Below are 72,089 nucleotides of genomic sequence, written 5' to 3'. Positions count from 1 at the left end.
CCATTTGCTCGGACTCTACTGTTCATGACAAGCATCTCAGAATTAACGTAAGATCTTCAGGACAGAGCACAGTAACAGCTGGATAGCTCTTTTCTTTTCTTGAGGATTTAACTTTTTTTCTTTCCCATACAATGCCTGGAACTGTACAACTAGCCTTCCTAACTGATGTACAAATATCTTATAATGTAATAGATAATTTCTTATACTAGTATGGCTACAGTGAACTTGAGTTAGAATTATACATGAATACCCAAAATACATCTGGTGCAAGTGATACATAGCACTGTATTTTATAATCCACACAGTGCTCTCTGCTGCTAATGCCTATTAAGTTACATTTTCTGCCATGCAAATTATATTTAGTTTTAGATTACCTCATAACCTTAAGATGCATTCTCAGTTTTCTTCACTTTTGAAACTGGAAAAAAAATGCTTGTACTCTAAGTCTCATTTTCTTCAATTAACACTCTTTTACTTTCTTTGTGTATTTAATCTTATAGGGCATATGGGTTAGTTACAGAAACCCATATATTGTTACCTTTTTTAATGTTATTGCCAACACTGATTATTCAAAATTCAGATTTTTGTCTTCTAAGTAATGTTATGTGTTCTTGTATATACATAGTGAAAGGCACAAATAGTTTTTTCCGGACTAAAAGACATATCAGTATGTTCAGGATAATGAGGCTGATTCAGTAAGGCTAGACCTTCAAGCTACATTTTCCATTCACATTCTCTTTAAAACTACAACGACACATGCATGAATGAACAGCAATGAAGTGGTTAATTCACAAGGAAAAGAAAGAACAGCTGTGGGCACCTTAAGAAAAACTATGTTTGACCTGTCCATCATGAAGACATTTGTTCTTTAGTGCTGCAGGTGGCAGAGTTACTAAGAAAATCAACTTAATTCAACACAATCTTTGGAACGACTTGTTTTCTTGATAGTTTTCTGAACACTGCACCTCTCTGTCCAGTCATGATCTTTGCTGCAATACTTAAAGATTCTGACTGGGAACCAAAAGATCATTGCAAAGAGCATTGTGAAAGAGACGCTATGCTCAGCATCTTTTAGCATATGCAAATACAAACTACAGCGTTAGATTAGGACAAAAGTGAAAGAAGCATTTCACCATTATAGAAAATAGTACCAATAAACACATTGTTGTTTCTAATTCTAGACTATTATCTGCATTTTCTAATAGCTAAATCTACTAAAAACCTTTTTGCAGGTGCACACTTGCTGTAAGTTTAAAAATTATTTACAAATTTAATTTTCTTTATCTTGTATTTCACTGAAAAATACAGTTAGTCTGCAGGTCCTCTAACAGAATTCTTAGGAAAATCGGTGGTATTGTGCCAGAAAAAAAGATGGTCAGTTAAAGACTCTGGGAAATACAACTTCCAGATATCCATAGATTCTGAAAATGTATGCTTGAGGATCTTACATGTTTCAGACAAGAAAAAAGCAAATTGTAATTTTAATTGACCATGAGGCAGAGAGCAGAGAAGTAATATGTTCCTTACAAATTACCCCAAAAGGCAGCAGTGGCAACTGTTAGACCTTTTATTATTCTTTAGCTAGTCATTGCTGAGTCCTTTCTCAATCTGCACAACTAATAAGACCCACTCATGTTGGTAGGAGGCAGAGACAGAATATACAATGCACACAATTGGAATATGAAGCTTGGACATAAGTTGTGTAGGCTGCTGAATCCCTGTAATTTTAGACCTGAGTACTGTTACTGTTCAGATGTCTTCATGAACTCCCCAAAAGGGCCCAGGCACCACTCTGTCAGTCATCAATTTAGTGTGGCCTTAATGGATCTGGCTATCAACAGAGGAAGCTATTGAGTTAGCTGAGAATGATGGCAAACTGTGCAATTTGGTATGGTAATTATACTTTCTTGCCTCTCAAATGCGAGAAATATGTGAGTTATAATTTGGTTGAAAACAGTAAACATATAAAATAAAATCAATTTTATGAATACTTTTTCCTTAATTTTTGATACAACAACACACACACACAAAATTCTATTTTAAATATATAGTAGTGTAGTGCTCTTTTCTCCATGAGCAACCATGCCAAAAGAAACATTTTTGGTAGTCCAGAGCTATACAACTGGTAGACTTAACGTGAAATACATACAGAGATGCAAAAAGTGAGTTTTCAGCCAGATGAATGCTGTTCAGTTTCTTGCTATGTTTATTATTTTAACACCCAAGGGAAAATTCAGGAGATAGTCTTCTGTTCAAACATGCAAGATTTCTGCTCTTAAAAATGTATCAAATAAATAGACCTAATAGAAATTACTTTTAAATATATGTCACAGTATAACTTTGAGGTCTGCTTTTTTCTGAGCTACAACACACTTGATATTATGTCTGTCCCCTAAAAATTAAAAGTTTAAAATTTATTTAAATAAAGGAATTTGCCCATTTTATCTCTTTCCAAGAAAACTTCATTTTACTGCTTCTTCCAGGATTTTGCTGTAAGTATTGAATGATATTTATTTTTTGGAACTAAAATTCTGCAAAGAATACAGATCAAAACAGTATAAAGTGGGACTGATCAAGTATTGTAGTTTGTGACATACATTGAAAAAAATATGCTTGGAATTTGGAAATTATTGCACTTTCATTGTGGTCATAGGCACAGAATTGGTAATGGTGGGGTTAAAAGAGAAAAAATATGTATATAGATAATAGGAACTGTGCTGCTTTCACACAGGTGATAATGAAATTCTTTAGACCTCTGCAGGTGTAATTTAGTCAATTAGTGCACTAATTGAACAATTTCCTAATTGTTAAAGCAAATAACTAATATTATGTCTGTCCCCTGATCCATCAGTTGAAGAAAGAAACATATAATTATCAGCTCATCAACCTCAGGGCAATTTACCAAGCCTAAAATAAACAGGCTGCAATTCTCTGTATTCTAATAGTAGTCAAGTTATAAATAACTTCTTTTGTATGAATAATGGGCAGTCATTTGTAAATGACAGTCCTGGATAACTCTTGAATTACCCTTCCTTATTCAAATGTAGACACAGACAAATTGCTTTAATAAGCACAGGTATTAAAATAGTGTAGAAAGACCTTTTCTTTTAAACTACAGATGTTAATCACAGTTAAATAAAGATCTTATGAAAACATGAGCTGCTATGTATCAAGTTTAAAGAGACAAAAAGAAACATTACCAGATATCGGTTTGTTTCAAGATACCTGTATAATATACTTTTTATGTTAATCTTTTCTTCTTATGGGGGAAGGGAAGAGGTTTTATCACATATATATGGATTTATTTGGTCTTTAGGGCCTCTGGTACAACCACATCTCCATCTATTAAGTCTATTGGTTATGTTTCATGGAGGTCATACCTCTGTGGCCATATAATGATGTATCCCTTTCCTGATTATATCTATACTATGTTGGTTATAACTGAGTGTTGAGATTTTCTCACAGTATTGTTTAAAAAAAATTGCACAAATATAACAAAGTATAAAGTAAGATCTGTTGTATAACCTAAAAGGTAGGCTTTTTGTTACCTTATAATCTAAAAAGTAGGTTTCATCTTAAGTTAAATATCTATGGTACAGAGGCCTTTGCTACAGTCACCTTTCATTTCTGGGGAAAGAAATAAGCCTCTGTGAGCTGTAATGTATCAAATCAAGAACAGAGAATTCAAACTGCAGTGAATCTATTAGAAACTTCTAGAACTATCTGTTCCATTTTTATGTGGCCCTATTAAAAGCAAGAGTACCCATGACTTCAAAATTTTATAAGATGCAAGCATCATGATGCAGTATTCAGTCATGTGTGTGAATCTGGGCTTCACACTACAAGGTCATCAAGTTACACTGAAGAAACTTATTTGTTCAGTCCCCTTGCCAGTGCCGTTTCCCTCAGGTGAGTAATGCAGAGAAGTATGTTTGCATAGTAGTGCAAAAAAATCATTACAGGTGGAGAATTGCGGTTAGACGTTCATTCTATTTTCTTTATTGATTTTGTATACTATTTTAAGGACTAAATACCAGGTATGCTTCAGACTTAGGTCCCAAATCCTTTTTCAGTTATTTTCATGGAGTCTCACATACATCAGTAAAAGTAATAATCAAACAGAAAATTCCTAAAATGAATGAAAGAAGAGAGAATAAAAGGGTGAAAGGTCTCTACTTTTTGTTAATTCTAGTGAAAAAGTGCTGCATGCTGCCACATCCTGTAATACATCTATTCAACATACTTCAAATCAAGTCAGAACTGAGCTGGTCTGACCATAATTAAACCTTATTTCTTTCTGGAACCTTATACTCAAGTCTTCAACCTTCCTGCCACTTAACTAAGAGACAAATTGAGGGTAGAGTTTCTTGGAATCAGAGAATCATTGAGATTGGAAAAGACCTCCAAGGTCATTAAGTTCAACCTTTGAGCAGATAACCACTTTGCCAACTAGATCATGGCACTGATGTCCAGTCATTTCTTGAACACGTCCATGGATGGTGACTCTACTACCTTCCTGGGCAGCCCATTCCAATGCTTAAACATCCTTTCTATGAAGAAATTCTTCCTGATGTCCAACCTGAACCTTCCCTGATGCAGGTTTAGGCCATTTCCTCTTGTCCTGTCTAGTTTTCTGGGAGAAGATGCCAGCCTCCCCCTTGTTCTCAGAAATGAAAATTCAGGTACCTGTATGTCATCAAGATATCTAAGCTCCTGTTACTGTTAGTGGAGCTTTAGTCAGTACAGTCACTGGACTGGCAGAGTTATTCAGATCACCCTGAAACAGAGACCTATGCTGGCCTAGCCTTGAACTCTCCTATCTATTGTACAAAACCCACTCTGTTAATTTACTGAAATATATGAAAACCACAACCTGATTCTTAAGCACATTGGATCTTGAAGATGAAATGATCAAGCCTTTTATAAAAAATGGGAACATCTGTATGTTGCATACATTGGATGATGGTGGGGAGATTTTAAATCACCTAGTTCTATACCAATTTTGAAATGGTACACTAATGAAATGAATGAAAGCACAGGTTAACTGAATGGCACACAGCTTCATTTACACTTCAATTCTCCTAAAGATATTTTAACTACCTACTCACATTAAGTAACTAATTGCAATTCCCAATCTACCTCATTGGCAATTCATTTGAAATGCAAGTTGGTAGTGCATGCTTTACTATTCACTAGAAAACAAGGAAGCATTAATCTTGCTTTATTTGTACCTGTGAGATCTCATGCCAGCATTTTCAAGTGTAAAAACTCATGGCATATAAATTAAGCTTAGTAGAAATAGAAAGACACATTTTAGTGGAAATTTGATGTTTCCCATACATGCTGGTCCCCAGGCAGTTTGTATTATATTTTTTCTTAGTGAAGTGCCTTAAGTAACTGTATTTTGAACAGGAGTTTTCAGATGAATGTATGCTTAAAACACAGAATGTTGAGGATGTCGATTTCAAATGGTTAAATGTTGAAAAATTATGTTGTCAGATTTACTACCATTCTATTGCCAGCTGTTTCTAAACTCAGTCTGCAAAAGTTGCTTAAGGTGAGCAAGAACATGGGGGAGTGGGGAACAATTTATTTTCATTAATGCTCTTTACAGTTTTTGAAAACAAAAAGTTGTATCTTTTTATTTCCTGAGCACCATGAAGACAGGAGCTTTAAAAAATAATATGCTAAATTCTTCCTTTAAGCAAATCATGCAGTCACTGAGCAGGTATTTAAATAGATTTATTAAATTCTCTTGTAGTATAAAATGGAGCAATATTAACTCACATTTATTGTAACTCTATTAATATTCTTCATGGCAATAATTAATTCAGTCATATTGATTTTCCTGTAGATATTCTGCTCTTTTCTCACCTGTGACAGGAAAGATGTCACATTGTTTCATATTTGATTTTTTGCACGAGTCTATGAAAGTAACTGATGAATCAGAGACATTTTATTTCACACAAGACAGTGAAATAGAGACCTAAGAGTGAAAACCACTTGGATTGGTTTTTATATTTTCTTAATGTTTCTATTTTTTTTTCAGTGTAATAATAAGTTACCAGTAGGCAGAATAAAGCTGTGTAGAAAATCAATTTCTTCACCCCCCCAGTAACAATAATTAATACACTGGAAATGCAAACCAATACAATAACAAAAACAAGCCTTGTGTAGCATGTAGGCTAATTTATTTTTTTTTATTTAGACTCAATTTCTTTGGTGTGTGACTACTATGGGTGATACAGTCAAAGACTACTCTTTTCCTGCAGTGTGAATAGCTAAGAAATGAAGAAGTAAAATATTGTATGTCTACCACTTCTCTCAACACTTTTTTTTAAGCTTTTTATTTAACATATTTTTTATAGATTTTGCTTGCACACAAACATACAAAGTAACAGGAATCTGTGAATCTTAGGAATATTAATCTGAAGTTTCTACTAAAAAATGCTCTTCCCAAATACAGCTTTATAGGGAGAACTTGATTGTGCTATCACTTTTCAATCCCTCAGTTTATTCTTCAAATTTCTTTCCTTTTCTGTTCTCTGAATCTCTCCAGCCTAGATCAAAAACATGGTCAGTTCTGCATTTTTGGTTGTGCTCCTGTGGCAATGTGTAGTGTCTGATTTCTGGTTTTGTGAGCATTCAGACTTTTTTCAAAAACTAGAAAGCTCAGTGGAACAATGCCAGTAAAGATTTGACATTATGGCAAGGTATGTTGCCAATAACCTGAATTTTGGTATCAAATTTTGAAAAAATTCTAATAGTTATGTAACTTATTTCAGCAAAACTTTTGTGCTTATCTGATAGGTTACTGGGCTAGGACTTTGTGCCACTTCTCACTACTCTTTGAGCTCAATAGTTCAACCGGTTTTCCACCCACCTCACTTTCCACATTATCTCAAACACATTTCATCAGCTTGTCAATGGCCATGTTATGGTAGAGAGTGCTGAAAACTGAAACCCTTATAAAAAAGTCAAGACAAACAACATCCAGTGCCGTACACTCATCTACCAAGCTAGTCATTTTGTCACAGAAGGCTCTGATATTCATCAGGCATAATTTCCAGTTTGATTGTTTTCCAGTTGATTGTTTCATATAACCTTCATGTCCTTAATAAATCTGGAAATGATTTTCAGAGCTATATGCTTCATCATCTTTCCTTGGATAGAGGTGAAGCTAATCAGCCCGTGGTTTACTAGGTCTTTTTCTTGCCCTTCCCAAAGTTGAGGGTGACCTTTATTTCTTCCACTCCTCAGGAATCCCCCCAGATCATCATGATCTTTCAAATATAATTCACAGAACCACAGAATGGGTAAGTTTGGAAGGGACCACAGTGGGTCATCTGGTCCAACCTCACTGCTCAAGCAGGGTCATCACATTGAACAGAATTAATTCCGGAAGTTTCTTGAATATCTCTAGTGAGAGAGGCTGCACTACTTCTCTGGGCAATCTGTTCCAGCATGCAGTCACTGCACAACAAAGAAGTTCTTCTCATGTTCAGCTGGAACTTCCTATGCATCAGTTTCTGCCCATAAATTGAGAGGGGGTATTCAATGGCATTTTCCAACTCCTCATGGATTTGTGTATGTCCAGTCTAATGTTTGTCACTTCCTTATCCAGAGCTCCAGATCTATACCAGTTTTCTCTTTGCTGTTTTTACACAGCCAGCTCAGCAGATCACATTACTACGAGTTCCACATCTTTTTCCTCATTGCTAGAAATTATATTTGATCTTAAAACTTCACCATTTAGGCAACATATTGTATTGCATACTTCTTGTAGTAAGCTCCAAAGACATAGTCTATTAATTAGATCTAATTGCTTTACATCAGAACTAGCTGTATTTTAGCAGATATCACAAAAAGAACCTGAGCTTTACATAAAATTATTAAAATAAGGTTATTTAATATCACGTTACATTTTATTCCACTGTCATTTTCACATCTATAATTATTATTGTTATCATTAACTATGAAAGGACAGAAAGAAAGTTAGAAATGTTGAGTTCCCAGATGGTAAGAAGAGCACCAGCAATATAAATGTTCATTACTAGACCAAAACTCACAGCAAAGCATAGTCTTCAACACAAGAGCATTCAGACAAGTAACAACCAAGGGATGACCAAATACGTAACTGCAATATCCCAAGACAAAATCAATTATTCAAATATTCAGACTGCACAGGTTATATAGAGCTGTGATATGTATTTGGTTTTAAATGAACACATTTCCTGGAATTTCTGGGAAAGTGATGCTAGTCCCAAGTAATTTTTAAAACTTAAAATGGAAAGAGAGGTTTTCCTCCTAGTGAGCAAAATCATACTTTTTTTTTTTAATTTTAATTTTTTTTTTATAGGAGATGTTCTCCCTGTTCTTTGAAAAATTTCTTTAAAGATTTCTGGTGGCTAGTAGGAATATTTTTTTTTGGATTAAACATTTTTATCAATCTCTTTTACTGCTGATGAGAAACGCTCCCTGTTTGGGGAACACCTTTGCTCCTCAGTGCTCCATCATGTTTGTACAATTATTACCTCAGATTTGAGAAGTTATGTCTTCCTGCACTAAGGTTTGTAATTTTGGATGACTAACCGTGCCACTGCTAAAATGTATCAAACTCTGTTGAGTGAATCCCTGTGATTATTTTTGATTTGAATAAATCTTGACAGTTACTGCTTTGCATGCCTAATCTGATTCATTTGCTCTGCTGTGGTTCCACATGCTCAATTAGAAACAAAGAAAGAAACAAACCAGTAAAGTTCACCATTTAATATGTGGAATATTCCTTCAGAGCAGAGATAAGCCTTAATGGGGTATTTTTCTAGAGCTGTGGTAGACCTTGCACTCAATGATTCTTACAAATAACTCTGAATTATAAAGAAGCAAAAGTGGCAGTAAAAGAGCCTCCGGTAACAGAATTACTTTAATGTGTATATTTCCTTGACAAAAGCTGATCACACTGGTAATTGGAGTATGCTCTTGACCTGATCAATTTGATTTTGATAGCCTCAGGACTCACAGGATATGCTTGTTAATTGTGAGGTCTCAGGACCAGGTGATAATCTCAGTCACTAAAAAATTCTGCCATCCAGTGAAACTTCTTTTGCTTTCTTACACTTCTTTATCAATGAATATTATATATATGTGTGTATATATACATAACTATTTTTTTCTCTTCTCTGACTTGAGTACTCTGATTTTCTTCAAGAATATTTTATGAGAAATAAGGTAGTATGTTGTTTTCTGACAGCAAACAGAAGAAAACCGTGTAAGATTATTACAGGAAGTAAATAACATTCTTAGCATGCAGTAATATGGATTTCTACTTGTTGATTAATATACTACCCTGGGAAACAGATTTATTGATTAATGAGAATGCAAATGCAAAAGCACGTGGTTTTAATCAAATTAGAAAACAAGGGATACAGAAAATGTAAATGCATAGAGAAGGTCCTGGATGTATTTTACAGTAATTTGTCTTTTTCCATGCCTAATCAAAACATAACAAGCCAATATGACAATAAGATGTAAGATTGATTAACATGAGTAAAGGGGCAGGTGTGTAAATCCAGCCTGCTCAGACTTTTACAGTTGGGAATAACAAATCTCTTCTTGGAGTGGTTCACCACACTTATTTATGTGAATAAATCAATAACTGCATAAGGTCCAATTAAAGGTCCACTTCAACAATTGTACCAGTCTCTTAACTGATCAGTAGAAGGGGGATTTAAAGCAAGCATAAATTCAGGTAAGTGGTGCCAGTGGGCATTTCAGGCTGATGGCAAAGCCTGACACACAGGGACTGAGTCTTCCCTGAGCTGACAGGAAATTTCATCTCTGGATGTTAGTGATGTGGGATCGATAGGCAAGAAGTACATCTGGTGAAAGCTGGACAGAAATTTGAAATGTTCTGGGGAATTCTGGCACCTCTGGGAAGGCTTTTGTCTTCCTAGTCCTATCACACCTTCACAACTGACCAGCACCTCTCAGTCTCCCCAGAAACCTTCAGGAAGTTTGGAGTGGTATTGGTGGTGTGTTCACTGCCAGCTGTCTCCTAACGAGGATTAGGAGATGCCTTGGATTCCCTGCTTTTGCACCTTTTTTCCTTTGAGTATTCTTTTTTTTTTTTTCCATTTTTCTATGTGTGGTTCTCAATAATTACTTGTTTTTAGGTGAAGTGGTTGAGTATTTTACCCTTTCATGATCTCTCTTTTGGAAATGGATAGAAAAAGGGATCTGTTGATTCTATCAGTGAAATGGCATCTGATTATTTCTAGAAATAGATATTTCATGTGGGCAATGACACATATGAAAGTGTTTCTTCTTCCTGGCTATAGCTAGTTCCACTACTGCCAGTGTCACTTCACAGATCACAAAGCCTAGATTTCTTTCAACACAATTGTGTACAGGGTGTAATTGTGATGGTAATTGAATGTTGGCAGTTTAAGTAGCCTTGAAAAAATGGAATCTTAAAAAAATATAAAGAGAATTTTGCATTTACACTCCAGCAACATCTCCAAGTCATCAGAATAAAGAAACAGATTCCAGTAGTTTTGTTCTTCTTAACAATGACAACAACAAAACAACAACATACTAATTACTCATTTCTTTCCTTTCATGAAACTGTTTCCTCACGAGCAAAATTGTCCAAAATATTAAAACAGAGTTACTGAAATACCAGCCTATAATGTGATAGTACTGCTTTGAAAGTATTTGATTCCTTTACAGTACCAAGATTTGAGAAGGGTTATTATTATCCTAACCAGAATAAAAAAGATATTCTATAAGGACACTTGACATAACTCTATATTAAAGTTCTAAACAATATTTTTAAAATCTGTGTTAACATATCAAGAAAAAGTCTGACATATGTATTTCTGAACTCCTGTGGGTAGTGCCTATGAGTCAGGAGTTAAAAATAGTATTTAAAAAAGGCAAAGAAAGAGTGTGAAGCTTAGAATAACAACTCTAAAATTTCATATAGAAATATATATTTTCAAAAGACAACTGAAAAAGTTGAGTATAGAAATCTCTAACTTTGGATCAATTCTTTGAAGATAAATGTTATCATGAATTTTAAATAACTTTAAAGTTATTAAGAACATTAAAAAGACCTAAACTTTGAAATAAACTTCACACTAAAACAACAGGTTTGCAACGCTTCACCTCCTGAAAATACTTACTATGGATGATACAGAGATTTCTTTCTGTTTTAATTAATCACCAAATGGATTTTAGTCTTGAAACTATAAAGTAGAAAAACTTGAGCCTTCTCCTACCTGAAAGCTGAATGATGCCTTAACATCATATGCCTATGTCCACCTTGTCTGCATAGTATCTCCAAATAAATGTGATCTGGTGAAAACTACTAGAAAACTACTGCAGTTTGGCCTGCCTTAGTCATCAATTTATTCCCACTGATATTAAATAGCATGTCACACACATATGGGTTCATAAACTAGCTCAATGGATAACAAAGAAAGACCATGTTACTGAGAGAAGAAAGATGCAAAATTTCAAATCAGTGAGTACTATTTGTCACTGCAAATTTCAGATCAGTGACTATGTCATCCAAAATTGTATTTCTCTACTCAGAGATGCTCAGACTTGCTTAAACTAGACTTTATGCTGATCTAACTTTCCCTTTCAGCATAAAAATGACAGCCATAATCTATTGCAGAGTTCCAAGAGTGAAATTAAGCCATGAAAACTGGGCTCAGTCAGCTTTAGGACCATGTCTGCAATATATGGCTTGCAGCAGAGCTGTGGCTGATCTTATCTAGCTCTTTTTCTCATGTATTTTTTCTCACATGCATCTCCCTGTCGTCAAAAAGCACCCCAAGTTTTCTAGTCTGAAATGACTGTGTGCAAGGACACCCAGAACTTACATCAGATAGCTATAGGTATAGGTATTGCTATACGTAATTTACAGGATATACTGTGATGGAAAGTGCTGGAAATGACTTATGATCCAGCCTTTCCAAGGGACCTGGGGAGATGTACAACCCTCATTCTCATAAATTTATCACTATAATATCACTCTCTATTGTTTAGATTCTGAGTCAAATGTCCTGGATACTTTTTATTCAATGCATGCATCCTCCTCATCTCTAACACTGGTAGTGATGCTTCCCACTTCAATAAATGCTATAAATGGAAGCTTCTTCCTGAAAAGAAACTGCACCAGGGGACTATATGCCCTAAATTTTGAACAAAAAGAAGTGAAACAAATGCTTTTTACTCTGAAAATGTTGCTTCTCACAGTAATTTCTCAGCATATGATTACAAATATAATTAATTTTCCAAGGGATCACAGCATAAATCAAAGAAATGATTAAACCATATTGTTTGTTACACGAAAATCCTATTGAGAGAAAATCAGATGTTGAACACAAAAGGTAATTTTGGGTCACATTGTTTGTTTTCTGTTACTTTCTCTTACCAGTTCAAAAAGAGATTTGAGTTGCTTATTCAGCCCTCTCTCTTAATAAGCTCTCACTCTGATTTTCAATAAGAACAAACAGATCTTCTTACAGGCAACTTTCTGAAAGTCAGAAACAAACATAGAACACTTAGAGGCATGAGGTCTGTAGAATCTTTAAAATGTAGCTGGAGGCAACAGCTAAAGCTCTGGAATCTGATAACCAAAAGCTCTAGTCTGACAAATAAATGTTTAGGGGATAGGCATGTACCCCACAAAACCAACTAAACCCAAGGCTGCAAAAAATTCTTCCCCAACTGAATTTATTCTATATAATTCTTAGTATTAATTCCTTGTAATATGATTGTTCCACAGACTTCAATATTGTATGACAACAATGGAGAAAAGGTTTTTTATGCCACTGAGCTGCATCATCACTGTTGTTCCAATGCTCCCTTCAAATAGTGTTGAACTTAGAAGTCCAATTCAGATTGTGATTTTCTTGAACTGAATAATATGTCAAGGGTAAATTGCTTGAAGACCATGATATTGTTTCTCCTTCTACAAAAACAGTAGATTCATCTGTACTTAAAAAGCCTCCTTGTCATTCTTATGACACAGATTTAGAGAGATTCATCTGGGAACAATATCACTGAGAAAATCATAGCAAAAAAAGGAAAAATAATTGTACATATGGATAACACCTTACTGTGATGCCTGATGGAATGAATGGTCATTGCTTCACCCTTCCTACTAGAAATACTCAGGAAAAAGCAGACAGACAGGCATTTGGAGGAAAAGCTGGTAAAACAATTGCAGCAACTCCCCCAAGTCTGAATCTTGTTTTCCCATTTCCCTCTGTGAAAGTTTCCCAAGAATCCTCACATCTAGACTATCTTCCTGTTGCCTGTCTTTCTTGGAGCTCAGAGTTGGCACTGTTCTGCTCTAGGCAGGGATCTGTGTCAGCCTTGACAGGTCTCCCAGTGGAAATTTGTTTTTATTTTGGATTCAGACCAATCTATCAGGCCATCCTGGCACTAGTTGGAGTATTTTCAGTTCACTTGCTGAGTTTTGACTGAACTGTCGCAGTAAATTTTGTGAGTAAGCACAGCAAAGTTGCATTTTCTGATCCTGTTTTTTTTAAAACCAGCTTGAAACCTTCTATCCTTGTAAGTTCAAACTTATAATGCAGGTAGCTAATCTATTCAAGAAACTCTGTATTTGAAGATCAGAAGCTACCAGGCTGTTTGGATGACAAATGAGTGTGGATATGCAATGTTGAAAGTACCAAAATACAATTTTTGTTTCAAAGATAAGCTGTTGTGAAACTAAGCACAAATAAGAAACAATTCAAACAAGTAATAAGAAAGCTTTTTATTTGTATATCTGATAGAATATAGTATTACCTGAAGAATGTACTTCATTTTTCATAAGTAAAATGAATCAAAAATGTCAGGAATTTTTTACTAAACATTTTGCATTCCTGTTTCAATTTTTCATGTGCAAGAAATGCTCTTGTATTATAGCTAACAGCCTTTGAAAAATTGGGTCCTCTCTAGCTCATTTATCAACTGTTAAAATTTGAAGAGATATTTAACGGTTTTGAAGATTATTTATGATATTTTTCTAAGAAAAACAAAGTTGTTACATATCTGGATATGAGGCTTGTAATACAGTATTATGAACTTGAAATCCTTGGAGAAAAATATTCTAAGTAATTTGAAGTGAAATATTCCTAATAATGTATTCAGCAATTAAGTAAAATAGTTACTGAAATCTGACTAAATCCAATAGAAGCGTGGGAAGTACAGGAAAATTAAAACCACAGTAAAGATATAAAATACAGAATTGCACAGGACTGATGACAGCTGGAACAAGTGTGAATCCAAGAAGCCATATGGACTTTGTCTGTTTCTGTCTTTTCTGGTAGCACCAGGAGAGCTACTGAGGAACAGCTGGCTCGGTTCTGCCTGTAGCCCAGTGGGGTTGCTGATAATGTCTGTAATCCTGATGCAGGGGGCTGTGGAGGAGAGACATCACTGAAATCCTGCTGTCCTGAGCAGATATTTGTGAATATAGGAATGAGAGTATGGTACTTAAAGTTACTCTTTCTGAATATTTGTCCTGCTTCTTGCCCTGTCCTTTTTTCTATGCAGCTGGCTATGAAGTGTATTGTCAGGATATGAAGTGGGCTACTTTTCACCCCTGCTGCCTGTAGAGAGCAGAGCACCTTTCACAGCTGTATTTATTTTCCACATAACCACTCTCTCCACTTTGGGGGAAGTTAGGAGTAGAGTATACTGGATACTTTTTTCCCATGATATGTTTTCACAAGCAAAATACTCCTTTGTCAAACCTGAAGGCTTTTATACAGATGCATGCTTATTTCACTGAAAGTTTTGTTAGGAACTTTTCAAAAGAGGAAATGTGTTTAGGTAGCACTTGGTGTTCAGTTGGATTGACTGAAAAGGAATCTGTGTTTATATCTTTGCCTAATGTATAATCAGATGATTTAGGAATGAGAGTTCCTTAACGACTTCAAGAGATTACTTAGTTCAGAAAAGGATGTTTTCATCTATGTGAAAAATTAAGTTAAAGTAACAAATTAAACCCTAACATTTTCTTAGGTTGGATTTGGGGTGCTCTTATACTACTAGTTTATTCCAAAATAAAGGTTTACCATAGTAGAAAACAAGAAACAAAGCATTGCTGAGAAATACCTGAAGTTTTCTAATGCACTTTTATTTCACTACTTTACCATTTGGATTATTTCCTCCTCAAACCCTGTCATTTCAGAGATGTTAAGACTAACTGCTGTGATATTATTAGAAGAAAAGAAAGATTGCTTTGCTTTTCCCCAGTACTAAATTATTTTTACAAGGTAAATTCTAGGAGGCTGACATTTGGTGTCAACATTGTATAAACAATAGCTGCCCTGCAATTGCTAATCTATTTCCTTCATTACTGCTGAAGTCCTGAAATTTGTGGAACACCAGAACTGACAGAAAAACAACCCATTTCCTCCAAACTTTCCTGCTGAATAATTACTTCCTATGTTTATCTGATATATGCTTCCTGTGGGCAGTATCCATATGTTTTCCTGTGCATGGGTTTTTTTAAAGACTCAAAGAAAACCCAAATTTTCCCAAGTACCTCCTCAAACTAAGAAGCTGAACAGATTAAGACAAGATAGAAAGAACTTTAAATATCCTTGAAAACATTTTCTTTAAGGATTTTAATGCTATTTTTACTAATTATTCTGGTTATAAAAATTTAAATTGCATTCAGTTTGTGCAGGTGGATCAACTTCGCCTATTTATTACTGCTGTTGTAAACAATTGGTTTTTAGTCTTCTTCCTTGTATACACAAACCCTTTATTTCTACCCATTAACTCTGGAAGAAACTATTGTCATATTTAGATATGAGAGAGAGCTTTTGCATTTATAGGATCTTAGAGAACTCAACATGTTCTTCTCTTCAGTTGTATGAATTGATAGGAAAGCTGCACTCTTGTGAATGCTCTCTTGCAACATGTCCTAGACATCAGCACAAAACCAATGTGGTACAGGGCTTGGTGACATAAATCTCCCAGTTTTCCCTGTCTTCTGAGGAATTCTGAATTACATGAAAGACTGACAATGCAGATTTGGTGCTTCTGCACAGACTCATAACACTAGTCATTTTTTCTAGATATCATTTGTCTAGTTTTCAAGAAAACTAAAGGACTTGATCTCATGAGGTATTCCTTGTTAGTATTGCCAGCTGCTGTGTGTGAAAAGGCCTTTCAGTAACATTTAGCAGATTTGTCTCTGGTATATATTGGCCTCCAAAGTTTTGGGGTTTGTTTGTTTGTTTATTTGTAGGAGCTATGACTTCTTAGATATATGAAGAGTATGTGACTCACTAGAGACATCAGAATCTCTGTATGTGACAAAACTTCTTTGGTATTCTCCCAGAAATTCTCTGAAAAATGATTACATCTTCAAGTTGGATGAATCTTTATGAATGGCTACATGCTTAATTCAGCTGCTTATTAGAAGGTAGATTTACCAAACTCTCAGGTATTAGCGTCTTCTTGGGTGGGAAAATTCTGGTGTTGGCTTATAGAGATAAATGACAGACCAAGTGATTAATTCAGCTACTTATGTTAAGGCTTCATTAGAATCAGTTTTTCAAGCACATGATGAGTGCATGATTTATCTCTTAATGGAACAAAAACGTAATTTTGCAGTACCTTGGCTAAGACAAAACTTTCCTTCTTGATAGAATCACTATCCATTGTCAAAAGGACATCCATTTTCTGGACCCAGAAGACATCTTAGTCTAAATATAGTTGGCTATGTATACACTTGGCTGAAGGTAATAATTGAAAATATTCTTTTACCATAAATTGGAAGAACCTTCTGAACCTTACTAGAATACATATGTTGATTAAGTATCTGGTGACCCTTGCTTTATGTAGAAGAAAAACCACGTGCTTTCAGCAACATGTCCTGTAACAGTTTCATGATGTTCTTAAATTGTGCTGAATGCATTCAATGAGTGAAGCTTATATCTATAGCAGGGAAGATCTTCATTGTGAAAGAAGTTCCCTAATAAATGGGGAAAGCTAAATCAATTTTGAGAGATGACTGTTTTCAAGTGGCAGGCATCATCCACAGAATAATGAAGAAGGCTGGAATTTCCTGCACTGTGGAGAGAGGGCAGTTATCTGGTGTGAAATGACAAGACTCAATACTTTCAGCAGTGGGTGGAGCTTCAGTAGTGGCAGTGTTTTGATTAGATTCTTCCATCAAATATCCGGTATAAACTGGACCATGCTCTCAGCAAATGGTGTAATTCTTGAGAAGTCCTCTGCAGGGCCAGGAGCCAGACTCCATGACCCTGATGGGTCCTTTCCAACTCAATATGTTTTATGATTCTATGATTCTGTGGAACCCTAAATATGCAAACTTCCTAAATTACACTTCTCTTTAGAAGAGGCTGAAAACCTCCTTCAAATTATGTTTTAATTTAAGAAGTTAAATCCTAGTGTGACTGATTTTAATTAAAACTCAGTTATTGTGCAGTTCTTATCTTTATGTTTGTATTAAGAGGGTACAGTGAGATACTGTTGTCTCTAAAGAAAATTGAAACTCTTTCCTAATTTTAGCATTGTAAAAAGAAACAAAAGTATTTTAATATTTTAAGCATCTAGACTTGAACAATGAATGAATCTCATCAGTATCTGAAGGATTTTTTCCTATTTCTCTTGCTGACATTTCTCCTTATGGTTTCATTTTAGCAAACCTTTATCTTTAAACACAAATCCCCAGGACAAATGTAAGAGTGACTGGATTTGATACAAATCTAAAAGTACACATATCTGTCATTATGGCTGAAGCCTAAATAAACAATACAAATTGTGCAGTGGAACACAAGATTAATTTCTTTGTTTCAAGGTTCTACTTTGGTAAAATACTCTTTATGAAAAATAAAGAAGAAAATCAAACAGGATTAAAAAAATAGGTCAACTGAATACGGGATTTCAAACATTAACATCCACCATTCATGGTTGCATGGTCATTTCATGGGGTCATTACCTTGTAAAACAGCAGAGCTTATGTGGTTTAGACTGTGTCTTTCTATCTTAACATATTCGGAAGTCCTTCAAATTCAACTTTAGAACTGATTTACATGTTTATGGTGTTTATTTCAGTTCTATTACATCTTGTACTTTGGCATTCTAATTTAAGAAATACATTGCCTTCTTATCAATACTCACACAAAATAGCTTAGTGGAACTTCTAAAAATGTCATCCTTCACCATGGCCTTAAATATGTCTTTCTCAGATTAGTAGTTTTTTCTGCATTTCTCTAGTTTTTAGATCCTGTTTTTTTCTCCAGTTAAAGATCAAAATGGATGTTCTGTAAGTATAAATATGCTTACACTTTGCCAGCTTTGCCATAAAATCTGCTCTCTGGACAGTACAGAAAGTTCCAGCCTTCATTATTCTCCACATTGAACCCTGTCTCTTGAAAACACAGCCCTCTCTCAAAACTGATTTCATTTTCTCCATCTATTCTACAATACAGGATCTTTCACAATCCTTATCTAGTGTGATTTCTGTATTGCCTTGACTGAAACAACATCCACTCTGAATAGTCATCCATCAGGTAAGGTATTCTCACACTAACTTGCCCAGATCTTGTAGGTATAAATGAAAGTATTGGGAGGGAAATATTGCAGTGTAAAGTAGCAGAATGACTATGACATTGTCAGGAAAAATCACTGGTGGCTACCACAGAATTTGAACTGATTATAAGTCACATCGTATCTTTTAGTAAAAGTTAAAAAATTACTTAAACGATGTATTTTTTTATGAACTTCCATGACAGTAGATGCTGATTTGGGGGTGTACCCAAAATTTCACTGGTTTGTGTTATTTTTGCATGGTATTTCAGCAAATTGTTGCTACTGTCTAATTAAAATAATTAGCCCATTAGCTATGCTAATAGTGCACAATTTTGATTTTCTACTCTGCACACAACATAGAAATAGGAACTTTTATTCATTATGCTACTGCTATCTCCACACAAGAATGAACCAATCTATAATTTGGTTAAAACATCATCAAACCTTTCATTGACTCAAAACATTTTGGACCTTCAGGCTACACTTTTGATCTAATAGTCAATAAAAGGGAAATTGGTTTCATGAAAAGGGTGAGTAGGATTTGAATATTGAGTGAATCACTAGAGAAATAATGCTTTGCTTACATTTCAATGTCATGCATACACTGCTACACAAAAAGCAAACCCAAGACAGTTGTGTCCATCATGACAGAAACATAACATTCACTGTGTTTCTGTATAATTAGTCAGACTGATACCAGACAAGATTTCCATTATTTCAAATAGAAAGGATTATATTATTTTCACAATTATCTCAGGTACTTTCATGCTATGATGGACATTCTTCATAACAGTTATGAACCTGATTAGGATCAGATATTAGTTGGTACCAGTCCAAAAAAAAGGAAGGTAATGATTGGAGTGTCCAGGAACACAATGGATTCACCATATCATTTTGTCAGCTCACAGCAATGAGACTGTAGAGACATGAAGTGACCATAAGTAAACACTTTTACATACTCTTGAAACAGTTTACTGCTTAAGCCTGTTTTCAGTTTGAGTTTGCTAGTTAGTAATTCATAAAATTTACATGTAATTTTTTAATTTAATGACTCTTGTCTGTCTATACACAATAATTTGGGACTTAAAAGCATGTCCCAGCACTTGTCACTCTCCACCTCCACTCATAAAACACCTTGGGCAACAGTAAGAATTGGACAAATGTAAACACCATGCTGAAGGACATTACGATGGAAAGGGTCTTAATTTAGATATCCATGTTCCAGTCAAGTTCATCAGCCTAGGGCTTAAAAACATTGGTGTCTTTTATGGAAGGTGTTGGATAAAGTAAAACAATCTTTTGCTTTGAGTAGGCTTCTCAAAATGTGCTATGAAACACATAGAGGAAAACTATTTTCTGTTTTCTGAATGATCTGATTTAATTCTATTATCAATAGCAACAGTTTAATTAAAAGTGCTGATTTGTGTCTCCCCCACTTTGATCATTTGTAAGGAAAAAAGAAATTTAAAAAATGGATCAGATCTCAATTTCTTATCAGGAAGTATTTAATGCATTTAATAGTCCTGCTACTACCAAGCCATTTAATGGGGTTAAAGATATGACAAATTTGGCCTATGTATGAATGTGTTCCTATCAAGACTTTTATTAAGTTACCTTCATTATCTGTAGCAAAAAGTTCTGAGGAAAACGTCGTGAGAAATGGGCCATTTTCTTGTCTTTTTTGGTGATCACAGAAGTCAAAAGATGCAAAGTGCAGTTTCATTTTATTATGACAGTCTGTTTGAGATTCAAAAGTTAAGACATGTTCTTTGGAAAAACATCAAGTATGCAGTGTTTTCTACTAATCTAAAATGCTATTTGTTATGTGGGTATGTTTCAATGTACTTTGTCTCAAGGCCCGTATGTTGTTTGATACTGTACTGTACAGAGCAGATATAGCATTACGTAGATTGCAAAACAGCTCTGAGCCAATGTTTTAAACTGTGGTAGCACAATAACCATGAGTTGAGCACCAAAGAATGTGGCAGGTAACCACAAGCTATAATTCTGGCAATTACAGCATTGATATTTTGAGAGACTGGATGGCTGCAGTGGTATTTTTATATTCCTTCTTAAGGTCTCCCTTCAAAGTTAACTACTCAGTTTTGCTTAGCTGGGCTGGCATGAAGGTCGAATTTATACTGGAAAAGTAATTCCAACCCAGAAAGATGTTTAGTTTCTATGCCTTCTCTCTATTTATTATGTCAGTGCATAGAAAGGCAATGCAAAATCTGTAAGACTATATGCAAAGGATCTAGGATTTAACAATGCTTTTTGTTTCAATGTTTGTATATTTCTCCCAAAGATTTTCAGGTTGTTTTAGTAACATGGACAGAGAAGGCAGATATTCTGGATTTTGCAAAAGAAAGCAAAAAAGCTAGCATTCTTCTCATAGCTGCACATTATATATTAGGTAGGAAAGGACAAAGCAAAACAAATATTATCACTTGAATGACAAGAAAACTTAATTTACTGAAAATATATTTAGACAAACAAAACAAACTGGCACTTCAGGAAGAGGTGTTGCTGCCATGCATTTAAGGTGGTAAAACACATTTTAGCATATTCATAGTAATTTGACCTTAAAGAAAAATATTGTCCCATCTAATTTTGGCTTCAAGTGATTAGACAGAATGAAACTGAGGAAGCTGTACAACTAGGTAAAAGCCTCATTTAAAGTGATGCCAATATCCTCTCTGAAAGCTTGTGTATTAGCACATGGTTATTTGTATCAGGCATCTTACTCATGCCATACCTACTGCCACTTATTCCAAATGTACAGCTCGTCATTTCCTCCTCTACACATCCATTTAATGAAAAAACTCATTAAAAAGTGATGCTGCTTTCCACCAGCTGCAATGACAAACTTGCTTTCATTTCATTCCATCTTGTTCACAATTGGAACCACAAAATTTGAGCATTTTTCCTAAATTAAAATACCTATCTAGTTTTCATACATAAGCTGTTATGCATGATACAGATTTTTTAAATGAAATATGACATTGACCTATTAGTTATATAGTTTCATTAACCTCCCATACATGTTGATTTTCTTTCTTGCTGGTACTTGTTTAAATATTGTTGCTAAAGGAAATTTTGTTATATTTATTTTGGCTATTATTTGTTGTTTGATGGTCCAATAATTACATGATGCATCATTTTTCCTGAGAACACATCTAATTTAATTTTTCTCTTTTAGTATATAGTACCTTTTTTTCCTCTAGAAAAATTATGTTATTCTGTGGCCTGAATATATGTGAATATATGTAAATATATGTGAAGATGAGCAAGCATAAATGATAGTGCCTCAGCACAGGCAAACAGAAAGTAAAAGGAAGGATTCATACTTGCCATGCTAAGCCACGAATCCATTTGACTCACTGAGGTGAATTGGAAGACAAACTGGCTTTTACCTGTGTCTTTTATGCTCTGGAATCACATTTTTTTAACTGTTTATTAAAACGAGCTGCCATCAGATTTGCTTTTCATGCAGTTTGCATACCTCATGCACTGGGAAATACCATGTGAACAAAACTAGTATTGCACTTATAAAATGAGATTGAGGATTTGAAAACTGCTGATTTTCTTTCCTATACCGACATGTTTTGGATTTAATCATAGCATAGTCCGTTTCTATTTTTAAGTGTTCCCTGAGTTGAAATAGAACCAACACATCATTGTAGGTGCAACAGTGCCGTAATAATTTCCACATGTGGTATTTTCTTCACTGTTATTTCTTAAACTGAAAAATACTTGACTCCTAGAGAAACCTGTCAATGTTGAATAATCATAAAGGTGACACTGATATAAATCTTGCTAGAAGGTTTCATATCTTAATAGAATATACAGTCTAGATAGTGTGACAGACCCTTGAAATGTGATATAAAATATCAGACATAGGAGTGTGCTTTCCTTGAATTCTATTCTCCCCCTGGACACCCTGACATTACTGAAAAATCCTGTGTAATTAATTAGTTAACAACAATCAGCAAATAGAATTCCTGAAGCAGCCTTCTGTTTCTAAATAGCCTTTGGCTTTTAAGACATATATATATATTTAGAAATTGCCTTAAGGGCTATTTGAAACTAAATTTTCATTTTAGTATCTATAAGATTTATTAATAAACCTGAAAGTGTTTGTCTACAATGTCTTAAGAGAGTAACTCTTCCCATTAATTTTTTTCAGTGCTTTGAATTTTGGAAGATATCTTTAGGATCTCCCATTGGAAGTGAACAACTCTCTGTATCTTATCTTTAAGCCTATAGGAAAGTTATCACTTTGTTTCAGAATAATGGGGAGTTTCACAATGCTTTAATTGCAACAAAAAAATAGGGCCTATCTCATAAATAAATGAAATTTGGATCTAGTTATGTACTCAGTAATATATTTTAATAGTTACAAAATCAAAGGGAAGCACCAACATTTATATAGAGGCTTGTTTATACTAAATTCCCTGGCAGGCTTTGTTTGCTGCTCCTTCAGCTATCAGCAGGTGACTCAGAGGGGGGTTGGAGGCGTGGCTTGCTCGTTAGCAGGAGAGTGAGAAGGTTTTAAAAACATCTCTAGGGAGCGCAAGCGACCTGGCGTGCGGCGAACAGGAGCGGGCAAACAGGGGCGTGGCACGTCAGTGAGGGCGTGGCACGACAGTTCGCACAGGCAGGGCGCACAGGCAGGGCAGAAGCCTAGGTATTTCTGCGGCCCTTTTTTTTTTTCTGTTTCTTTGTTTCTCTTTTCTACCTTTCCCCACAGCTCAAGGCAGTCATGCCTCCCAAAAAAATGAAAGCTGTTGCTCCTGTTACCAGTAGAGGGGTGTCAATACAGACAGAACCCTCTAAAAAGGATGCAGCCACTCAGGCCTCTGGCTGCATAGACTGTTTGAGCCTGGACCTACTACCAGAGGACAGTATGAGAAGCTCCTGCATACGATGTGAGCAGGTGAACGATTTGCTGGGTCTGGTGGCAGAGCTAAAGCAAGAGGTCGATAGGCTCAGAAACATAAGGGAGAGTGAAAGGGAAATTGACTGGTGGAGTCACACCCCTTCCACTCCTAAGGAAGCCCAGCAGGAGGTGGTGAAGCCCAGCCTCTCCTGCCATCAGGCAGACAGAACAGACCATACGGATGGGGATGAATGGAAATGGGTGCCTGGCCATAGAGGCAAAAACACCCCCTCTCGACCCCTTTCACCTGCCAGGGTGCCCTTAAAAAACAGGTATATGGCCCTGGACTTGGACAGTCTGTTGGAGGACAGTCAGGAGGAGGATCTGTCTACAAGGTCTTCTGGTTACCCCCAGTCTACCGGACGGGTTACAACTACAAGTAAGAGGAAAAAGAGAAGGTTTGTTGTAATCGGTGACTCCCTTCTGAGGGGAACTGAGGGCCCTATATGTCGCCCAGACCCGTCCCACAGGGAAGTTGGCTGCCTTCCCAGGGCCAGGGTGAGGGATATTACCAAAAGACTTCCTAAACTTATCCAACCCTCAGACTACTACCCGCTGTTGGTTGTCCAGGTTGGAAGTGATGACATTAATAAAAGGAGTACCAGAGTAATTAAAAAAGATTTCAAGGCACTGACCCGATCTCTTCATGGGACAGGAGCACAGGTAGTAATTGCCTCAGTTCCTGTGCTAGCTGGGATGAATGAGGAGAGGTTTAGGAAAGCCCAGATTACCAATAGGTGGCTTAGGGGATGGTGCTATCATCAAAATTTTGGGTTTTTTGATCATGGGGCAAACTCCGTGTTGCCCAGTCTCGTCAAAGCAGATGGGCTCCATTTATCTAGGAAGGGCAAAAGAACTGTAGCCCATAAGTTGGCAGGGTTAGTTAGGAGGGCTTTAAACTAGGTTTGAAGGGGGAAGGGATGGCAACTGGGCTCTCCAGAGATAGGCCTAAGGGCATAGAGCCCGAGTTGAGAATGAAATCAATGGCCCAGCTGAAGTGCATGTACACCAATGCATGCAGTACGGGAAACAAACAAGAGGAGCTGGAAGCCATAGTGCAGCAGGAAAACTATGACATAGTTGCTGTCACAGAAACATGGTGGGATGACTCACATGACTGGAGTGCTGCTATGGGGGGGCGACAAGCTCTTCAGAAAGGACAGGCAGGAAAGGAGAGGTGGAGGGGTGGCTTTATATGTTAGAGAGTCTCTTGACTCTGTTGAGGTTGAGGTCAGCAGTGACAAGGTTGAGTGACTGTGGGCCAGAATCAGGGGCAAGGCCAACAAGGCTGACACCCTTGTGGGAGTCTGTTACAGACCACCCAACCAGGATGATGGAGATGAATTGTTCTACAAGCAGCTGGTGGATGTCTCAAAATCTCCAGCCCTTGTTCTGTGGGTGACTTTAACCTGCCAGATATCTGCTGGGAGCTTCATACTGCAGAGAAGAGGCAGTCAAGGAGGTTCCTGGAGTGTATAGAGGACAATTTCCTTCATCAACTGGTAAATGAGCCTACCAGGGGTAAGGCCCCGCTAGACCTACTGTTCACAAACAGAGAGGGGCTTTTAGATGATGTAGTGGCTGGAGGCCGCCTGGGGCATAGTGACCATGAAATAATAGAATTTTCAGTCCTCAGGGATGTAAGGAGAGCCACCATTAAAACCTCTACACTGGACTTCCAGAGAGCAGGTTTTGGCCTATTCAAAAACTGATTTAGAGCATACCCTGGGAAACAACCCTTAAAGGCAAGGGGGTCCAGGAGGGATGGACATGTTTTAAGAAGAAAATTTTGAATGCACAGCAACAGGCTGTCCCAGTGTGCCGAAAGGCCAGCCAGAGGGGAAGATGGCCAGCTTGGTTAAATAGGGAGATTCTGCAAGAAATCAGGGATAAAAAGAAAGTTTACAGACTATGGAAAAAAGGGCTGGCTACTTACGAAGAATTTACAGATAGAGCTAGGTCATGCAGGAAAAAAATTAGGGAAAGAAAAGTGGAATTTGAAGTAAATTTGGCTATTTCAGTTAGGGATAACAAAAAGTCCTTTTATAAATACGTTAATAACAAAAGGAGGGGCAAGGAAAACCTCCATTCTCTGTTGGACTTGGAGGGAAATATAGTTAAGGAAGATGAGGAGAAGGCTGAGGTACTTAACACCTACTTTGCCTCAGTTTTCACCAGTAAGACAGGTGGCCCTCAAGACAACTGGCCTCTGGAGCTGGTAAACAGGGAGAGGAAGCTGAATAGCCCTCCTGTATTCCAGGAGGAAATAGTTACTGACTTACTGAACCAGCTGGATCCTAACAAGTCTATGGGACCAGATGGGATCCATCCCAGGGTGATGAAGGAGCTGGCAGAAGAGCTTGCCAAACCGCTCTCCATCATCTTCCAACAGTCCTGGCTCTCTGGGGAGGTCCCAGATGATTGAAGGTTGGTCAGTGTCACCCCAATCCACAAAAAGGGCTGCAAGCAGGACCCTGGCAACTACAGGCCTGTCAGCCTGACCTCCGTGCCTGGCAGGGTTATGGAGCAGTTCTTCCTGAGTGCAATCACACAGCACCTTCAGGGTGGACAAGGGATTAGACCCAGCCAGCCTGGGTTTAGGAGGGGCAGGTCCTGTCTGACCAACCTGATCTCTTTCTACCATCAGGTGACCCACCTGGTGGATGAGGGGAAAGCTGTGGATGTGGTCTATCTGGACTTCAGCAAGGCCTTTGATACTGTCTCCCATAATATACTCCTGGAAAAGCTGGTAGCCCATGGCCTGGACAAGTGTACCCTCTCCTGGATTAGGAGCTGGCTGGAGGGCCGGGCCCAGAGAGTGCTGGTGAACGGAGCTGCATCCAGCTGGCGGCCAGTCACCAGTGGTGTTTCCCAGGGGTCTGTATTGGGTCCAGTCCTGTTTAACATCTTTATTGATGATTTAGATGAGGGGATTGAGTCCATCATCAGCAAATTTGCTGATGACACCAAGCTGGGAGGGAGTGTCGACCTGCTGGAAGGCAGGAGGGCTCTGCAGAGGGATCTGGATAGACTTGAGAGATGGGCTGATTCCAATGGGATGAAGTTCAATAAGACCAAGTGCCGGGTCCTGCACTTTGGCCACAACAACCCCCTGCAGTGCTACAGGCTGGGGACAGAGTGGCTGGAGAGCAGCCAGACAGAAAGGGACCTTGGAGTACTAATTGACAGGAAGCTCAACATGAGCCAACAGTGTGCCAAGGTGGCCAAGAAGGCCAATGGGATCCTGTCCTGTATCAAAAATAGCGTGGCCAGCAGGACCAGGGAAGTGATCCTTCCCCTGTGCTCTGCATTGGGGAGGCCACACCTTGAGTACTGTGTTCAGTTCTGGGTCCCTCAGTTCAGAAAGAATATTGAGGTGCTGGAGTGAGTCCAGAGAAGAGCAACAAGGCTGGTGAAGGGACTGGAGCACAAGTTCTATGGGGAGAGACTGAGGGAGCTGGGGTTGTTTAGCCTGGAGAAGAGGAGGCTCAGAAGTGACCTCATCACTGTCTATAACTACCTGAAGGGAAGTTCTAGCCAGGTGGGGGCTGGTCTCTTCTCCCAGGCACTCAGGAATAGGACAAGGGGGCACGGGTTTAAGCTCTGCCAGGGGAAATTTAAGTTGGATATCAGAAAAAAATTCTTTCCAGAGAGAGTAATCAGGCATTGGAATGGGCTGCCCAGAGAGGTGGTGGATTCACCATCCCTAGAGATTTTTAAACGCAGATTGGATGTGGCACTGAGTGCCATGATCTAGTTAATGGACTGGAGTTGGACCAAGGGTTGGACTTGATGATCTTGGAGGTCTTTTCCAACCCAACCGATTCTATGATTTTATGATTCTAAATGAGTTAGTTGTACAGTTATGTAATGCTTCCATTTTCTTGATACAAATCAGCATGATAGAGATATAAATTTCTATCCATTGACCTTCCAATCCTGTCCATTATATATATCATGTAGAGAATTTTATATTTCATGAAATTTGGAAAATTCTTGATGGTGTTTGTAGTACAGGACTTTTTAACTGTAAAATCTCCCTTGGAAGAAATATGCCAGAGTCAATCCATTTGCTTTTGTTTTGCTAACCCACTGGATCATATCCGTCAGAGACAGAATATTACTCCTTAAATAAGCAAACTCTCATTGACATGGATGACCATAATGGTCCTGCAAGAGACCATGGGCTCTGCTGTGTCAATAGTCCATGGTTTATAGCTCCTGAATTACACACTGAAAGAGCTTGAGGCTTCAGGGACCTGAAGACTGAACATGACAAGAATGTCTGCTTGCATTTACTGATTTTTTTAAATTTTCTTACAAAAAAAAAAGTATAAATTGAGTTTTATTTTAAACTGAATTCAAAATTGTTTGAGACATACATATAACCTTATTCTTCAACACAAGCTCTGTCTTTTTACTCAGATGTTCTAATTCTGATTTATTTTGAATCTTGCATAGTAACCCTGTAACTCTACAGAATGAACTCAAAACATATCATAGTTTATCAGTTGTGTTTCACATCTAAACTAGAAAAATCCAAGAGAGACATATAAAGGAGTCTGACTCTAAAATACTTTTTTTAGAAGGCAGCTTAAAATTAGTGGTGATATTGTTTCATCTTTAATAGATCTGAAACTTGATCTGTGTAATTATAAAATTCCATTAGAAGTGCAAATAAAAGTAATCCTTGCTTAACTAACTTTATCCTCATTTGATCCAACCTTTCTCTCTTTGTTTTGTTTTCCATTTCTCCTGAGTTATAATCAATCTCCAAATGTTTCCTGTTTAATAAGTGGTTATTCATAAAAGTCTCTCCAGAAGTCACAGAAGCTTCAGTGACAGTGAAAGTTCCTGGAGTGAATGAAAAATAAAGTAAGATCTATGAAAAATGTTGTAAAAAAGTTCCCAGTGGATACTATTTTGCTTCCAAGCCTGATAGTCCTCCTTCATCTGATTATTCAGGAGCATGCAGACTGGGGAAGGCACTCCCATGGGATTTTCAGAGATGACTGAAAATTTTGGGGTAGTTTATTCTCCATGAGGATGACTTTCCCTCTCCTGGGTGAGGGAAAAGGTCAGATGTTCCCTTTTAGACATGAGTATTGAAATCTTTTCTTTGTAACTCAGTTTCCAGTAGAAGAATAAGAATGATATTTCTCTTCTTGTGTCAGATCAACATTTGCCTCACCTCTCTGAGTATCAGAAGTAGACATTAGCTTGTAGAAAACAATTGGAAAAAAACCATGAATCAGCACAGGAGGAATAATGGAAGAATCTGAAGTGAAATTTGATTGCAAACATTGAGTATGTTGTTTTGAGAGTAAGAAAATGTATAATTTCAAAAATTCCAAGCAGAAATGCATAAAAACATCTATTTCTTTTACTCAAATACTATTTTCCCCAAATATACTAAAAATGCCATGAATTTATGCCTTCAAATTTTAAGAAAATCTGAAAATGCATTTCAGGAATTAAATCATTATTAGAAGAAGTAAGACTGTTAAAAAATGATTGTTCATCTAACAGAATTTAGATTTTTTGGGGTTTCTTAACAGACAATATTGATACTCTGTTTATTAGGTGAAGTCCCTTAGAATAAAAACATACTTCAGGTGGTGGTAGAAAGGAATGGAGATATTCTGGGCTTAACTTCCATGATTAAGCAGTGACCAGTGCTTCGTGTGGTTAAGTGATGCTATAGCTGTCTGATACTATGGACCATTCTATTCAGAAAACTTCCAGTCAGAATGGGAATGTATCTGTCTCTGTGTTTGGTTTCTAATACGTGTGGATTTTATGGTACCGAAATAAAGGCTATTTCCATGACCCGTGAATATCTGAGCTTAGTATTGCTGACCACAGCAGAGGCCATTACAGCTCACGGTAGCAAATATTATTATATGTAAATTAATTCTTTTTCCTTTTTTTCATTCTTGGGTAATTGGCATATTCCATATGTCGCTGAGCCACTTGCAGATTAAGTTATGTGGAAAAGGAACTTATTAACACCTGGAAAAATGTGACAGTGTTAATTTGTAAGATACATCCGCCAAATAATCTTCATTTATCCATTTTAACCAACTTTTTTTTTTTTTTTCAATTTAATTTTGGTCTACAAAACCTGATTTTTTTTTTGTGAGTTGTTGGTAGGATATATCAGGTGCTTTGTTTGAAAACCTATGTTACATTTTAGTTCTAATCCAGGAAAAAATAAAAAATCTGCATTTTCTGTAGAGCCAATCTGGGTAGTCATTTGTTACATTTTTTAGTCTAACAGTATTTATGCAATTTATTCACAAAGACAATATTTAACGTTTAATGTCTCTACAAAGCAAAATTGTTCAACCTATCTTTTTGTTGTAACTTATTAAAGAATGACATACTAAAACAGAAAGAAATAATAAAAGCAAAAATTTTAGTAGACTTTTAAAGACCAGAACACAGTTCTCTATATGAATTACTGTAACTGTTATTCATTTTGATTTCACATCTTTTTCAATTTATTCCCTAGATACAATCTTGACCAATACATTGACTGAAGTAGCTGATATTGTAGACAGATGTTAGCTCAAATCTTCTTGGATTAGTTTTCTTGCAGAAATTTACAGATATGGACACACTATACAGACATCTAAGTTTTCAGAAACTAATGGGTTACAGATACACTTTAGGTTTTCAGGCCATGTGTTTGAAAACTTTTCTGCATCATGTCATATCAATTTGCCACTTGAGAACAGAAAAAGGGAAATGAAGTGTTAGTGTCACAATCAGCTACTAGAACACATGATTTCATTTTAATATCAGAAGGTTACATTCATAAGTGCTGATGGTTTTGGTTTTTAACTCATAGGAAATAAGGGAAAGGTGTTATAAGTTCTGAGCATCTGGTTTCTAACTTTCCTGTATTTCTAGAAGTCATTATGTACCAGTTCATAGGGCTAAGGAAAAACAAATGATATGACAGAGTAGACAAAATGAATCATTATGTTCTGTTTCTAGCTCCCATTGTTTTTGGAACTACTGCAGGGTCCAATTACAATTTTACTTAAATACTTCTGGCTTTTCTTGTTCTCTATTCAGGAAAAAGATGAATAAGGACACTGCTGTTCACATTGTGGTAAGGAGATGGCAGTTGATCTTGGACAAGGCTGCGATGACTTTGCAAATCCTTTTTTCCTGCCCCACTTCCAACAAAAGCCTGCTTTACAAAGAAACAAGAATTTTAGCAGAAGAAAAATGTGGGGACATGGTGCCTTCCACTTTCCTTTTTAATTCTATAAATGTCTCTCCTAATTAATGTTTTTCTGTTTTCTGCATCACAGCTGGTATGTTTACATTCAAGCAGCTACAAAGAAGAATGAAACTTGAAAGCACTTTAGATTTTTCATTGAAATCCTGGAAAACATATGTACTTTTTCATTATTTTTTCTTTATCTTATTTAACTTCTACTGGCCTTTTAAGCAATCTAATCTCATTCATTTCTGTGGCACTCACTTTGGTTGCAATTGGTAGGGTGTTAGAATGTAATGAGGTCCAAACTCTGTACTTCTGGTTCTGCTCCACTTAAAGTATAGACACTATGATTAAGTGTCTGCTGGGTTTTCTGCCTCCCTTCTTGACTGATTAAATGTGAAGGACAAAGTAAAACAAAGATGAAAATCAAAAATGTAGATTTTTCCAAAACTGACACTCATCTCTCACTTATACCTGCAAGCCAGATTCCAAGGGAGATATCCAGAACTGTCCCTGTCCCCTGGCAGTGTGATGCAGCTGAGTGCTAACAGGCATTCTTTTATTCCTTTCCTCTAAGAGCTTGGAGACAGAAGCTTCTCTCAAAACAGGCAGGACCTTATAAAAAAACATGGAAGGAGAAAGGCTTTGTCTTTTTTTAGTGTACCTTTTGCCAACTGATTGTGCTCTAGGAGCACTCAAAAAAGGCATTGCAAATTCAGGTTCAGCTTCTTTCTCTACTGGAGAGAGATTTGAACACAGTTTCTAATATTCAGAGCACATCAGGATTCTTGGGAATATTTTAATCCTGCCTTATAAATAGTTGTGAAAATCAGGGTCTCTAAGAAATTTCCTGAGTAAGAAGGCAGTGGTTGGGATGTTTTCATGGAAATGAGTTGGTCTAGATTTAAATATTGCATACCAATGTTCAGTGTTGCAGATGTAGAGCTCCTGTCTTCTCCCTTGCTTACAAATACTTTAATTTTTAAAATATAGTTATTCACCTTAGCTCATTTCCTGCCTAAAGTGGTAAAGCCCGAAAAACTTCTTTTATTGGTCTTAGGGTATGTTCCTACATTTATGATCAGGGCACTCTTCTAGCATGCTGGGCCAAAGTATTTTATTACTCTGCTGAAGTAGACACATCTTTCCTCAGTTTATTGGCTACTTCAGGTAGGTCAGCATGCTGGTTTTATATATTCCCCATTCTTAGACATTAATTATCTTCATTCACCCTGTGGGTAACACAGATTATCCTAAGAAACAGGATTATTAAGATAAGAAAATAAGGTACTTACTCTAGTAGCATGAAAATTAATTGACATTTTTTTCTAAAATCACCTGCTTTAAAACATATTTGTATATGCTCAATGTTCCATTATTGACTGAATTTTAAACACTTTCAAATTTCTCATACAAATTAAATTGAGAAAATGAATAAATCCTTCCAATGAACTGATGTCCTGGTTTCAGATATTTAGTAACAAAGTTTTAGATGGATATTGAATATGTATATTGAGTATATTCTTTCCTTTGGAAATAATATATTCCTTTGGTAGTAATACTCTCCTTTTTTCTTTTTTTTTTTGTTTGTTTATTTTAGCCTTGTGTGGTGTAGGCTACAATTTTGGTTTTTATATTATATTTTCCAGGATAATAACCAAGATAGAATAGTCTAAATTACTAACACATGACAATAGCCCGAGGAAAGAATTTTTATTGGGTGTGATGCCTTCTCCACAAAAATGGCCTTGGGGTTGTTCTTTGATAAGTCTACCCTCCAATTCATCTGCAGTTTCCTACAGATTATGAGACTTGATTGTTTGTTTGATTCACAGCCTATATAGTTTGTGGTTTCTTTATTTATTTAATGGGGGGGGAGGGTTATTTATAAAATTCTCATATAGGCTAAAATCTACTGAGTCATATACAAATAGTCATCAGGTACATCTAAAACTCTGTTTTATAACTTTCGAAGTGCGGGTCTTAATGAAAAGTTCATCTAAACACAGAGTTTTGATGAAGTTCTATCATTCTCCACAACAAGCTATGCGTTGTGGCGGGTCTCAATGTAGACCTGCAGTTCAGCCAACAGTGTTTGACCTAAGGAATGACTCAGAAAGGCTATAGGAGGTCTAGCAAGAAAAGCAATGTGTCATGGCATATCAGTGAAGCAGAGGAATACAGTCAGTGCATCAAACACGTGCACTTGGTGGTAGGTAAAATTCTTCCTCTTTTTCTGTATGTCAATGTGACTCAAAGACACATGTGAGAGAAAGACAAAATTGTACACCCTCTCATGTGTGCTGAAATACCTCACTATGGATTTCAACCCATGACAGAAAGACAGCCGCAGATTTTTTGTCTTGATCAGGAGCTTCTCTCTCAGGTAGCACTTCCTAAGGTGGTACTTCAATTTGGAGCAAAGGGGCATTTTTCTGACATCACATCTAATCTGAATTTGCCTAATTCCCCATCTTTAATCTGTGTCTGCCTTGTTAGACCTCAGTTTTACTTTTATACTCCAACATTCCTCTATTCTACCAGGTTCCAAATTTACCCACTTAGCAGACCCCATGGGACAACTGAAATGTTGGCAGGAGAGGTTCTGGATTAGAGGAATTTATTTTCAGGCATGCCTGTGAAGTGTCAGTCATGCTGTTAGCACTAGATAATCTGAAACTGGCAAATGTGAGGAAATTAAATTTAAAACTGGCACTTGATCTTTAATTCACTGTTCTGCATGTGGTAATGATATAATTTTACAGCAATGTGAATTAAGGTTGGAGTAGGATCAGACTTTAATCTGATTTATCTGTTTTTTGTCATTTTAATCTAGTTTAACAGCATGTTTAATTTGGAAGACTCTCCTAGTCACCTTAGAGAATTGCCTTGTAGTACATCACAGTATTTGGTACTGAAATTTCAAAAAAGATGTCATCAGAATTTCCTTTCTTTTGCCTGATAGCGCTGGTATTAACACACACATTGGAGAACAGAGTGTCTCTGCAAGATCCATAGGCTTATTGAAATTTGGACATTCAGCACCATAAGCAAAGTTGCATTGAAGGGAAATGTTTTGAAATAATTGTCTGTTAATGTCATTGATGTCAACAACAGATGGTGAAACAATCATTAGGACTAGAGCAAATTATTATGTATTCACATTTTACAGATATGATTCTGCACATATTGTTTTCACAACTGGAAGTTATTCATGAAGTATGGGCTCAGTATATTTTCCTAACTTGACATTTTGCTGGACAGGCTTCCATCTCAACTCAGTTGTGCATTTATTTATACCCACTACATTTTTTCCTGATCTCATTGTCAGTACAGTAGTTCACATCCTTACTCCATGACCTCACTGTATTTTATTGTAGTCCATTTTTTTTGATGGACAAGGGGAAATTTGTATGTTATCCATACTAGATTTCTGTCTTATTAGATAGTTACAACCACAGTAGTGGAAGAAGGGTGATAAGCAATATTCTAAAATTCAAACATTTTACCATGTGTCTTGATCATAGACCTTGTCAAGGGAACATATTTTATCATATAGGGACTCAGTGCCCTACTTGAGCTTGGATAGCACTGTTGGCCAAAGGGAACCTCAAGCAAAGAGCTGAAAGAAAAGCTGTTCATCTTGCTAGAGCCCATCATGCTGCTGGCTCTAGTAGCTACAAAGCAAAAGAAAGATCAGCACTGCTGGAAACTGTAGTCAGGGACGGTTATGAACCTGCATTGGAAGTACCATGTGACAAAGGATCTTTGCACCTCACAGGAATTAACAACACTAGCAAATACTCTTTGCCTTGTGCCCCACAAATAGAAAGACAGCCTTAGAAATGAGTGAAGTCTTCATAGGCTTCACAGGGTGAAATTATTTAGTATGAGTTTTTCCATACCTTAAAGCTAAAGATATGCCTTTTTAAGTTGGGAATTAGTTCCCAAACAAAGGAACAGAACAAAATTTCCTATGTATGTGAGGTTGGATTTATTCACCAAGGCAAAAATGGCTGTCTGGTTTCAAATGAGAGATATGACCTGATGTTAGGTTGTACTACTAACTTCTGAACACAACTGATTTCTATTTAAACTTAGCTTAAGGGACCAAGTATGAGAATTTTGGTGTATGTCTTCCACTTAAGATGATTCAAAGGCATTTTGTGCCCTCTGGTGACCATTTAGAGCTCCATTTTGCAAGACCAGTTGCACAATTTTTGGTATCAGGACTTTATCAGTACTATTGCTAAGATTTTCTACTTATAAGTGTGGCTAAATATATAGTTTATTAAAAAAATAAATAATTTTTAAAAACCCCAAACCAAGCAGGGCTACCTGTCTATACATTCTTTTGTACACTACATATCACATGCACTTGACAGATTTTCATCTGAGTCATGTTGGGTTTCCCAATTCTATTTGGATCCTGTAATCAAAGCATCTAGAGCTGATCACATTAGGCAAAATTGGGAAAGAGTCATTAAGTGAACCTTTTGATATAACTTAACTACCTCTCATCACAAAATTAATTTTTTCAAAGTACAAAAATTGTACCAAAATAACAGCTCATCTTATATTATGAAAAGTAAGCTAATTTCCATACAAGGAGATTATAAAATACCTCCTGTTCATTATGCTTTTTACAACAAAGCCAATAGTTGTCTTACATGTGAAATCTTGCCCTACCCCCTCTTATGTTTGGAGGCCTTGGCAGAACCAATATGTGACCACATTTGGAAGTGAATCAGTGCCCATTTCAAACAGCATGCAGAAATAGTTGAAACCAGTGAGCAAATACAATCCTTTGTGGCATATCAATAGACAGATGCATAATAGAGTGACAAAAATAATAAGCTAATGTAACAGTTCAAAGATTTTGAGGTATTATAAAGAGTCACAAAATGGCTTAAACTTACTTGGATAGTTGGAGTTGTCACCAATACTTTTGCAAAAGTTGTCATTTAGTAATAACTTACTTTTGCATTTCTTAAAAAAATAAAAATGATACGGCATGCTGTTACACCACACTGAGGCACTGGTCCAGTACTGCAGGGGCACCCTGTACTTTCTCCCTAGCCTGTCTTTTGCCCTCCAACTATTACCCTAAAGTAGGAGAAGGGACAATCGGTCCTTACCCACAATACCGTCACTTTTTTGTACCATTACAACCTAATATTTTTACTGGCAGTAGCTCTGATTAATATTCTGATGTGTCTCTCTGTTGGCAATTGAAAGCCTCACGGGGTCAGCTGAATGGCTCTTGCTGATTTTTGTTAGGTTTTGGATCAAGCCCTGAAGGAAAGTGGTCTGACATACCAAGACTTAGGAAAAAACCAAGAAAACACAGGCCATATCTGTTCTCAAGTCTGCCATTGATATACTGCTTCCTTTCGGGCAAGTCTTTCAACTTGAAAATGTGTCAGACTATTTAGTTGGGATAATAGTAGTTACTTAAACTAGTAAAATGTTTGTACAACTAATTAATGTTTGTAAAAAGTTTGCAAGTGAGTTAAAGGTATTAGAAAGTGCACAGAATTCTAGTATTGTTAGCAGGTCTATTTTTAATAAATCCCTGTTGATCATAATTCATTATCCCTCCGAGACTTCATCCAAGGCTTTTTAGTCAACACTTTCTCCTGCAATCCATATTAATTAGCAATATTGGTCTGTTGGTTCTACGGTATTTACCATTTTTCCCTCTGGTTTCAGAGCACTGTAATTAAAGCATTCCTAAGAGAACTGGTTAATGAATTGACCTGAAATGCCTTATTATAGATCCTACTTAAAACTTACTTTTATAATGTACTACAAAGTTTTGTAGAGTTTAGCTGGAAATCCACTGGAGCCTGTAGCATGATTCCAAGTCCCCAAAAGACAAAAGGCAAAAAAGCAAAAACTATAAAATCTAAATTTCCTTCTACCTCTGTCCATAAATTAGTCTTGGAAAGTGCAGCATTACAAAGGATAGATAGAGAGTGGCTTTTGCTTATGAAAAAGATTAGTTTCTAATCCTTCTACAAGAAGGAAAGAATATATTTCTGCTCTCTTCTGAAGCTCCAGCAATTTCATTAAAGTTCTCATTATGGAATTAACATTTCATTCTTTGTTTATTTATATCACCATTTGTGATCTTACTTACCCTCAGCCCTATCTGCTAACTGTATACATGTAACACTAACAGGAAACTTTTATAAAGAACTTGCTTTTTCTTGTTATCACCAAGACTCTTTTGGTTATTTTTAACAACTAGAACACTACCTGTTTTGGGGGAAAAGAAAACATAAAGATCCTTCCAGAAAGCATCTTCTAATATGCAATTTGTAACACAGGCAGTTTGGTTATGCACACATTTTCTTCTCATAATTCTCCAATTATAATGAATAAACCCCATTCTTCTCAATATTTTGCATATGCTGGATTCTTGTTATAAAATAAAGAGAAAACCAAACAGATATTTATGCAATTGTTATGATGGAAAATAGAAAGGGCTATTCATAGATGGATTTGGAGAGGGGTGAAAAGGGTGGAAATATAATAAGTTGAAGTAAATTCTCTTTATGCCTTGGGTAAAGAAATAAGAGCAAATTAAACTCAACATGGGAGCACACAAAGTCTGCTGATTTCTTTTATGTATTTATACATTAAAGTTTGAATTAGTTATCAATTGATATTAATGTTGGGAATAATGTTGTTCAGCATCATTACTACGGACAGCCAGATTGAGTGCACCCTCACCACAAGTTTTCTGCTGTCACCAAGCTGTGTGGTGCAGTCAACAAGCTGGAGGACAGGAATGCCATCCAGAGGGAACTGGACAGGCTGGAGAGGTGAGCCTGTGTGAATCTCATGAAGCTCAACAAGGTCAAGTGCAAGGTCCTGAACCTTGTTTGGGGTAATCCCAAGTATAAGTATGGGCTGGGCACAGAATGGATGGAGAGCAGCCCTGAGGAGAAGGACTTGGGGGTGTTGGTTGAGGAGAAGCTTAATGTGACCTGTCAATGTGCATTCCCAGCCCAGAAAGACAAATGTGTCCAGGCCTGCATCAAAAGAGGTGTAATCAGCATGTCAAGGGAGGTGATTCTCCTGCACTACTCTACTCTTTTGGACCCCACCTGGAGTGTTGCATCCAGCTCTGTAGCCCCCGACACAGGAAGGAGCGAGTCCAGAGGAGGTCATGAAGAAGGTCAGAGGGCTGGAGCACCTCTCCCATAACAACAGGCTGAGAGAGCTGGGGCTGTTCAGCCTGGAGAAAAAGCTCTGGGGAGACCTTACAAAGGAGGCTTACAAGAAGACTGAAGGGGGACTTTATCATGGACATGTCATGATAGGACAAGGGATAATGGCTGTAAACTGAAAGAGAGTAAGCTTGGATCAGACCTAAGGAAGAAATTCTTTACTGTGAGGGTGGTGAGATATTAGAATAAGTTGCCCAGAGAAGCTGTGAATACCCTATCCCTGGAATTATTCCAGACCAGGTTGGATGGGGCTATCAGCCTGGTCTCTGCATCTTTGCCCATGGCAGGAGAGCTGGAAGTAGATGATCTTTAAGGTCCCTTCCAACCCAAACTGTTCCATGATTCTAATGTAACTATATATTCCTTTGGACTATGCTCAGGAGAGGATCACTTTTCATTCAATCATGTAGCTAGTAAATTGGATTACTGTGAGATAAAATTCATATGAGCTAACTGATACACTGCTTTGCTCCTAATAACAGATTGTGTAGAAAACTGGAGTTTTATGAAAAACTGGCAAATACTTGAAGATGACTTCTCTGTGCAATAATCTGAAAATACCACATACACTTATAGTGTCTACTGAAGTGGTATCATTTTAGTATAAATAGAAAATTTCTGTCACAGTACCCAAGAACTCAAGGGTGTCCAAGAGTGTAATTTTTCTTAAGCATTATTTTAAAAGGTCTGAGGTTTCGATTCACTCTGGCTAAACATTGAAAAGTCAGGATAATTTTTTCAACTATCCTAATTCACTGAATTAAAAAAATCGACACAGATTTCAGAAAGATGACTGAGAAGAAGGTACCTTTTGAACTATCCAACATCATTTTCAGAGCTGAAAGCAATGCCATAATTTTGTTCCCTTGAATCCACACATCCACTTGATCAACATATACATAACTCGGCACTCTAAGTTTGGTATTGGAAGCATTTCACTAAATCCAACAAAGTTTAAACCTTTCTTGAATCACAGGAATAACAGTATAGTAAACTTTAGCTTGTATTTTGGCAATGTAATTTTAATGGAGTGGAATTCTGTGTTCCTTGATTTCACTAAGAATGATTCATATGCTTACAGTTAGGTATGGATTAATTACAGTTGTGAAAGTCATAGTTCTGTGTGAAGACCTGAAGACAGCATTATATGACTAATCCTGATCTGCTACAAAAACTGTTTCATATCTGTGCTTAGAATCTAGTACCTTATAAACTGTATGTCCCAGAAAGGCACGGAGTGGTGAATGTGAGCAGAAATGCTAAGGCACAGAAAAGCCACATATTAAACAGTTTCCTAATTGAGAACTACACTCTGTATTGGTCTAGGACTGATTTTCCAGGAAGGATTTTAGGACCCTATAGGAACTCAGAAACATGTGGAAATTAGTCTTTACATTAAAAACAAAAACAAAAACAAACCCAACCAAAAACAACAACAAAAAGAACAAAAACCAAACAAACAACCAGACAAAAACCCAACCAAACAAAAAAAGACTCCAAAAACCAAAATGCCCAAAAAGCTAACTGGAAATGGAACAGACATAATAGTTGAGGAATGTTTGAGATATCAGAGTTCAAGAAAAGATTTCTCCTTTATCTATGCTAACTCACTATTTTCCTAGTAGCCCTAAGGTTTCATTATCAAAGCTCCAAAGATTAGTAACTTGGTTTTAAGATCTAGCCAAAGAAGGCCCCAAAGCTATATGTCAGGTGTCAGTTATCAGATTAAATATATTGTCAATATTGGCTTACTATAATCTTTTTCATACTACTGAGCAAGAGCTCAGTATGAATATCCAGTTTTACACCCCGCAGTGGTGAAGTAACTAAGTGTGGTATTCATTAAGGAAGCCTCAGAGATGATGTTTTCCACATCTGTGCATTAAAAGTATTTGGTTTTACAATGTAGTAATTCATTTTCTTCAAGCTGAATGGTGACAAGCTCTGCAAGTCTGTTGATCTGCTGAACAAACACAGGACCATAGATTTCAAGTTCATGAGAGAAGCTACAAAAGGACCTTAAATAATTTAGCATGAAAATAGTTAAATGATGTCAGTGTTTTTTCTGTTTCCTCCCTTGGGAAACTATTTTAAAAATAGCAATTCAGCTGGGGAAACTCTGAAATTCAAGATGCAGAAAGAATTATTTCAATTGCATTTTGAAATACCCACTCTATGGCATTGTTAAATATTTCTCATTTTATTAATTGGAATGACCCCAAGAAATAGAACCAGTGACTCCTGAATTTTCCAGAGAATGAATCTTTTCATTTGAACTAATGGTAAGTTACCCCCAGAAAATTGAGTTTGTGTTCATAATGAAGTTATGAAATCTACTGCTGAATTCATTAAATTGGAACAACTTTTATTTCATTATAGTAACAAACACAGCAAATTAATTTTCTCAACGAGGCATCAGTATGTGTTTTTAATAGAGAGCACTATTATGTGTGAACAATTAAAATCATTTACATTTGGAGAACACTGATTATGAATGATGTTATTATCCCATTAACATAGCAAAACCAATCAAAACTGAATGTTAAAGAGTTGAAATTGTGCATTTAAAATAATAAGCAAATTACATGCAGATGTAGACAGGAGTCTAGAACTTTGGTATGAAATGTAGGCTGTGACTTGCACATACGATTAGTAAATTTGCACTGTCCCCTAAGGTCTAATTAGACACTATACACTTTAGCACAGGAAGTTCCATACACATAATTATCCATTGTGTGCTTGCTTATCTATTTAAAGTATTACTTTTCTTGTATTTAATTATGTGTGAAAAATTATGAACATCACTTTATCTGTGTAATCTTATCAAATAATCATACTGCCTATCAAGAAATGTCAACATTTTAATTCTTTACAAAGGAACACAACTTGAGAATATAAAATTACATTTTTCAGGAAACTATGGTCTTTTACACAACATTGTTATGATTGCATGTGTGTGCACTTTATTTTTTTCCTAACAACATCCTTTTGAATAAATTAAATGTTGTCTGCCATTGGATCTTTTTTTTTATTGAAATAAGAAAATTAAAATCAGGCAATCCTTTAATGTGATATGAATACTCTGAAGTAAAGAAAGGGAAGGTCTGCCTGCAAATAGGATCCTTGCTTTCTATCACTTTCAGAATCCCAAAGTTGTATTTCAGGCTCAATATGACTGGGGTTAAAAAATTTACACTCATTTCCAGACAGCAAAACCTCTGTAAAGTTATGCATTAATCCAGTAAGATTTCTATTATTGTCCTTGAGGATTTACCTTGTCTGAAGGTTTACAACATAGGCTTGCGACAAGGCATAGTTAAAAAAATTTAATCAAAGCAATAATAATTCTGCTCAATAAAAATTGTTTTCAATGGCAGCTATGAAAATAATCTTTCCATCCTTGATGGCTAACTTCACAGGAAGGCTGCTGCTGTATCACCTGCTGCTCCCAAGGAATTTTAGGTCTCATCACACTATCACAGGAAATAGGGGCTAGAAACAAACCTTTGGGGGTCATCTTGTCCACTGCTTTGCCTGAAGGCAGGATCAATGATTCCTGGTGATGTTTGTCAATGATGGTTTGACCTAGTCTCTCTGAAATGGGTACTAGAAGGTTTTTTAATCTTTGTCTGTTCTTAACTCTTGCAATTTCTTGGAAGTCAATAAGGTGACTACCCCTGTGTCTTGACAAATCGCCCTTGCATCTCTGTGTGATTTCTCATGTATTCCTTCAGTGTGAATCAGATTTTTTACTTCTTCCAGTGATGGCATTTAAGTCTAAGAAATAGAATGGATCCTCACTTCATTAATCAAATAAAAATAATATTATGGATGCTAAGGACTCTATAAATTCTCAGTCTATAGAAGAAAAGGATATTCAAATGAGTGGAATGTTATGATTTGAGACCATCATAGCCCAATAAATAACCTGAAGCAAAGTAAAGCTATGAGAATCTGTGTGCCTTTTTTCATGCAAAGCCAATGTTTATACTCATTTGGTGGTTAAGAAAATATTAGTAATTTACTCTGCCAAGAATAACAGTCCATTTTATACACACAGACAGACTATACAATAGAAAAGGGGGAGATTTGTCTGCTGTCTTTAGAAAAGCTGCTTTTTAAAAGCAAAGAGATGAAATTCAAATAGATATGGATCCAGTTTGCAGCACATGTCTGCTGACATGCAGCAAGTTCATGTGCAAGATCAAAAGGCAAATCCTTTACACCCAGAAACCACAGATATGGGTGCAAGTGCTACTTAGGTCTTTCGTTTGTTCTTATTTTTTTAATTTCATTTACTGTTTATTTATCCACAACAGAACACGTTTTATTTGGTCAGAGCATTACCATATTCTTCCTTCAAGCTGCCTTCATGGTGTGAAGAAGCATGAACTTCATATGGCACAGAGCTATTCAGACCCTTCCTGACGCAAGTGATGTTTGTCACCTTACCTCCTATTTGCATTCATCTGCAGATGTACCAAAATATTGCTGATACTTTCTTGACATGGAGGTGAGTATGGATCTGTCTGGATGAGGTGAAGGACACTCTGTTATGAGGACTTATGGAGTACTTGGACTGTAGTCACTTCCCTGTCTCTTCTCTCAGCAGCTGCCTGTCCTTAACACAGATTAGCATCAGCTCCAGCATCCCCTACCCTTCCAACCCAGATGGTGGGTAAACTCAGTCAGTCTTAACATCCTACCTAAAAAAGATAAAAGTTTGGTTCATTCTCAATGGGACTAATAAGGTGTTTTTTTCAACCAGTAACTAGAGAGAGATTGGTCTGTAATGACTTGATGGTGAAAATGACCTTGACAACACTGTAATTTGGGCATCAAAGGTGCCATTTTTGCTTACTGAGTAGGCTATTAGTGGACTGTAGTCTGACTAGGTGTGAGATCAGGGTAATCACAGAATTCAACAAATTACTTTTCTACTCCTCATTAACTCCAGCTTTTGCCTGGATTAGTTTGAACCAGCTGTAATTCATCTAGGCTTTGGTCTTCTTCCTGCATGGAGAGATAGCTAGTAAACAGCACCATCTGCATGGAATAAGAGAGCTGAGACTTCACTTTCAGTTAAAGATTGTATATTGTTTTGTTTTGCTTTTTCTTTTTCTTCAGAGACAGAAAAGCAGCACCAGCTGAAATTAATCTTTGTGATGAACAAACAATTGATTCAGTCCTTGTGAACACCCAGCTGGATTAGTGGGATAGGAAAATATTTACACTAAATAAGTAATTGCTCTCTACTCCACACAGTCAGAGAAAACACAATAGTCTGTGATGCTATTGGCACTTGCTTGCCACTTATGGTATCTATCAGAATGTCAGCTGGGGCAAATTAGTGTCCTCCCACTACGTCAAGCATAATTCAGCTTACTGTTTGGAATATTTCTTTCAGCAGGAAAGTATACAAATGAGTGTAATGAAAACAAGCATAGGTACACCATATATATGTTAATGAAAGTTTTGTAATGTCCTAAATTTGAAAGCAAAACCAAAATAGCTCTTCCTTTCTCTCTCTCTCAGATTACTAATGTTAATTGTTACCATGAATTTTGCTCACAACTTTGGTTAATAATATATTTGTGACAGTGACTGAAACGATGCAGCAATGACGAGGTGTTCTTACATCAGTGATTGCCTCATAAACCAACAATAAATTATTTTCTCCCTGGCCCAGATTAAAGTTGAATAAATTCAATAACAAAGTGAGTCAGATCAACTCAGAAGCTGACGTCAGAGAACAGCACATGGGAAACCAGAAGTAAATAATTTACAGAATCTCTAGAATTAATTTAAGATAAACTATCTTATTATCCAGTTGCTCTGATTGAAAACAAGCTAAAAATAATTAAATTAAAACAGTTCCTGTTGCTATTTTTAATTAATTTTATTAAATATTAGCTCTAAAATTGTTCATTATCTCCCAAATTTGTGTGAATAATAAAGGTGGTTCTGTAAAAGGCAATTTTGATTTTTAATTAACTTCCCTAATTCCTTGAATTTCAAGATAGCTTATGTGACTACATTTCCTGCACAACACTTTTAACTATTAAATATCACAGTGATTACACATACTAAAAAAATTCCTCGCAGTACCTGCTCACTAGAAAATATTTACAGTGCAAGATACCCTAACTCAACTATTCCCATATCCTTTATCCTTCTACTTGACACGTATAAGTTACTAGAGAAAAAAGACAACTGTTTATTTCAAATGTTTTTCTAAAATAAACCAAATTACATATAGTAAACTCTGTCATAGATATCAAGGCTTCATCAGAAAATAAAATCTGTCTAGGACAACCTAAAGTAAACAGCTGTTTTGTACTCAGCTCTTTAGACTTCTCAGGAGATTCCTAACAAAACAAAATAAAATAATCTATTTAAACAAAATAAATATGTGGGTGTGTCCTGGGTTGAGCTGGCAAAACGCCAACTGTCCAAGACAGAGTGAAAAGGGTCCCTCCTCCCCCCAACCAGCTAAGGGAAAAAGAAGAGGGAGAGAGGAAAAAAAACTTCCAAAGCCAGGTCTATGCTGAAACTAACTACATGTATTTATACAGAAAAGAGAAAATTAAGAGGATACTACAATATAACACACACTTACACAAGTTATGTATAACAAGAAATAACTTCCCACTTCCCAGTAAACACAAATTCTACCATTTTAACTACAAATCATTCTAGAGAAGTTGGTTCTTCAGAGACAGACTTAAGCAGAGAGAAAAGCTAAGAACAAACATTTTACTTCCACACACTGTATTTTACACCCTTTGAGATGATGTAGTATGGTATGGAATACAATATTATTGGCTAGAAGAAGTCAGGTGTTAGCTAGCTCAGTCCAGCTCAAGTCAGCTGACAATTTCAGGCCTAATCTGAACTTTAAAGCCTAATTTAGGCCCACCTGGCTAAACCCATAACAGGGTGGATCACAATAGTTTGTGATGTCACACTTTGAATGCTGTGTTCAGTTTTGGGCCCCTCACCACAAGAAGGATATTGTGGTGCTGGAGCATGTCCAAAGAAGAGCAGCAAGTCTTATTAAGTGCAGTTGAGGGAGCTGGGGATGTTTACCCTGGAGAACAGGAGGTCCAAGGGGAAGCTCTAGGACTACTTGAAATGAGGTTGCAGACAGGTGGGTGTTGGTCTCTTCTCCCAAGTTACAAGTGATACAAGACAAAATGGCCTGAAGTTGCACCTGGGCGGGGTTTAGATTGGATATTAATTTCTTCACTGATAGGATAGTTAAACATTGGAACAGACTTCCAAGAGAAGTGTTTGAGTCACTGAACCTTGAGGTATTTAAAAGACATATAGATGTGATACAACTATGGCCATGCTACCCTGACACCCGATCCCATCAGATCTCGGAAGCTAAGCAAGGTCAGCCCGGGTTAGTACTTGGATGGGAGACGTCCTGGGAATACTGGGGGCTGTGCGTTCTAGTCCTGACTTCACTGTCACTGTCCAAGCTTGCTGAGATGTGGCAGATGAACCTCAGGAGTTAAAGGGTGGGTCCAGTTCCATTCACACTGTGCCTCACCTAAAAAATCCACTGTGCAAGCTCGAAGGACACACCCACGTGGGCAGAGCCCTTCCCAAATCTTTGTTCGTGAAGCCTAGCTGTGACATGAGATGTGGCACTTAGGGACACAGCTTAGTGATGGACTTGGCAGTGCTGGGTTAACAGCTGGACTTGATGATTTTAAAGATCTTTTCAACCTGAACAATTTTTTGATATTATATTTTGCAGGCAGCTGTATCTGCTTCCTATTCACCATTAAAAGAAAATTCTACATCTCCATGTGTAACTGCTATAAGAGTGGGTCACTTGTAGTTATCATAGAATCAGAGAATCATTAAGATTGGAAAAAACCTCCATCCTTGACCTGTAACAAGGAATTTTGTTCTGACTTGATACCAGGATTCTGAAAAAAAATCGATTCTATTCAGTTGTCTACTAATTTCAAATGAATTGTTTAAATGGCAGCTGTATCATGCTCTGTCCAGCTCATGGATCCATTAGAGACCTGGACACCTTTGCGGTTGCTGTCTTCAGAGGTACCTTTTTCCTTGGATGAGATCATGATGTGCACATTGTTGTCCTTTTAAACTGCCCCCTTCTCCTTTTCACCTAACTTTTTAAACTGTATCCTCTCCAGTTTCTCGGTTCACATTGTTATCCTACTGCCTTTGAGGTGTTTTGATTCTTGTCTCTCACAGATTTTACACTTACTTACTCTTTGTAGTTCTCATAATCACATTAATTTGTCATAGAAATCTGTGTTTGATAGTCTCTGTTTTTATGTTTCATCTTGAATCTTAGTCAAATTTTCAGTTAATGAATGTGATAGTTAACTTGACTTGAGTCTTTTTATGCTACACTTAGGGTTCCTAACTTCTGCTTCAGTGGAAAGGTTGTTCCTTGGTGTTTTTTCTTTTAAAGAAGACTTACCCTGATGGTTTCCAGATCGTTTCCAGATGTTTCTTTAAAACAGTTTCAGATTATTTAAACTGCATTCCTAGTATCCTGCCTTTGCTATTCTCAGTTGCACAGAGGAATGGCAATGATATATAAATTAAATGCAAAATTGTGCATTCCGTATAGCAAAACCAAACAGAAAAGTGAAGTATTCTGTAGCAGTTGTAAACCACTCTTTTTGTATCAGCTTCCTATCTGAGTTCATGCAAAGTATCTCAGAGCAGAATTAAAAATAAATTAAAAATAAGAGAAGGTCTAGTAAAAGAGGCTGTAAAATAGAGCTCTCTATTATGTCATGTGCCTTAATCACATCATGGAAGAGCAGCCATGTAGTCGCTTTACTCTGGCAATCCTGCTGGGAGCACATCCACATCCAAATTTATGTGTGAGACCAATTACTTACTGTTCTTAAGCCACTGTGAGATGCTTGGAGCCAAATAGAAATGTTCTTGGCAGTTCTGGAGAGAGCCTTGGACTGGATAAACACAAAGATGCCAGCAGGAGTTTGCTCTTGTGGAGAAAATGACAGGGTTGCTGCTAATTAAAATAATCAGGATTCTCAGTCTCTAACATCCCTCAAATCCCTTCCCTGCAGAGAAGTGACAGCTGTGAAAAAAGAATGTCCCTCCTCATTCCCACCTAAAGACCAGGGAGATATTCAATGGAGTGCTGTAGTGAAGCCCCAAGGTTACTTGCAATCCATGAGAATATCAGTGTGATTCTTCAGGAGGATACTTCTTATTTTCTTCAGGGAAAGATAAGGAGCTGCTTATTGAACACTGCAGAAATAGTTCATCAAGATTGCAAAGCTTGGATCCAACATAAAAGCACTACTAGAAGGAAGTTGTTCAGAAAGGCTTTAGTAGTTTGCCTTTCTTAAGGCATAAGGAAACCATGTTTAATTATGTGATCACATACTTCTCTATTTTCTTTATGGGAGGTGAGCCTTATTTGTACACTGACAGATAAGACAAGGGATTGTTTGTATGTTTTCTGTCACTGATTCCTCCTTTACTAGAAAGACTCAGATACCAGTTATCAAAGGGCAAAGACTGAATTCCAGTGTCAGATTTTTTAGGAGCAAGAGTAAATAATCTCAGTTATTATGTATAGTATGAGAAGAAGAAGACAAGCTAGTCTACAGAGAATTTGTGAGGATTTGACCCCTTCTTTCTACAGAAAAGTTATTTATATTAAATTTAGAAGTGGAAGAAGACATAACCACAATAGACAACAGAAGAGTTAGGGTAACTGCTGGCATTGAAAACACCTCCAAATACACTAAACTCAGATTATTTTCATTTTTAAAAATTCTGAAGCACAGCATCTCTAATAATGTTTTGATGTGTTTGGAAACAGTGCAGCTAGAGAACAGGTGTGTTTGCAGGCAAAGTCAACTGATAGTGCAATTTATGAAGAGTGTGGGAATAGGAGATGAGGAACATCAGAAAATTACTGCTGCAAACTGCAGTCTATGGTATGATATATGGCACAGCAAAGTGGAGGAGCTGTACTCTGCTTTGTAAATTGCTTTACAGTCACAAATGCTTTCTGAGTGGCAAAAGAGTCTTTTCCCATTATTTCTATAATTCTACACTGACAAGATTTCTTCCCTGACTCTGTGAGTAGTGAGACATTGCTCATGGACTAGGCACTGGCAAGTGTGGTTTTGGCAGCAAGATGACAACTTTTTTTTTTTTTTTTTTTTTTTATAAGACAAAGGAATTTATGAAAATTTACAGAGAAAATATTTTCATTTGTGATTTTTCATTTTTTTCTGAAATGTTTAATCTAAGTGTGACCTCATATATATTACAGAAATTTAAACAGTCAAGTACTGTGTTTGGCCTTTTTTGTGTTGAATGAATTGTTTAATGCCTAAATTTCCATGAATTAGTGGAATCCTTGGCTTTTATCTGATGGGGGTAGTCTATATTACCACATAGTATGGGAATTATTTTAATTTTTTTATGTGATGTTAAAGATCAGCTTATGATTTTCAGTTTCTCAGTTCTCTTGGGAGAAAAAGACTCAGACTACTGAATTACTACTTTAAGTGGAGATTATTTTGCAACATCTTCAGCAAGAAACTAAGGAATTTTGGTCTATTCAGTGTTTGATACTTAAAACTCTATGAAAGCAGAACTATTTTTTGAAAATTTTTGGTTGTTAATATGATCAGCAAATAAATAATATACAACTATTAAATATTATTAGATTCTAGTTTTCTGGATTTATTTTAAACATAGAAGCCAGAACAGTTAGCATCATCATCATCATTCTCTTGAGTAATTTTATACTTCATTCAGACCCTGAGAGCTTTGTTTATAGTTAGTAATATTAAAACTATAATAATTATTCACAATTAAATTGACAGCATTTCATTCATTAATTGATGATTTCATTAATGTTTATTGATGACTCATTTCTACATTCCTTTTCAGATGCATGGTTAGTTATATTTTTAAGGCTCAGGAAACCTGACTATACAGATATTAAGACTCAAATATAGGTTATAAAATGTTCTGTAAATTCACACTTTATAAGAAAGTCATTGTAGAAGAGATGGAATGGAAGAGGCAAACATGTTCAGTATCAGATCAGATCACTAAAACTTCTATAGTCTAGTCTATATTTTATTTAGTTGCTGTCCTGCTAGTATTTAAGGATATTTTATACTTTTTTAATTTTTTTTTTTAGTTTGATTATGTACACTTCTTTAGACTAATTAGAACAAGGATGTATTTTTTGTTGTTGGGGTTTTTACAGATTTATTTTTGGTTTTGACTTATTTCAAAGGATTCCATTTAGTAACGACAGAATTACAAGTTAACCATTATTCCTAGGTGTACAGGGTAATGACACATTGTTGACACTGTGCTTGTTCTCACAGGAATAAGCAGTAATGAGTCAATAATTAGCTAGGTAGGCTTTCACTAATGTGATAGATGAGGCACCTTGTATCTGGCAGATATCTTTTCTAAAAGCAGATCTATTATACTGTTGGTTTTTTTTCTCTCAGGCTGGAATCATAATATAAATAAACATGCAATCATGTGAAAGCAAACTCATTTGAGGCCTTTTTGATACTTAGGAGCTAACAAGGTTTGACTGCATAGTTTAGTAAAGTTTCCAAACTTCTACCTAATTGAAAGGAAATGGGCTGATACATAAATTCTGAGAAAAAAAAGTATCTCAAACTTCGTAGTTCAACTTAAAAACTCTCAACTCAAAACTAGACAAAACATATCAGATCAGGTATAAATTCTCCTTCATGTTTCAGCTGTGACTAAACAGAAAGATTAGAAATGTAGGAATTCATCCAATGTGATGCAGAAGTAAGGAAAATGTGAAACTCATGAGAACTGAAACCAGCTGTTCCCCTGTTTCCGTTCACTGAGCGCAGAGTGACAGGTGACATTGTTTGTAGAGGCCCCATCAGTCAAATTTAATGACCCCTTATTAAAACTGTGCTTAAGTATTCATCAAGAAGCCATATATTTAATCATCATAGTACAGCAGTTTTCTCAGGAAACAAATTTCATCTGTAAAGAGGAGGAAATAAAAGCCAGGAAGTTATGGCTTTTCCTAAAGTATTAATATTAAAATACTGTAAGGGAAGGCAAAAAATATATTGGTATCTGTGATTATATCTATACAAGGTTTTACTATCTATTATAATTGTAGGTCTTGTGTGAAATACTTCATATTTTTCTAAAAACCAAAATTCCAATTCTATTTACAGCATAAAATCGGCTCCAGAAATCAGTGGTTGTGAGGGAAAGGGCAACTGACTTAGCCAGTGACTGTTACAATCAAACCTGATACGGCATAGAGTCACCTTACCATCAGAAGGTTTTTGGCACATTGATACTGAAAAATGTCTTGATTATACTCAGTAACAGATGATAATACCATCTGTACTAGTTTCAGCAAGATTACTGACATCAGCAAAAATATGAAATTTGTACTTGTATTACAAATTCCTCTGCTGTGCTTTCTTTTTTTTTCCCTCTTCAGATTCATGTCTTCTTGCTGCTACTTCTAATTTTCTCACTTGAGTTTCATGTTTTTGAAGAACAAAAGTATTATCTCTGACACAGACTGTCTCATACCACTGGAATGATAGAGCAGCTCACAATGTCATAGCATTTTGTACCTAAAAGTATAAATGTACAACATTTTTTGGTAAAGAATGAAGTTGCTTTGCTGAAATAACCTCACCAAAAGCTTTCCTCATCAAATTCAGATGGATGTTAGACAGTTGAAAATTGAGTGGAGATAGTTAACATTTATATATTTATAAATTCTTTACTTGGAATTTTTTACTTATTTCTATCAAGACTGCTTAAAATAAATAAAATCATATCTGCTGAATAAGAGGAACATTAAAGTTCAGACTAATGATCTTAAAAGTGCTTTAAAGTTCTGGAAGAAGGGGCTTTCCACTTAATGATCTCAAAATATTGAACAAAAACCACTGAGACTTCTTAAAATGCCTCTAAAATAAAACTTTGGTTTGCTAAGGTAGTGTAGAAGATTATGCAGGATGCACTAAAAATCTAAAAATCACAAATTTTTATTTCTTAATAATTATAATTTTCATTGTTATTTTTAATGGTGGTGTTTATTTTTTCCCCCGATATTAAAAGTCAGAGAGACTCTGGATGCCACAGGGCAATTCATGCTGGAGAGAACCTCAGGAAGTCTCTTCTCCAAACTTCTGCTCCAAACAGGGTTACCCATAACATCAGGGTAAGTTACCCAAGTCTTTAATCAGTGATGTTTTGAAATCCCCATGGAGAGGCAGAGCTTTACTGGGCAACCTGTTTTTTCTGTTCAATTATCTTCTTTGGGAAAAGGGTTTTCCTGTATCTAGATGGAGCTACCTTATTTCAATTTCTGCTTCTTGCTTTCCAGCATAAAATGTGGTAGGCCTACTCGACATTCCCATAGATCCCTCCTAGGTACTGGAAGAAGACTGGTTTTGGACCTGAAGTACCTTCTGCCCCAAACCTCCTTTGTCCAGGCAGATCAGTCCCAGCTCCCTCTGGCGCTTTACATTGGGTAAATGCTCCAGCTCCAAACACCTCAATAGTCTTTGTTGCATTCACTCCAGTTTTGGTGGGGTTTTTTTTCCCTGTATTGGGGATCTAAATTTGTAGAATGTAATATCTAGATGTGGTCTAATGAGGGCTGTGCAGATGGAATGACCCCTTTCCACTCCTGACAATAACCTGCTCACAAAGCCCAGGACACTGCCAGCTCTTTTCCTCACCACAGTCCTTCCCACAGACCTCTCTGGATACCCCAGTTTTAATCAGTCCTAACAATGTTAAGAAGAAACCATAAGATGGGCTTTCCTGAATCACAGCAGGAATTGGAAATAATAAATTTTTTCCTCTAAAATGAATATGTATTTAAAAACCAGATTCCTTTTTATAGCAATCATGCCCAGCTGTTCTGTGCAGGGCAAGGAGTTGGACTTTGATGATCCCTGTGGGTCCCTTCCAACTCAGGATATTCTATGATTCTAAAATGACTTCACCTGACAGTTCTGACCAGAAATATATTATATGATCCAATGCACATATTAAATCCCAGACAAAAACAATTAAAAAGTCTAGCGCAGAAAAATACCCACAACCACCTTAAACAGTGCTCCCCATTTTCATAGAAGTAAATTTCTACATGGAAGTGCAAGAATCAAGTGGCTTAATTGCTCATTTGTCTATAAGCCTCTGGGATAGTGGATGTTAGTTTATTTAATGCATAAATACTCCAGAGTAATTTCCCCCATATTTATTTTCCACTGATGCATCAATCATACCCATTTGACAAGGTTCTGGAAAGCATAATCTTTTTAACTGACCATAAAAAATGAAATATGCCAACCTTTTCCAAAGGTGATGGGAAAAGAGAAATCCCTACACAACTAAATGCAAGCACCATGTTATATGTATTTCCATGTGCATAGTTCCCTAAAGATGCAGAATTTAGTAATCTCCTATTATGCCCTTTCAGATCCTAGAAATATGGAGATGGATTTAAGAAGAATCTTAGACTCCAGGTCACTGTATACATGTGCAGCATTATACAGTAAAGATAAATAAAAAGATTAATTATTTCTGTGGCAAAAATCAGTCAGGATAACCTAGTCTAAAACAAAAGCAGAAACATTCCCTTACAAGACACAGTAAGAAACGAAGATACAAAATAAAATGAGAAAATAAATCTGGATCTTTTTCTGTGGAGCCTGACTTTTTCTACTATTAAAAAAAAAATTGTATTCTCAATCAGGTCTTTGTATTTAGTCTTCACAGTCAAATCTTCCAGTGATGACTTCTAAAGTTAGGTGGAGGCTATGGGTGTTCCTTGCCTTGCTTAAAAATATGCCAAGAAACAGGAAAAGAAAAGCAAGAAATGGAGAAATAGGAATAGAGAACAGGAGCGTGCTGGAAGGTAAAAAAAAAACAAACAAAAAACCACACCAACACCCCCCCCCCAAAAAAAACAAAAACCCAACAGCCTACTGTATCTTTGGGTGTCTTTAATAATATTTGATACTAAACTATGAACATGACTTCTACATTTTCAATCTGCAGAAACAGAAGTTGTTTTACTATTCTTGTCTGTACTGTATCTATAATTCTGGTCCTCTAGAACACATATTCTTATGGAAGTATAAGGATGAAAATGTCTGAAGTCCACCTACTTAAAATCTCAGATCCAGCTAATAAATCTGGAATAGTGACAATGGTGTTTAGCTGCCTTCTTGAGTAGCTGCCTTGAACATGAGTTCAAAGGAAAAAAAAAACCACAGAACAACCCACCTTGTTTCTAATAATCCTTTGTTTAATGTTGGATTTCTTAAAATGTTTGTATTCTCATCAAATAGAGCCAAGTTCAGTGAATTCTGTTTCCTTGAGGCACCACAGAGAGTCAGTAAAGGTCTGGCTGATCATATAGCTCATTTCTAAATATTAAATAATTTCTGAGGAACATATTTTGTCAATCCTGAAAACATCTAGGTAACTTTTTTTGAATATCTTCTGGATTTCTACAATGTATGGATCTACAGCACATCAATTACAAAATTAGCTGAAGCCTTACACTGTAAACCAAAAGCATATGTTGCATGCCCAGATCCTCGGTAATAACAGTGTCACTAGCAGTGAGCAAGGCATGCTCTTTGCCAGAAAAACAATGTTGCTTCACCTGCCCTGAGCAGTTTTTGAAACAAGGGTTAATTGAGAGGTTATGGTGATGATGCACTAAGTAGTTGAAGATGATATTGCAGCAAAACCAGTTACATATGCAACTAATTTGGTGTAAACCCCAACAAAGAAAACCTTTAATAAGAAAGCATAGAGCATGTCATTATGTGTGCAGTAGAAATCCTTTTAATTATGTGATGGTAAAATACTTCCTCTCAGCCATAAGCAATATGCAGTAGACTCATAGGCAACAGATTTGTTGCCTGGTGAATTAAAACCAGATTAGGAAAGACTCCCATTGCTTGCTCATCTTGTTCTGGTAAGATGTAATAAGGGTTAATTTGATCTGCTTCATCAAGTGCTACTGGAATCCATGTGCATATGTGTGTGTGTGAGAGAGAGAGGCAAAACAAATAATCAGAATGAATTTCATGCAGAGCCCCTGATTTGGCAGTGTGTATTTATTATCTGAACATACAAGAGTTACTGAAGTTTAGGAGGCTTTGCATTTGGGACTAGAACACTGAGGTCAGATGTCAGCAGATTTCCAGGTGCCTACAGATGTTCAGAAGTGTTTCTAGAATTCCTTGAGCAGGATAAGACTATTTTGACTTTGGGAATGTGGCCCTCTGAGTTATCTGTAACTTTTAGTGTTTAAATACTTTAGGAATCCTGTGCATGTTTAAGAGGCTTTATGAACTGAGATGCAGGTGGCTGCCTTTCAGAGATCCCCTTAGCCCATCCCACTTCTCTGTTCTTCAGCTTCCAGCTTTCTCAGAGCTGGCAATCCTCATCCAGTGGTTTTATCCTCAATCCATCTCTCTTTCCAGTTCTATCACAGCGTTTTAAAATCCCCTTCTTCACTCTGTATTGTCTTAAAATACAGGATGGTGAGATCCCAAAAAAAGGCATAGTTAAGACTACAGCTTGAAGGAGAGAAATATTCTTCTAAGACTTTCAGGTTCTGTGGACTATATAATATGTGAAGAATAGACATTTTTGGTGACTGTTAAACCCTACTCTTCATTAATGTTGGAAACAGCTGTCAATAGGCTTACAATTATCATTCAAGCCTTGTAGTTTTCCTAGAAAATATTTATGGTGTCTACAGATTAGAAGAAAAGAATAAAAATCATTCAATACCATACACATTTTTCAGAAGCTATTATAATCAGTGAGTTTAGTGTGTCCCATCCTATCTTAAATCATTAGCCTATTGACTCATGGCCAAAAATTGTAAAAATGTTCCACAACAAATTCACAGAAAATGTGGTGCCAAAAAGTAAAGGTTTCTTGTGCATGCACCACATAAGTAAAGTATGCATTTACAAAGCAATAGATGCACTCTGTATCTCACATAAAGTGAAAATAGACCCTGTATCATTCAGCAGAGCCATCTTAGCTTGTTTTGTTAAGTCTTAATTATAAATCCACATTAGAGTATATCCTCACAAGCTATTTGCAGAGCCTTCCAAATAGAAACTTCTCTGGTTCTGCTGATTTTTACAATGAAATGTGAAGAGAAAATGAGAGAAGACTACATATCCTTACTGTGGTGTAGCTGGGCATTGTAGACTTTCATTTCAGGATGCAAAAAATGTCACCGATACCTACAATAGATGACTCTGGGTAAAATGGTCAGAGCATGCACAGGACTGGGGACTGGCTATGGACCCATTCATTCCTTAGATGCCAAGGGACAGAAAAGGTCAAGAATTGGGAAATCAATGGATGTCTAACCAATATTGGGTCTTGCCCCTTTTCTGACTACCATTGCAGTGAAGACTGAGCCTTTGAGACTGAAAGAGACCTGAAAGGGCCTTTACTGAGAAACTAAGAGCTGGCACAGAATGCTTTCAACCATAAACTTCCTGAGAAAAGCAATACATTCCTGCATGTTAAGAACCAGATCTGTTTGTAAGCAGGACATTCTCAGAAGTGAAATCACAGATCCTCCAGAATGCCCTGGGTCACTCATAGGATATCCTGACCACATGTAAGTTTTTGAGTTTTATTCCTCTCAAGTAGTTTGTTGGCTGTATCCTCTGTAGTAGAAAACTTTTCACCACACATTATGTAATAAAAACGTACATAAAATTTGAGATTTGAAATTTCAGAGTTGTGTTTTAGATAATCCTTTTTCAAATACCTTTTACAAATGTATTTAGTTTATTTTCAGCTACATTTTCCATGTGATCTTACATTTCTTTGGATGATACTTAGAGAACAAGAACAGTGGTTGATAGAAAGGACAACATACATTGTACATTACAATTTTTCCACCTAGTTTTTCAGATATGAAATAAAGATCTCATCATAGTTCAACATTACTGCTGGCAACACTATTTCTTTTACTAAAAATGGTGAAATGAAGATGCTTCTTCCATCAGATGGGAGCAGTTAGCTGGCCTTTTTTCTGATTGTTCTATTATCTACAGTGTCATTCCTGAAGGTTTTAGTTCTTCTATTTGGAATTTCTTTTAAATTAATCAGGACATTGAAAATATTTCACTGAAGAAGACCTTAGTTTTTGTCAATGTTTAAAAACAAACAAACAAACAAACAAGTTTCTAATTTTCCAGTAGCTTTGGCAGCTGTGGAGAAAATGAAAGTTTCCCTCAGTAGTCCTTTGTTGTACTTGTGGTGGGCGGTTAGTTAGCCCTGTGGTTAAACCTGGAAAGGAGGAAACTTGGAAATGAAGCAGGAAGTCAGGCAGAGACATGCAGGCAGCACAGCGTTGGTGGTATAGTGGTGAGCATAGCTGCCTTCCAAGCAGTTGACCCGGGTTCGATTCCCGGCCAACGCAGTCTCATTTTTGACACCTTTCCCAGAGGGGCGGTGGCCACACAGGCAGGCACTGCTTCCCACCCACAGCGATCTCGAGCAGGTCACGTGGAGCAACAGGTCAGGGTGCTGCTGCCATCCACAGGGATCTTGGGCAGGTCACCAGAAACCTTGTGAGGTTTAATATGGAGAGACAGGTGGAATCCTGCACCCCCATAGACACTGACCACCTGCATTCCCAGGATAGGACCTAGGAAATCCTGGTGGATGCCACATTGAGCATGAGCCAACAAGGTGTCCCTGCAAGAATGAGAGTCAGGGGTAGCCTTGACTTTAGTAGACAAAATACTGTCCATAGGCAGAAGGAGGTTCCCTTCTACTGAGCACTGGTGAGGCCACCCCTGGAGCAATGTTCGTGTCCAGTTCTGGACTCCTCAGACATGGAAATAATGAGAAGAAACCAGTGAAAGGGCCACAAGGATGGTTAAAGCACTGCATCATTTCTGTTGTGAAGAAAGACTGGAAGAGTTGTTTAGCCTGCAAAAGAGAGGACTAGGAGGGTTATTCTTATTATTATATATAAATAACTGCAGGGAATGTGCAAATAGAAGAGTTAGGTGGTGCTTAGTGAAGCCCAAGAGGGAATGGACAGAAATAGACACATGAAAGGTTCTGTCTGAAAATTAGGAAACATTTTCACTATGAGCATGACCAAGCACTGGCACAGGTTGTCCACAGAGATTGTGGAGTCTCCATTCTTTGAGATATTCAAAAACTGTTTGGACATGGACCTGGACAACTGACTCTAGGTGTCCCTGCTTAAGCAGGGCAGGTTGGACCAGATGGTATCCAGAGGCCTCTTCCAACCTCAGCCATTCTGTGATTCTGTGTGTCAAGCCAACCAGTCAAGGTCAGAACTGAGGTCAGAGGTCCAAAACAAGATGTTAGCAATTTCCCTGGGAATGGACACAACACCAGAAGCTGGACTGAGAGACAGGGTAGCAAAAGGACAAAGTGTTACTCCAGGAGAGCTTGAGGAATGCACACAAGCTATGGTTCACTACAGAGCCAGCAGCTGGCACCTTCAGATGATGCATCAAAATTGAGAGGTAAGTACCTCCCTTAAAGACTCATTGTCTGAGTGGTCTTTTAGGTCTCAGAGAATGCCCACCAGTTTTGGTGATGCAATTAAATCATTGTCAATCTCACAGCTCAGATTCCTCTAATACTTAAAATCTGTCTCTTGACAACTGTTTCAGATAAAATGCTCTATCCCAAAGCATTTTTCCAATAATTTCTATTATATTTCTAAAAGCTGTTTAGATGACAATTGAAGACAAGACCTACTCATGTGGTAGCTGGGAGTGCATGGAAGAAAAGGTGAATACACTAATGTTCACTTCTTTTGTTTCAGTCTCTTTTTCGTTTGGTTGGTTTTTCTTTGTTTTTGTATTGTTTTGGTTTGTTTGTTTGGGTTTTTTTGCTTTAAGAGAGAAAAAATACACTCATAGGCTTATAGAAATCAAAAGAAGCAAAGGGCTAATGGAACTAAGCTAGCCCAAGGAGTCATTCTAGCCATTTGCACTTCATAGCAATGGGTAATGACTAGAATTCATAGGAGGAGTAGAAAATGGGAGGAAAAAGCTGTGAAAATGTGGTTAAAGTAAACCAGATAGATTTACAAGGGACTGATATTTGAAAGAGGATAAAATCCTCTGTCCTTTTTGAAAAGGATCCGGAAGCAGTGGGTGGGTGCTAGGTCAGCAGTAGACAATGGACTGAAAATCAAACCAGAGGGATTTTCTTGTTTAGATTCTTATTGCAATTTGTATGTTTCTAAACCTAAGGTAACGGGTCACAATGATTAGCTGCCCTACTTGAATCAAATTAGACTTCTGGAAAAAAAAATTGTTTATATAAGTCTAGATAGCACTAGAGGGGAAATCCTCACAGGAAAGCCCGGAAAATACTCCAGAAAGAAGTGCTGAGCCATCTAGACCCAGAGGAACATGAGGGATGCTCCACTTCAAAGTGAGCCCAGTGGCCGGATGTAGCGAGCAAGGCATCGTGCTCCATGTTACATGTGTACCTCAAGGTCCATTAATAGGTACTCCTATCACCTTCAGGCTCTCAGATGACAAATGAAGAAGAAGACAATGACATATGAAACTTCAAGAGGAATTTAGACTCCGTGTCCTATGTGCCCACAAATTATAAGCCAATACTATAAATATACCCACTCCTGTAGAAGTTGTTCTGATAGATACAGTTGTGCTTCCCAGATGTATTTCTTACAGTTTCTTATATCTGTGGTCTTATGTAGTAGGAGGAAATACCAACCTAGGCATTTTCTTCTGGCTTAAAAAAGTAATTCTACTGAAAACCTGTGAAGTATAAGATACTCCTGGATTAGTTTTATTTTTATTATTATTTTTATCCTTGCTCAGGAAGGCAAGGATGCCATTTGTTGTTTGGTTTTGTTTTGGCACTTCAGTTGGAATTGTGCAAAGTCATGAGGTGCATAACTGTCCTTGTAGTGTCCATAATGATAGCATTCTATGCTAAAAATTATCATTTAATAGCATCTCACAGTCTATTAGCAAGGAGCTGTAATGTAGATTTGGAAGCAGCTACCAAGGAAGGTACAACATTGTTCCAGGAGCAGGATGAAAATCACATTCAGATGCAACATCATTCATAGAATCATAGAATCAAAGACCCATAGAATCATGGAATGGCCTGGGTTGGAAGGGACCTCAAAGATCATCTAGTTCCAACCTCCCTGTCATGGACAGACACACCCTTCACTGCACTAGGTTGCTCAGAGTCCCATCCAGCCTGGCCTTAAACAAAACACTTCCAGGCATGGGGCAGCCACAGCTTCTCTTGGCCGCCTATTCAGAACCTCACCACCATCACAGTAAACACTTTTTTTTCTAGTAGCTAATCTAAACTTACTATCTTTGGGTTTGAAACTTTTTTCCTTATTCTGTAACTATAAGCTCTTGTAAAAGATATCTCCATCTTTCTTGTAGTAATTTCTCTTTGATTTATTCCTTCTTTTGGAAAAAAAGAACTTACCTATTGCTAGTATAGATGTCTTAGAAACAGAAGGGAGAACTTTCCATCAATATCTGCCTCCCGGCAGGAGCACAATATCTTAAACATCAGTAGAAATTCTCTTCAAAATTTTCAGCATCCTTCTTTAAGAAAAACAAAAATCAAACCAGACCTTGATCTTTCCATCTACAGTAATCCAAGCAAGAGATTTAATAAAAATATCAATAATATTTTTTTCACAAGCTATTTAAACAGTTAACATGATAACTGGTATCATTCTGCTGATTTCCTCAGCTTTCTTCTCTGGTTCTGTGTATTCATATTTTGCCATTTTCCTTACAATTAATTTATATCATTCTGGAGTGTAAAGCAGACACATTTATTCAGTGTTTGCTACACACTTAGTGAAAGTGCAAACTGAGGATTTTGCACTTCTACATCATTCTTGGAACTTATAGGAGAAGGAAGGAAAGAAGCAAGGAAGGAAGGAAGCAAAGGGAGAGGAAGGAGGAACATACATATACACCTAAAGACATACACCCCCATGCCTTTCTGAGTGCATGGTTTGACTTATGTAGCCATAGCTTCTGCCTGATAAATGTGTAATAAAGTAGTATATTTTTCAATTTATTTTCTTCACCTCAAAATAGATTAGGGGAATTTTTGTGCTCTAGAATATTTTTCAACTATCCAGAAGGAAAAATATAATTTCAAGAATCTTTTGAAAATTCTGCTAACACGTCTTGGCCTGAGACTTCTTTGAACATCAAAGTAAGCTCCAAGTTAATTCACTTGCATCCAGCTGCATTTGGTGGTATGTGCATCATACAGAGGAGGCCCTTTTCTGTTTCCATCTTTCACTGCTTATGTCAAACAGTTTACAGAGAGGCAATATAAATTCAGACAGAGCTGTAGGAATGCCATCAATGAGTTTGGGAGTTTACATTGTGTTTGTGTGAGGTCACTGCATGTTGTCTTCAATGATCAATGGCTTAATGAATGCTTTAAAGCCAGAGGCTACCCTCAGTGTCTTTAGTTACTCCATGTTTGGCTATGTTTTATTAGAAGGTCTCAGGCAATTATTTTCTTGCCTTTTTTTTTTTTTTAATAACGGATTTGTGACTGTTCAGTGTTTTTCTTGTGGCATTTCCTTGTACTCATAACAAAAAGTCAGGTGACCAGTAAGACAAATGATATTTAACCTAGTGGTGACAGATGTAGCAGAGGTGAAAGAGTTATATCTATTAATAAACAAAGTTTGAAAGCCTTTTAGCACCATCTTTCACATCATGCTTATCTGACCTTTTGCATGAGATAACTTCCACAGGCTTATTACAAGGGGAGAGGAAAAAACCCAAACAATTAATTGTATTTTTTACTTCTTTTTATTAAAAAAATAAAATAAATCCTTAAGAGTTTTATCTTGCCTTCTTAAATGAATGAATGAAGTGTTAGTGGTACTGCAGATAGGATTTCACTTGGATGAAAAAATATGGTAGGTTCATTTTGGTCCCAATGGGCACTGACATTTTAACCCACTTATCTCTGATTTATTCAGTCCTTGACAGTCCCAAAATAGTGATGCATTTTGCCTAAAGGCTCTATAGGTGAGGCAAGTTGACATATGCTTTTTCTTTCTGTTAAGGGCTAATCTCTTCTGCAGTCCAGCGCATGAAGCAGGGGGAAATGGAAAATGTTCATGATAAGGATTTTTCTCCATTTTTTTTCCAAAGTTCTTTGGGTTTGTTTTAAAGGTAACCCTTAGAATTTACCTTATATAAGCTCAGCCTTTAACGGTCAATGTCTTGTAATCCACAGATTGTTAAAAATTTGTAGGATGGTGAAGCTAAAAATAATCTGGAGTATTTTTGAATAATTGTTTATTTTAACTTCTGAGCTAATAAAAATAATGAGAGCATATATAGATATTGCTCTATTTGGTTTAAGACTAGGTAGAAATATATTTTATATTTACACACTTGGACAAATTTCAATGCATCTCATAGCATATGGAAACATAGAATCATTAAGTTTGGAAAAGACTTTGAAGATCATCAAGTCCAACCTTTGACCAAATACCACCATGTCAACTAAACCATATCAAGAAGTGTTTTATTCTAAATAAGTTACCTTAAGGACTGTCATTTTCATAGTCATGCAAAGCTAAATAGTGGTTTAGCTGGATTTGGGTCACCAACTGGCTAATAGAAATAGTCAGTAACACAAAGTAATCAGAAATCTTGAGTAGGTTTCTACTTCATACTTCTGTCTCGGCATTTATGTATTTCTTTTTTATTTGAGACTGTCAAACTACTTCAGAGATATTAAAGTTAAATGACACAATCCAGTTTCCAACAGTACAAGGGCAAAATTAACTGTTGATGGACCACATTAATTTAGATGCCTAGGGCCTGATCCAAGTCTCCTTCAAGTCAAATGACACTCAGCCACTGACTCCATTGGAAATTGGCTGACACCATTAGCTGCAAGCAGAACCAGAATAGGAAATTCTTTTCGGTCTGTTCTGTATGCTCAGCAAGCGAAAGTACAGATTCCCATTTAGGACTCACTTTAACATATGATTCAATTGGCAAGTATTTTTCTCTTCATCCCATAATGCAGTGTTTTATTCTTGTTTGAAAAATAAACAGACTCCTATGTCAAGATGTTTTCTCAGGGGACTAAATCCCTATTCCATTATTTTATCTACATTTCTGTCTGATGCTTCAAGTATAATAACTAGGCTCAGTAACTCTTTCCTGAGTATTGAGCCTACAAACAAGTAAGAAAATGAAACATGAAATCAGGACTTATGTGACCTGGATGGCATATGATAATTTTTTAGACCAAAAAACCCCAACAAACCAAAATCCACAAAACCAAAACCCGGTCCACTTAACTTTTTCTTATGAAATATTCCCAGTCATATCACTGCTTTGTGGCACAGACTTCTGTAACAGTCCAGAGAGTGTCCCAAAGTGAACATATAATTAATCATTAGATCCTTTACCCATTCTCTGCTCTGTTCATTGGAACTGAGATATATCTGTGCTCAAACAAGAAAATTAGAAGCATAAAAGCTATTGTCAAATCATTCTTGTTTCTCTTTTGCATTCTTGGTAGTTCTAAAAAGCCTTGAAGACTGCAATCTTTGGTAGCTGCCATTGAGAAGACAACACTGGTAGGCTCCTATTAAGAGCAGCAAGTTCTGTCATCAGCAATTTCCTACTTCCATGTTGTGAACTTTAGGTGGCTTTCTCCATATTTAAAGGCAGTTTCTGTAATTTCCTTACATCAATAATTTTATATTATTGCAGTTTTACTTTAGAACAAACAGTTGATAACTAACACTTGTACTCTTCAGGTATTAATGGACACTGAGATTTCTTTTCTTTTGAAACTCATGAATAGGAAAAGAAGCAGCTTCCTTAAAAGAAATTATGTTCATTAGTAAGTAAAAAAGCTTGTCAGTTTAGGTGCTTCTACAGCTCCTATTACCATAATGTTAGAGCAATTTAAAGTCTTTAGTGTATTCTGTGAAGTAGTGAAGAACTGTCATTCCCAATTTTGCAGATGGGTGAAAAAAGCGCAATGTAACTTCATTTTGTGTCTCTAAAGCATAAAAAAGCCAACTGACTGCCTCAGGAAAATGTGTGACAGAACAGCTACTTGAATCCAGGTTTTCTAATGGTCTGACTAGTGGACTGTTCTTTCCATCCTGCAGTTGGAAAAGTTATTTTAAAACTGCAAATACACCTTTTAGTGCCTCAGAACAGTTTCACCTCAGCAACTTCTACCAGCGGCTTATATTCTGGTGCCTTCTCCATTATCTTAATTTCTCCCTGTGGCTTTGTAGACACCTCCCTCCACTTCTTTCATTCTACCCATTCTACTTGGAATCTGGCCCCGTGCTCCCCAGTCTGCTATTCAGTGTCGGGAAGAGGAAAGGACAGATCATTAGTGCTCAATGGTTTTCTCAGCAGGTAACCCTTGCCAGATAAATTAGTCCATATTTAAAGCCCTAGGTCAGAGGGCTTTACTTTGTGGACAGTGGGAGGGTCTGAGCTCCTGTCCAGGGAAGACAGGCCCTTAGAGAATGCCTCAGTATAGGCAATGCTTTTGCTGGCAATTAGAGCCAATTTGGTGTAAAATTATAGGTCTAGTGTCTTTGAACGACTATGCTGAAACAGTTATCTCTCCAGCAATTTTGTGGTCAGACATACATTCACAACAAAGCCCTGTGAATCCAAGAAAGATTTTCATGGGGAATCAGGGTTAGAAACATCCAGCTCTTGGCATTCTAATTAGGTATAGTTTGTTTTGCTGACTGCAGTCTTTAAAGCCTCCCGTTGTCCTTGTTATCCTTCCATATAGTAGAAAGTGGTAGAATGAGTAAACCATTAAGGTCACAATGCTTCTGTAATGTGTGGCTCTGTCTAAATTCTGGTGGTTTCATACCAGAGAGGATTGCCCTGCCCGAGTGGGGCTCATTTGGATGCAGGAAAGTGGCTGAGGTGACACAGGGAAAAGGAGAAGTCTTCTTTCTCCATCCTCCTTTGCATCTGCTGTAGTGTGAGGGTCTGATCCCATTTGTGTCCTTCTGAAGCCGTTACTCATGATATATACTTTTAATAATCACTTAGGAGACTCAGTGGAATAGCTTGATCAAAGAAAGGTTAAAAGAAGTTAGTAGTATGACATTAGGTACCCTGAAAAAATCTGTCTGAAAAATCTGTCCAAAAAAATATGGATAAACACCTAGGTCATTTAGACCTCACTGAGCTTTGTCCTCCAAAAGTTGACTGGCTGAAGTTTTTTGGCTGTTAATTTAAAATTGTATCACGTGTGGATACACTATACTGTTGTTACAGGAGGGTAACCTTAGCCATAGTTTAACTTAAGTGTTATGTGTTATGAATCTGTCCAGATAACTGTTTGACCACCAGTATGGAACAACTTTTCATTCAGAGACTTTTGTTTTACATTCTGTATGAAGTTTACTTAATCTAGATTACCAGATACTCCAGGGAGAATCAGCTGCCATCACTGTTTAGTTTTGTCTTTGCAGAAATCAAATTAAATAACATCTCTAAATCCTTAAAGCAAAGTGGTAGTGTCTGTTCTGGCTCCATTTTCACTTGCTCAGCACTTTTTCTTTAGGAGAAGAAACCTCTTCATGCTTTCTCAGGAATTCACTAAAGATTAGTTTAGATTCACTAACAAGGGAGCACAGTGGAAACTCCATAATGTTCCAATTTTCCATTTCTTCACCACAGATGTATTTTCTACCTATGGCAATTACATGCATCAAAATGGATCATAAAATTGTATTCACTAAATTTAATTTACAGTCTCTCATGTTTGCAAGTTAACTTTTGATTTTGATGGAAAAAGACATAACCTGAAACCCAACAAGCTCTCTTTAAAAAAATGCCAACTATTTTTAAAGAAAATTTATCTTCTAATTCTGAGATATGAATAGAATCTTTGTGGAGTCACCAATGCCAGGATTTCAGAGATGCACAGAACTAAATACATTATTTTTGTACCTCACAAAAATGAGTTTAGGTCTCATCTTAGATTTGTGCATAATAGCCAGAGGCAGTTTGCCAGAGATATCCAGATACAGTAGCTTCAGAAGAGGATTACCATGCCTTCAAACTGAATCAGTTTCTATTGGATCACATATTTAAAGAAACCCAAGATTTCTTGGCTGATATTGAATGGAAACTCTATCAGAGAACAATTATACTATGCTGGACCCCATCAACTACATCTCCATGGGCATACTCTTCCTTGGGCCTCCTGCTGTCTGCAGTGCCTTTTTAAGATACTGCAGATATCTAATAATCATAAATGATAGCCTGGTAATGTATTTACCTAAATTATTAGATGAGGCTTCCATATTATTCCTGTTTTTTGGTAGGTTTTTTTTTTTTTCCCATGGTTGTAAGGGTGACCCTCTGTCAAATTTGCCACTGTAGAGAATCTTCAATGGTGGCAAAACACAGTAATCATCCATTTGCAAACTTAATGTTTGGAATGCGTGAATACACTTTAATTGGTTTTCTAGTGATCAGCATGGAAGACTGATGAGCTTTTACACATACTTTGGCAAAAAATTGAGTTTGGAGATTTCAGCAGCAGCTGGCAAGAGCAGCAGCCTGTGCCCAGCTGACTCTGGAGCCAAAAAGCAATTTTTCTGTGCAGTGTAGTCTAGAAATCTGTGGTTTAAATACCCTTACTGACCTCTGCCAAATGAGTGAGTAAACTCAACCCAGCTAGGTAATATCAGGCTTTTCCATCCCAGAATGCACTGTGAATCAGCCTCAGTTTTGGCAAATATATGGATTATCATTTTGTTCAGCAGAGGGTAGGAATGAGTGAATCCACTGGGGCTCTGGTACCCGTGCTACTTGCCTTCTACCTTTATGGACAAAGTGACCTACCACATCCATATTCTATGAGTAAAGAAACATTCCCAGGTAAATAATGTTAGCCAACACAAAATCAGTCTCTCCCATCAGAAACAAATTTATTTCTTAGGTAGTCATAAAAACCACAGGGTGCAACATGAAGGGGACCAAAAATTCCTTAAGAGGTTGATTGTTGCTGTGAGGCAGAAAAGACTTTTTTAGGTGCCTGCCTATGCTGTAAAACCGATCTGTGCTTTTTCCAATACTGCTTGGATAGAAAAGAAAAATGAAGTAGCTATTTCACTGTGTAAACAATATGGATATATAATGTTATTTCAGTGGTGATCTAAAGTTTGAGTTTGGAAGGTAAGAATATGTCTGAAAACATGACATACCTAGTTGTATTAGATCCTCTGTGGGTTTAGATCTGTGCCAGTCCACTGAGTTCAGTTGAGTGGCACAGACTTTCTAAGAACTAGCCCTTTAATTTTAAACCAGCAGCAAAAACCTTCCTGCTCTCTAAATTTATAAATTATTGACACGGAATCAGTGAGACTGCAACAGCTAATTGGCCCCTCTGGTCAATTCTCAATGGTCCTGAGAAGTTCATTGGTTTCAGATAAAGGTTTTTTGCTGAGCTGTAGGCTGAAATATTCCCAGAGTTTGAACAAGTACATGTTCTTTGCTTGTTTTTTAAATAGCACGTATCAAGGCCAAGTTTTGGGAAGGAACAATGAGGGCAAGATATGTTCTTGGTAAGGAAAAAATTGAGTTTTAGAATTGGCTTCTAACATGGATTTAGTCTTGAAATAGAGTATCTTAAAAAGCAGACGTGGAATTTCAACTTCTTATAACATTTGCGGTTGTAGATCTAGGAATGTTTCTATGAAGTTAAGAGTGTATATTTTTAGAATTATTCAACTGTGCACTTATGTATCAATTGTTTTATTAATTCTGAATCAAGTACTAACACCACACTGTTATGGATCTTAAAATATTTATGCTGATCTCTCTTTTAAATTGAGGAATAAAGTTTCTTTGCCATCAAAATTTTAAGTTTCACCTGGGGAACATTTCAGATAAACCAAAGGTAAATTGGCCAAATATTTCCTCACATAAAGCAACTTAAAAAAATTAATTATGAACTGAGTCTTTCAATTTAAAAATGGAGATGCTAATTTTTTGCTTTCTCTTACCAAGGAAACCTGTAGGTTATATACAGGTTATAGGCACACCTACATTTTCTATAACTTCAAAGTCTGAGCTAATCATCTAAATTCTGTATTGTATATATGGGGAAAATTAAACACTTCTAAATGGGATCCACAAAGATAATGCACCATGGAGGTACTGATACTAAATACAGAGGAAAGTGTAAAAGCTTTTGCCCAGCATCCTGGAAAGAGTCAGGCCTTTATTACTGGGCCACCTTCACTATTGTGGGATTCAAATAGGCGAGTTGCCTCTAAGAGTCATCTTTAGCAGCTTAATCCAAGCTCATCACTTTTAAATTTGAAGATTGCGGAGACCTTCCTCCACTAAGGACACAAACTCCTGCAGAAAGACTAAGTTTACAGGCAAGAAGTGGGCTTTCTATAACAGCTTTTAATAGCTTTCCTAGAAGTTAGTCTATAGTTTTTCAAATTGAAAACATACAGTCTAAAATGACTGCAATATTGTCATATTTATTCAGAAAATAAAAAATCTGCTTCAAAGGAGAATGAAGAAGCATATATTAATGCACCAGGAAAAGTTTGCTCAATTCAGAAAGTCTAGCCTTCTTATTATAAGTTATGACCAGTTACAAATATTTCAGAAGCCAAACATTACATATCCTCGGAAGACTCTAGTCAACTGTTTCCATATTTACCATTCATAATCTTGCTCTGACATCAGTGGGACTATGTGCAGATGTAAGCAGAGACACTCATAAATGCATTGGCATGGCAGAGACTTAAAATGAATGAGGATAATAATGAAGAGAGAAGAAGCAAAATAGTGAAAATAAGAATTTATATATGGATTGATTATTGTATTAAAAAGAAATTACTAAACAAAAAGCAGTTTTATTCAAATTAACAGGATTTTGATAATGTACATGTTATTCTCAAGGCTGTTGATACAGGCAGTCTGCAATTTTGATAATATGGACATTCCCAGTCCTTTCCTGTCACTATGCAATATGTTGTTGAAGTTTGGCCTGGTGGGCAGTCCCTTCTGTAAGGACGTGCTTCCCTAGTGGTTTGGCAGAATCAGAGGCACCTCTCTGTTCCTGTAAGGTTTTTCTTCCATCTGACTCATATTGTACCAACACTTCCACACGAAGAGCAGGTCTGAAGGTCAGCCCAGTAAGCAAGGAATCTACAAGGAGAACTCACATGCTGATAATTTCAATGATGTCTTGATTTGCAATGAATCAAAGCAACAAGTGTTTACATGTAACAGCATTATGGAAACTTTTTATTTTTGAGCTAACAGATAAGATATGAAGCCAATGTCATGAGCATTTGTATTAAACAAAGAATCAGCTTTTTCAAGCAAGGAGCTATTAGCTTCTCATATCCTGACCACATGCTAAATTAGGTTAAATACATTATGCAAACCTAAATCCCTTTGGCAGTTTCAGCTGCTCCAGTTACTCTTTGGTTCTCCTTCTGAGGCCAGAGTATACCACTGAATGTGCATGTTTCCACTGACTTGCATCCAAGGGCAGATTTTGGCTGCTGGAAATGGTTGCAGTGCTACTGGCCTTGAACTGATTTCTTTCATCCAAGGGGTAGCTGCATTCCACTGAAATGATGATCCTTTTATTCATACAGGGGGTTTGGGAAAGAAATAAGGAAGAAGCATAGAGAGCAAAGAATAATAAAGGTTTGAATTATGAAGCCTGCAGAGAACATTTGATTGTAATAGGGTCCTACTGACCTTTCTAAAATTGAGAAGCTGTGGTGCTTTTAGAAACTGCTGACATTTACAATCTTCAAAATTTGGACAGTCATAACCCACAATTAGGGGCATACTAACGACCTCTTTATGAAGACAAATTCTTGATGAGACACAGATGTTTGCCAGGACCATATGCATGTTAAAAAAATAAATCTAAGGAACTGAAGTTGTGTTCTTCAAGGCATCTTGAGGGTTTTTTTCATTTCTGGTTTAAAGTGTTATGAGGGTACAAACAGCAAAAATAAGACAGTAAGCTCATAAACCTTGAACGGCATACTTATATTTTGCTGTTTCCCTTCTATTAAGTGATATGTATTTTCTTGCATGTTTTTGTTTTTTAAGGGGCAGGGGATACGTGCACCTTAGGTTACATATTTTTGTTGAAGCTGAGGGCCTGCCATTCCTCACAACTTTAGAAAGTCAGAATCCTAAACCAACACCAAATTATATAGTATGAACCCAGATTGTGTGCATAGAGGGTCTTGATGTGATATAAAAACAAATATAAGGTAAGAATATAATAATTTGTTACCAGGAAGCTGAATAATGAGAGAGATTGGATAGCAGGTGGTGGTGTAGAAACAGGGAATATGAGAGGGCTATAGCACCATCTGTTCATGCTGGTCTCGCACCATTAGCTGGGTGTTTCTATTGCAGACCTCTAAACATCTGGCTGTACTGCTGGGGTTGCAGGCTGCAGCCCTGGTTTAGAGAGGAAAATAATAGTTTTCTCTTGGAAGCTTTTTGCTCTGTTACTTCTTATGTTCCTTCCTCCCATGTCTCACCTCAAAATCTGTTCATTAACTAAATACAAACAATTCATGCAAATTTCATTCTTGCTGAAGACAGTAGATCCAACAACAGCAAATAGAAATGTAACCTGTGATTTGTTCTGATCAAAAGCATATAGGGATTAGTCTGTGACCTGAGATAATGGTTCATCTCCCGTTTGCAATTGACTCAGCTAATGGATATCACAACAACACCAGAGTAACAGTCATGGACTGAGCCTTCAATGTGCTTGATGCTGCACAGCCAAACAGCAGAGGTGTCCCTTGTCTCAGGGAGCTTACACAATCATGATACTCACCTATGTATCCATAAGTTTCTTTCTTCTTCTATACTCCAAATATTTGGGGTTTTTTATCTTAGTTACCAGAAGATTGTAAACAATAACCATAACAGCAATAACAAATGTATCTAAGAAGTTTAAATTTTTACAGCATTCAAAAATTCTTGTAGTTTCCTTTTTTATAAATATAAAATTTATGAAGATCAATACACCTCTATTTCTTTTAAATCTTCACTATTTCCTTAGCAATGGCACTCAGCTTGTCTCCTGATCTCAATGGAGTTTCCTGTAAAGAATATATATTACCATAACCTTTGAAATGTAGTGGAAACCATGAGTTTATTTCCAGACCTGGATCCAAAGTAAAGTCCTATTTGGGAGCTAAAAAATGTTTCAGTGTTGAAACATTTCTTTGTTAGCTAGAAAAAGCTTTTCCATACTTTTGTGATTTAAAAAGACCTGCTGGAGTCCAATTTGGCCATTCTACAAACAGCATTGCCCCTTAGTGACATCTGCTGGAACAGATAGCATTTAAACATGTTCAGGTTTTCTCCATGCTTGCTACCTGCCAGCATTCAGCTCCTGAGGGAAAAAACAACTCACTGTATTTCAGAGCGCTACTTCACCAGTTTCGGTTTGAATTTTTCCTTATCCCACAGGACTCACCTTCCTCCTGCCCTGACATAAAGGGAATGACCCATATGACAACATGAAGAAGATCCAGAAAGTTATAAAACCTTCATTGTAAAGCTAAATTCTTAACAGGGATTGGAGCAGTTTGCACTAAGGAAAAGTGAGGAAGTGCATTAAAGAAGGAAGTCATTAGAATAATGAATCACTTGGCAGAATCCAGTTTTTCTGTAGGGTTTATACATGTTTTTTGTGAGCAGATTTACATTTTCGAGATTGTCACTCTAAGCTGCACCCTCTGTATAGCTTTTCTTCTGCTGTGTCTCACCAAGAAAACCAGCAGTAATGGAACAAGATGGGAATCTTCTCTCTTTCCTTCATGACACTGTTATGGTGTGCATCTCTTTACTACTTAATATTGGCTCCTATTATAGCTGTAACTCTACGATTGGATGTTTTGATATACCTTGTACTTATTATAGACTAGAACATGCATATTATTATATAAAATTAGGGACTGAATTGTTTCATAAGTATATCTGAGCATATGTGATTGAGATTGTAAAGTCAAAAATAGACAATGAAAGATATTTTCAAACTCTCTGCTTGGTCTGTGTTTTCATGCAAGCAGCATAATAGACTGATATCTGTGTAAGTCAATGAGAAGACATAGAACTTTACTAGAATAAGTCAGGAATTTGCTTTCCAAAAATAACAGGTCATTATATTCTTTTTTCCCCACTTTGCCAGGTTTTGTTTAGGACAAACACCAGTTTAGAGCAGATGTCTAGATATCTAACTCTTTTCTGGCTAGAGATGAGGTGAATAACTCCTCTCAATGACTACAAGTGATAACAACTTATAGCATGTATTCAAACTTCCAGAGGAAAAACAGTATTTGCAGGTGAAGGAACTATCTTTTTATTAGATCAATTCCTATATCCAGGAAAAATAACCAATTTTTGAATATGCAGTCTTTCCTCATGTCTGAAGTAGATACAAGTCCTCAAAATGACTTTTATCTCTTTGTGTATGCTTCCTAGACCTTCTCCTCCTCTTCATTTATGGATTTTAAACTTGAACTCATCAGCTTTGGCAAGTGAAAAGCAGTATTTGCAACCTCCTGCTTGTTGTCACCCCACCTGGAAAGAAGCATCTGGTGGATTTTTATGCCTTTTTTTTTTCTTTTTAACATCTACAGATCTGATTTGAATAAGTCACAGTTTATTAAAAAATATATGTTTTTTATGAGCTAGTAGTCAAATCTATGAGTGATGTAATCCTCCAGACTGTACTGGCATTGTGTTAAGTTGATTAAATCCCAGGGACTTTGTCAAGAAGTTGATGAAGTAAGACATGTCACCATGTCACTTGGATAATTTGCACTATGATTACAGGACAATTAACCCCCAGCAGAGAAAGCAATTGCTGTAGGAAAAGGAATTGGATACACATC

The 72,089-nt window shown here is 36.8% G+C and overlaps 1 non-coding gene and 1 pseudogene across 1 annotated transcript; both read left to right on the top strand.

Moving 5' to 3' along the window:
- Window positions 1-45,352: 45,352 nt before the first annotated feature.
- On the top strand, window positions 45,353-45,468 carry LOC139674796 (5S ribosomal RNA; annotated as a pseudogene).
- Window positions 45,469-56,459: 10,991 nt separating this feature from the next.
- Window positions 56,460-56,531, top strand: TRNAG-UCC (transfer RNA glycine (anticodon UCC)). The gene has a single exon. It is a non-coding gene; the product is annotated as a tRNA-Gly (tRNA).
- Window positions 56,532-72,089: the final 15,558 nt, after the last annotated feature.

The sequence above is a fragment of the Pithys albifrons genome, chromosome 7, assembly GCF_047495875.1.
Source record: "Pithys albifrons albifrons isolate INPA30051 chromosome 7, PitAlb_v1, whole genome shotgun sequence".
Classification (NCBI taxonomy): domain Eukaryota; kingdom Metazoa; phylum Chordata; class Aves; order Passeriformes; family Thamnophilidae; genus Pithys; species Pithys albifrons.
This window is presented reverse-complemented; position numbering and strand designations above follow the sequence as displayed.